Below are 72,089 nucleotides of genomic sequence, written 5' to 3'. Positions count from 1 at the left end.
ATTTTAAAGCAGTCAATGCAGTTGAGTCAGGGAAAAGTGGATCTAGTACATAGTTATGCAGAAAGCATTGGAAACACTCCGCTGAGCTTAATCATTAGTCGGTCGCTCTACGTGTGCAATATGAGTTAAGTTGCGAAATTACAGTTTGTTTAGAAATAAGAAAGTGACTGATTAATTAGTTTTCCCTTTCAAAAAAAAAAAACAAATATAAATCAGTGAATTTCGGTGATTTAATTCCAAAGAGGCCATAGTTCGATTTAAGTCGAAAGATAGCCGAAAAAATACGTTACCTAGAAACTTTAAAATGTATGAGCTGCGTCCACTTTAGTCTATCGTAAGACTGATTTTGACAACGAAACATCACAGTACAAGCTTATTATTTTTTCAGCTCCATATTGAGCACGTGAGCATAGCGCGATCGGTCACACTGTTTATTTCAGAATGAAGAATGAACGGGTCAAATATGCTCACCTATGCACAAATTCACATTCACATAAAAATTAACGAAAAAAACGAACCGCAAATACCGTAGCGACGGTCATCTACGTCAGTCGTCGAAGAAACCTCAAAAAGTACAGAGTCGTTACGCCTATATATATATATATATATATACGCCTATATAAGCGCTATTTAATCTACCCACCAATGTGGTATCACAGAGGTGTGATATACCGTGTTATGCTTATACAAGTTCATCGAAAATCCTATATTCAAAACGAAGGTCGTCAATTTTTTTACAAATGTATTCACAGTTTTTGCGGTTATACCAGGTTCGCCTGTCGAGGCTAGCCTTATCTAAGCCTCAGTCCTCCTTTCCATCGTTGTCCTGGTCTTTACCATCCATGTGCGACCCTTACATATCATTATTCTGGCCACCACCAGCTGAGCCTCACGCCCATAATATATATCGTTATTTTGTCATTTGTAATGCAAATCTTCCGTTTGGTCCACGAGGGCTGACACCGAGACGAAGCTAGAGCTAGCTTGGCTTTGCTGCACGGATCTGCTAGTCCTGCGGCACCTTTGACGTGCATAGTCTTATTCGCTCTGCTATCGTCATCATGAAGGAACGAAGTTCCCTGTCCACTTTCTCTCTGGTTTCTGCGGAGGATACGTTCAAAGAAAGGCGCAAAGAGAAAGATGGGAAAAGAGCTGGCACAGGGTAGCGGCATTAGCCGAACGTGTATGGAGTGGCGCGTTTTGGAAACGAGATGTATGGGGTTAACCGTAGAGGGTCGACCTAAAAACTGCCCACAATTGAAGCAGGTACGAGCCCGACACAGTCCTAGTGTCAGGCTCGGACAACCGTCTAGCAACGATCGCAAGGTTTAGCTGGGCCAAGATAATCCGCGCAGGGCCTGAAGGTTTCTGGTTCCTACATGGAACATCACTTTAATGTGGCCTTATGCAAACGCACAAAAACTAGCAAACTTTTCAGGGCACACACACACACACGCTCCATGTGATATATTATGTAAGGTCGCGTTAGCACATGCGATGATGCGAGTAAGAAGGACAGTACGAAGAACATTACAAATTTCGAAGGTGATAAATTTTATATACGTATACAAAGCAGTTGTAGTATTATTATCATTATTAGTAATATTTATCATTTATATATATTTTTGAGTTAATTAAGCATTTTGTTCCACATATGGATCAAACCTAGCCAAACGGTGCCCGCGATTTATAAGCAAATTGCGTATAAGATAAGTCAATAGTAACAAAAAAAGCTTGCCTAAATAAGAGTAACAACTATAACATGTAAAACCCCGAAAACCTCTCGTTACTGCGGAGAATAAGCTATCACAATTCTTCCTACTGTAGACAAACCTTAATGACAAATGGCTTTAGCTTTAACCGACTGAGCTCCACTCCTTACGAATTCAATTCCTTTTTATTTATTTAGTATTTTATTTAAATAGGATAACGCAGTCATTAATGGTAACGAAGCAAATTGTTATTCTTCCTTAGACGGGGTAAAACCCGCACGTACAAACACACAGAGAAACATCACGTTGTTATGGAGTCTCGTTACACGGGATTATACGTCCGGACTAAAGAGTCGTTGTTCCTTAACCTTGATACTTTCACTGAATGACTGCTATATGCACGCACACAAATGGCCAATGCTGATTATCTGCTCGAGTCGCAAAAGTGTAGTAAAAAAAAAAATGCCAGCTCCATTTCAGCTTGGTTTCTCACTGTACATAAATGTCGACATAAGTACCCTCCTGTACGTGTACATCAGGTTGGAAGCTGAGCGCAGCTGTATTTGAACAATCAGTTCCCATAGAATCATTGAATGAAGTCAGTCCTTTGTGCAACGATGTTCTTGCCACAAGGATCGTCTGTCCGCTGTCCGGTTGGCATTTCCGTGTAATACATGTTGTTAAGATTACAGATTTAATATATCTTACGGTATTATAGCACACGTACTATACACTGCCTGGGAGACAGGGACTTACATTTAGTAGAACACTCACTACAGGAGGAGCTTGAATAGAGGTTTATTACGTCCTGATGAATAGATTTATAGAATATGATACGATAAAGGGCAAAAGCTTTCCGACTATATCATATAGCCGGATTATCAATAAGGATAATGTGTATTTATCGGATCTACAGTGACAGCAGTAAAGCTACTGCTAAGCACAAACGCTAAATATTATTGCATAAATGAGCCGTTTCCCAAATGGAGCAATCAGTTCACCTAAAGCTTAATCTTTACACTGAATTCTGATCCTATTTAATTCCCACAAATGCGTTGTCGTATAATAAAATTCAGATTTTCTCTAATAAATGACATAAGCGTAAAGGAAACACATATCTAATTTAATTTTTACTTTTCTTTCCACGTGAATGCGAGGTTCTTCTGAAGGCTGATGGTGTGAAGTACTAAGCTACTTTCCCCACTACATCAACTGCCTGCATATATAAAGTGCTATCAATATGTCCAACACTGTAGAAGAGCGCCAAATGATGTCTTGACGTATTTCCGATGGCGGCTACCCGTCGAACAGTTTCTAAAACAGTCCGATCGGACTGTCCAACTTTTTTCCTCTATTTACGTAAGACTAGAATTATACCGATCCTATCGACTCTGCATTTCGTGTTAAAATTCAAATACACTCTGCTAACCCCGGCAGGGAAACATCGAGGGGCCAGCCTTTCCCTTGTTCCCCCGCCCCTTTCCTTAAGGTTACAACAGTAACCTCGTACTGCGATGGCACGTGGTCTGTTCGAGCGTTGAGTTGTACTTGCCTGTTCAGCGAGTGCTGCCACCTGCTATCGGATTCGGTCCGATCAGACAACGTAACAGTGGTTCTGTGGGGTGTGTTTGTGCGTGTGTGAAGAGAAGGACGTCCTGGAAGAAGAAAGAAGTGGCAGCAGGTGTGAATAGAGGAGAGCGTACGGGCTGACAGACGGAACTCGGCTGGTACTAGCAGATTCCATTAGGATGAGCGCAGAGACTGCGGAACAGGACGAGACTACTACACAGATGGGGGTAGAGGAATAGCTGATACGGTGCTAGCTGTGACCGTGTTAGTTTATCCAAAAGTAGAGGTCTATCTTACTTGTCACTCTCCAGTAAGAGGGCATTTCCTTGGGTTACGAATTCCTGTAGCGTTTCGCCTGGAGAAGTTGTTTTTATTGCACCTTACGAAGACAACTATTATTTTTGTATCGGTGCTTGGGTTGTTCATGTTGCAGTCGATGTTAGTTCTGGATTTAGTCAGTGCGGTGATTTAGTCGTGACGACGGCTGCAACGGCGGTGCAGCCTAATCATTCTATCATTTACCAGTTACTTAAATAGTAGTGCAATAATGGTTCTAGTAGTGTACCCAACTTCTGTAGCAGTTCAGCAACTCGCGCATGTTATACTTTCCATGAACTCAAGGGACAAGAGCAAAACAAAGGAAAGCTTGTTACGAGCGATCGTTTGAAGAACAGATCGTTGGCAAGTTATAGTCTTGTGGGATAAAAAGGCGGTCGTTCGGACTTCCAGACCGTAGCATGGGACGAGGAGAAAGCAGGCTCTTATAAGCAAAAGACCAAAAGCCTTCGTCAGTGCAAAGTCTAACGTGACCCCTCTTTCGTATACCGACTCAAATAGAGCAGTAATGATGGTGGTACCTTCTGGCCTCTGCCAACGGCAGTCATTTAGGCATCTCGTATAGTTTAGTATTACCTTCGGCTTGATAGTGGCCAGGCATGAAATTGCGGTGCGATATAACTCTCCTCTTTCCCATTCTCGCTCGTCGTATCCAACAAGAACCTCTTTACTGCATTGAGGCAGGAGTAAGAGGCATCACTATAGTAAGTGTATGCTATTTCGGACGGCCATTTTACGAAAGCTGCATTTATTTGCCACCGTTCTCCCCAAAAAGTCGTCGCCCTGAAAGAACTATCTAGTTTCTGGGTGAAAGTTACAATTATTTTCGCTATTTTGGCACACTTTTGTAATTACTTTGTCATTAACTCAGCCAACGTTGCAACGTTCATTAATTGCAAGATGTACCGTGAAAAAGCCAAAGTTAATACAGAATAAAGTACAATTCGCTTCAACAAGGATAATTCCGTGAATAATGAATATATATTTTTGTTTTCCTCTATATATATATATATATATATATATATATATATAATATATATATATATTTTTTTTTTGCTGCCTAGATCTATAACAGCTGGTAGACTTTAGAAAAATAATGGAGTGACAGAAAAGGTACCAGCCGCGATCAAGTGCTTCAGACATGACCAGAAACCAACTGATGTCGCAGGCATCATCCGAACTAACATCAACTACCTCCAGCTACTTGGAAATCTTAGTGCGCAGCTAATGAAAGTGCTTGATGGATGTTCATTTATCGATCCATCCTCTAACGGAATCACCGGCAATCGGCGGTAGGGTGCCAGCATAAGCCAAAATATTATCAAGAGCAACGCTGACGTTTGCTGTCCTAACAGGCTTAGGATAGTGTAACTAGGTATATATACACACGTATACATTTATTCCTTTAACTGGTACCAAAGCAGAAAAGTTGTCTAAGAGATGGGAAAGATAGTCTTCACTGTGGCGTATTTGTCAGGGAAAAGGCTAGTTTAGAAAATAGGCTTTCCTTCTGCTAAGCGGGAAGACACAATTGACAGGGAACGAATTAATTCGATTTCGATTCAACGATGCGAAAATTCTTCCATTCGCCAGATACGCTTCCTTTAGCCGCCAGATAACATTGAACACTATATGTCTTCTTCGCATGGCAGTGACACTCAAATGTGACTCTGCCTAATGCCACTCGCTCGTATTCCGCTGGATGCACATGACTCTATGTCGCACTGTATTAAGGAGGTACTAGCTAAATGTATTTTGTGTTCAAACGGCACGGACGGGTCCCCCATAAGAACCTCTCACATTTCGATTTCTACACCTAACTATCGTAGGACGATAACGGTGAAAAAGAGAACCTAGGATAAACACACTACATACACTCGCTTATGTATGTAAGTCTTTGTCGATTCGATTTTACGTAGCTGTCTTTCAACCTTTCCCGATGTCCAACCTGTATACCGGCGTGGCTCTGTAATAGGCACTTGTCAATGTTGCGGTACCCTGAACTCAGCTATATCTGACTCCGTGATCGTGAATGATGTTGGCTTTGGTGAAGTGCGACACTTCTTGCCGGTCTGATCTATTAGTGACGAGAAAAAGAAAAGCAATGAACGGACAAAGACAAGGAAACTAAAAGCGAAAAGAAAAACCCTCAAGCCGCTCGATATCATGTCATGGCGTGCGTAGATGGTGTAGACTCTGAAGCTCCATTCATCAAGTACGGTAGCGGCTACGCTATGTGGCGCATAGGTAGCGTGTGCATCTGTGCGTGGGAAATAGAAAGTATGTTAGTATTTGTCTGTGTGAGCATATGGCAGAAAATTGGCTTCGTATTTTCCCATTACTTCCGGGGTGTTGACATTGATGGGATGTGAAACAATCGGCGCGCAAAAGGTTTACAATGTAGGTTAGAACTATAGAAGACCCATTTTCCTCCTTCTTTTTTTCTTCTCCTGCACAACTGCACGACGACAGGAGGAAGAAATGAGCAACGAAGACTAACTGCTAGCAGGTTACATCGTGACATTGCTGCTGTTGGCAGAGCCAGTGATGGTAGCGCTCGCTCGTCCCGCTAAACAATTAAAGCCACCCAGCTCTTCAAAATCCCAAACCTTCGTCATACTCCGCATCCGCCTTCTCGGAGGCAGGATCTATTGGTCTTTCTGTAAATGGACGGGGCGGTTGGTCGATTAAGAGAAACGGAGAAGAGACGGTAGGTAGAAGTATGAAGAGTGAGAGGGTCATAGAAACAAGGTCTAATAGACGATTTGGGCTTCGATAAGCCGGAATAACTTGGTACTCAGTGATGTTGTCTAAATGATTAATGCTTCTGATGAAACAAGTGGTAGATTTTTAATTCTAGCAAAATAGAAGAGGAATTTAATGTGACTGACTAAGGTGTTAATATTATAAGGGGTATATACAAAAAAGCTTACCGGAGCACAGATGTTTCCCTTAAGCTATCCGATAGGTAATTTAATTTAGCAGCTAGTTTCTGTACCCAAAATATAGCTTTCTGCTTAGTCACTGTACAGTTCTGGTTAGTGTTTGTCCTTAGCGTTACGATACATCACGACTATGGCGGATAACATAAGCTCTAAATACCTTTACCCAACCGACTGGTAGTGTCTATAAGCCCGGATAATTTCGCGATAGATTGTTTGTCATCCTTATTCGATGGTATTGGTGGCCATCTTACTATTACTACCATCGATAGTTCAAGCTGCTTGTCGTTACGAATCTGTTTGCTCTAAGCAAAAAACCACTAGAACAATAACAACGGCTCAGCCCTTCATTGAGGTATTATATGTTCACCAAACCGTAGAAGCCGCTAATTTAAAATATCTTAGCTTAAAATATCTTAATAATAGCGAAGCTGTACGTAAATGCTTCCAGAGAAGCCTACACAACTTCCACTGTGGCGGAACCAAGACCCCAGGGTTACCCAGCAGTTACAATAAGGCTTCCACTTAAAACCGAGTAGGTTTTGCAAATACGAGCCTTACTTCACTTACTAATGTCATTTTAATTAGTAATTTTCATGTTTATGGGCATTTTTATCAACTACATTGTTGTCGACAAACATATATTTTTCTATTAGACCACAGTCAGTTAGTGGACCGCAGGACTCGTTAGGTTGATTTCCTTCGATACCTAGTCATCTGGCTACCTTACAAAGTTGGTTATACCCGTTTCCCTTACATATGTTGACACATTGCGTATCATTCAAACATTCTACACATTAGGCCCTCTACACGCAATTCGACAGAGGTTCTAATTTAAAGGTTCTAAGTACTGGCCAGATGTCCAAAAAAAAACTGGCAAAAAATGCTGTTTAGCTCAGCCGAACCCTGTCATAACACGTTATTATAACAACGAGTCATGATAACATAACTATTTTTATTCGTTAGCCCTCGCAACGTGTTCCTGAATAGGCTGTCGCGTCATCTGATAGAGTTCGCGTGGCCAGTCCCCTCGTACGTTTCATGCTTCTCGCGAGACTTCACTTACTTAACAAAATATATGATCCTATACCATTTTGTTACACTTAAGTAGCGGACGTTCGTGGTAGACATATCCGATGTAAGAAATATTGCTGTTTTTTTTTCTAGCAAGATATAAATAAATGTATCAAATAAAAAAAATGGCAGCTCTCATGTGCTTTCCGGGACGCTCTGATGCGCTCTTAAAAATAGAAAGTGAAGCTTTACAAACTGATCTCGACAGCTTAAGAATCACTTAGTCATAAGAGAAAATGTCAGATGCCAACTGAAAAGCAATTATAGAAGATTTGCCAATGTTACCTTTCGAATTGTCATGTATCTGAAGCTTTCGCCTCAATGGCACAATTTAGATACACGTGGAGTTATCTTCAATCAATAGCTATTCTATAAGTAAGTGCTGCTGGTCATGAAGCAACGAAGAACTAGAACAAGTAAGATGGTACACAAAGAAATGGCCGGGATAAGATAGGACACGCTGACATATGCCAATGGCTGGAAATGTACCGAAGAGGATCTAGCATAGATAAGTCTGCCAGCCACAGAGAGCAAGGGAGGTCAAAGACGTAATACTGTTACTTGAACCGTGTTCTTCGTAATCGGAGTTTGGAAAGGAAGGAAGTAACACTGAAGTCGTTAAGGAAGGAAAGATGGAGGAAATTATAGATACGGTAGCCTGCCTAACTACTAGTCAGAATCGGCACTCGCAAGTTTCAGTTGAGCAAGTCACAATGTAGTACATGGCTAGTCAGACCTGTAAAATAAAGGCTAAACCACCTCGAGGCATAACAGACGCAAAGCAATCAATTTCGAATACTTTTAATTTAAAAATCTATCTGCATATCTAAAAGCGCTTAGGAAGCTCTCAGTGGGGAGACGGCGTAAAACACAAGATGACAGTAGCATTTAGAACAGCTATTTGTAGAAAAGAAAAATTACACACGATAGTGCTCACTAAACCTGGCACCGCGCTGCTGCTCTACCTAGAACAACATGTAGTTTTATTGTTTGGAAACGTTTTGATATAGAATACATAGTCTCTTGAGAATCCAGCCGAAATCGTGAATTTCACTTTGTATAGGCCCGCGTTAATTTTGCAAAAGGAGGTAAGTAGTGGACATCAGATAGGGAGGAAGGCCCAAAAAAACATAAATAACATTGATACTCAATGACATTGCCTGGTAATGTATAAGTCTTCAGTTTGTCATCTAGACACCTCGTTTCTTCGGCCTGGTGTATAAAATGAAAGATAGTATCTTTGTTCCAATTTTTCTTTCGTCAGATTAAGAAATTTGTTAGCAAATCGGACAAAATCGTATTACTAAAAAATTTGTATGTTTTCTCCGTTGTACGTTTTAAGCAATAATGACAGCAAAAACGCAGTGAGTCTTCTGGGACCAAACTGTAGTGATATAGATAAAACAAGTAGTTCTCTTGGGTGATAATAAAACTAATAATAATAGTATTTCTCACTGGCGTTTTCTTCATCTAATAGTTATTATAACTAAAGGATACTCGAGGAATAAGTGAAAACAATTTTCTTTATATACATGCTTTGCAACGTAAGTTCTAAGTTTCCTATTCTCTTATCAACGGTTTGGTAAGGGTAAACCTAAAGGGTGAAAAAACGTTCTAGACTAGCTCTTGGTCACCTATCATCACCTATTTTTTCGAGGCGTCTCTTGCTACGCAAACTTCACTATTCGGCTGAAAGTTACGTTTTCAGTGAACCGATCACGAACGCCCATGTCATGCGCTTCAGGCAGACGAGTGTTAAAGTATCATGTTAACAATAAAGCTGCAATGACTCGTTTTATCTAGACACTTCTGTGCAAGCCCTTTCAAGTTTCATGTGTGACCCATCATGAGGTTGTTTTATGCATTCGGCTCATCATCCAATACAAACTCAACCGAGTACGCAGTTAGCTCCCTCCATGGAAAAAATATTGCGCCATTTTGGCAGAAGTGTGCATGCATAATATATCGTATAAGTTTTGCTATCGACTGTGAACAAAGCAAGCTCAGTAAACCAGCTACTGTCGATAGGCAAACTTCACGTTCGTACACTTTAGTACAATGGTACATAGAAATGCAGTACAAGAAAAAATCATCAAATTGACTATAAGCATTATATCGCATTGCTACGCGTTCGATTCCAGCTACGCCTGCTGTACCTGTGATCCATAAAGCAAAACCACGAATCGCACCATAGGCCCGGCTCAAGTACGAATATAAAGCGTTGTCCTGATACTGCCGTATCAGTTAGTACAATGCAGCGCATCGTACAGGACAAACCTAATTCATTCGCTTTATTTTCTTTAATATGTGTAATATATCGTGGAGTACATCCACAGTTGTTACGTATACAAATAGCTTCGTGCAATAGGTAGGTTGAGCGTAAAACGCGGGTTTTGGTTCCGGTACTTATAAACAAACTGCCCAGTATGGGTAGGCTTAAAATGTCAGTCACAGTTGGTCGTTCGTTTTTCCCCTTGTACATAGTGACTTCACTTAATTTCGTTCGGCGTACGACACTTTAGGTTGCAGTAAGATGACTTTGTTCGATTTTCAGTCCGCATAGAACATTAACTGACTTGGGCGTTCAAAAGGACCACAACTTACTTTCGAGTGCCCATGTGCAGGGCATGCATACATGAGGCAAAACAGTGGATTTTCGATCGTAGAAGCGTAGCTGCAATTAGTCTTTTGCGCATCTGTTATGTTACGCGTCGTCAGCAGCGTTGCACACGGTGGTGCTAATCAGAACAGCTCGATCGAAGAAGAAGCTCTTAGCATAAACGGATGGGGGCAGGGGAGAGAACTGTGTCAGGGAATATCGGGTGAGTACCCCACCCACCGCCCCCATTGCTATAATTTCTAGACACTCTCTGCTGCATCGTCGTAATAGTAATGAATGTCCAGCGATTATGACCTGGGCATCCACCTAAACAGAGACTGGATTTTATTTGCTGCGGTAGTAGATACAGCACGCAGAATTCAGATAGCGGGGGGTGAAAGGGTTGAAACGTTGAAGCTGTAGAAGTGTCAACTCTAATGTAAGCACTTCACTTCAAGTTGTTAGTCGGCTATTGGCTTGAGAGTAAAGCTCGAAGTAGTGCTGGCCAGCGTCGAGTACTCCATGGAGCATTAGAGACACATTATGCTCGTTACACAGTCTTTAGCCCGGGTTCACTTTTGGCCCCATCCCTCGAAAAGAGAGCGACTCTAGACAACGTTAGACTTGCAGAAGCTTTTGACAAAGGAGACTCCACAATCTCTCTTGAGACCCGTTGCCCGGTTAATGCGTCGATCAGCTCTTGTAAAAGGACAGCTCTTATAAAAGGGTCAGACGACGGGGGTGAGATGCAATGAACAATCGGAGAATTGACGAATGAGTTTAGTTCTCAATCACACAATGCTATATTAGGCTAGCCAGTACCGTACCGCGAACGAAAGCCCACTTCGCCAATTTAAGCTACAGGCCAAAGCAGTGGGAATGTGTAGACGAAGACGCTTTTAAACAGAGGACAGTGTGAATTGAAGCTGTAACAGTCGAACGAAGCAGTCGTTCTCGGCGACTGCCTCTCAGAAGCTACAATAAAAATTCCAGAATTGGACAACTAATATTGTCAGTGCATTTTTTGAATAAAGACGTATTTTACGTCAGCGGTATCCCAGCCACTCCTTTATTTTTCGTTTGCTCCGCATAGCCTACACTCTCCTAGTCCTTTACATAGAAAAAAGCCGCGTATAAATTACGAGATGCGGATGATTAGGTACGTTTCTTGGACAACTATGCATACTCTTTACAGTACACTGCTTCTATTAAGGCCTGTTCTGTTTGTATGACAAGCGTGTTCGTTCAGAATTTTCAGAGTCTACTTGGAGTTCGATACAAAAGCCTCGACATGGGAAAAGAGACACGAAAACGACATTGGGGCACTACAAGCGGCGGGCAGCAATAGAAGGACGTTTTTTAAGTTCGACTTCGAGTAATCATCCTTTGGTAGGACCCTGAACACACAGGGTGACCGAAGTTTCGAGGGATTGAGGACAACCGAAAACATATTGCGTTAAATCCTCTTTCGGCACAGCTTTACGTGTCGCTTCCCACATTTGGCTTGCGTCAAGACTCAAAGTATGCAGAAGTTTTTGACGCGATCCTATGGCTCGAGACCGCCTAGCACAGAACTATACAAAAAGATTAGGTCCCTAGAGAAAGTGCGTTTCAAGGAATCGCATGAACCATAGAACAGGCTCACCTTTTGGCTTCTCCCTTTCCACTGCTGCCTATTGATACTACTGCGATGGCTTGGCGTTCGTTTTCCCCGTCCACTTCCTTCAAATAATCCTTCACGAGCATGAAATAGTATCACATAACGAGGCAAAGATACGCTAGCGTGCTATGTCGTAGAAGCCTATTGAGTTACTCTTAGATGCAAGCTTTACACGCGATGACCAGACAAGCGCCTACGGGCGTATACGACTGCTTGCTTGACATTGGGAAGCTTGCTATTGGGTGCAGAAATGATCCTTCATTCTCTAACTCTCGTAAACGCACTTTCTCACTGGGGTTGACTGGAGACTAGTTTAAGGCCTGATCTGTCGTAGAAGAATATGTGTCTCGACGATGAGCTATACGTCGCGTGAATAGCCAGCCGAAGAATACAACAGGGCAAAGCCACCGCGGTCCTGAATGTCTATGCTGTTAAACTCTGGCGTCGAGCCAGATTTTTTTTTGCTATTACCCCAGGAGGTTTTTTAACGTTTTCTCATCTGCAAACTGAGTCCGACGCCTCAAAACAAGATCCCAGGCCCGATCCTGCTTTTCTTTCCCTCCAAAAGCCTATTCAGCTCAAGGATGCTGGGTTTACCTTACCATACGTTGATGGCCCACCTAGAACACAAAATGAATCGGATCATCAACTCAATGCTCTTGCCTCCGTATACAGATATTATTCTATGTACGCACTAAGGCATTCATTTAGAATAACTTAATGTCTTCCTGTACTTTTCGAGCTTCCGATCTCGATATTGAGACAAATACAGCAAACGGGACAACTCTATACTCAGTAGTTGAGTAGGTTTTTTGTTCCTAGCTGACCCTCGGCCTGAAGCGCCTTATTGCTTTTAGCTTTGAAGACTTTCCGACGCTTCGAAAGAAAGAAAAAGCACAGGCACCTTTCTGATCGCTAATACACGTATTTCGCAGTTGTACATTTTGTATATGTACGGGCATCTAGATGTGCGACTGCACATAAGCCGAATCATGCTGACCAAACTGGTGCATCTGGAGCCTCATCAAAAGTCATCATTAAGTATACATAGAGTTCTTAGTTAAAGCTAAACATATATCGCCCATCGTACAAACACTTGAGCGTTGGTTACGCGAGCCTTAGTATACGGAGAATGATAGAAAGTAAACTTTCATACAAAACTCTGGATATTAATATAGACAAATGGACGTCTATACCTATCTGCACCGAAACAGTACGTGTATATTTAAAGAATCGAGTTCTGATTGCAACTGATCGCCTTCCTGCTGGAACACAACGATGCGTAATCTAATAGAGTAACACCATTACATCGCATAAATTTGTACTACTCTAGTGAACCTCATTCGCATGCAACCTAAATAGCTTCTCTTCTTTTCTACAATCAGCCACTGATCATAGCGGCAGAAAGAGCCGGAGGTTATTCCTCTATTTCAATCATGGTTTTACTTCCTTGGACTTCATATAGTCGCAGCCCTCCCTGCTCTTGCTGCGGTTACGTCGAGTTTGCTTCATCAGTATGGCAGCGGCTTCGACAGGTACCTGGTGCCTCTACTGCTACCTATCCATCTTCCGATCAATCAGCGAGATAGTGTACTGTATAGTGAGTGTTTTGCCTGATGGCAGTGCCCTGTTGGGCAAGCTATTTAATCAAATCAAACAAATAGCAACATCAGAACAATCGGATTAGCGCCCTCGGTTCTTGCTCGTCCTACGATCTGCTCTACCGTCACTATTACTTCTGCTTCTGAAGCCTCTGCTACATCAATTTTGTTCTCATTGCCAACCCCCCACTATGACTCGTTTCGGAATTGACATACCACTATTAGCAGTAGCTATGGTGCTGAGATGTCGAGAGAAACAAGCGAAGTTCCAAAGAAAGGCCAAAGCTGGTGGCAGTTGGTCTCCGCTTGGCAGTACCGCGAGTAAATGCAAAACCCTATGTACTATCGATCGTTATGTACGCTAGAGTGATATTTCTTAGAGAGCAGCGGCAGTGGAGTAACGGTAGGGCGTCAGGTTGCATGATCAGCAGACTAAAATAGAAGACGTTTATAATTTTTTTATCAGAGGCCATATTCGTATATGCGCGTGTATGCACACCGTTATATTGTCTTTAAACCGGTAGCAGATGCCTATTTATGGGCCGTAGATTGATACGATCGACGCAGACGACACTGTTAAAATATGTTTACTATACAGGTAGGACTAGACGGATAAAATAGTTATCGTATACGAAGCTACGACTGGTTTGTACCCATCAAACAGAATACGAAAAATTGACTCCGTGTTACGCCGATCGGTAGACAGGCACTTGAAACGAACGTGCGCTGCAACGGCCCTACAGCGCAGATCAAGAGGGACATATCAGGAAATAAAAAATATATGTCCATATTCAAATATGATACACACATGAACTAAACAAACACCTGTAATATCATAGTAATGGCACTACCCATTATGTTTATAATTACGATAATAGATAGAACCCGTCAATGTTTTGCTCAGGCTTGTTCTTATGTACGGTAACAAAAATGGTAAATTTTTCCTTTTCTAATTTCCCCAAAATAAAACCCAGTCAATGACCTCTGTGTGGGTACGACCGATAAAATCAGTAGTTTGTCGATATCACCTTATCTGAGCGAAGAGTTGACATAACAAGTTTGGACGATGTACGCAAAAATACTAGCCGTTAATTAACAATGAAGAATTGGTGGGACGAGCAGTCTATATCTATATTTATATATAGTGTAGAAAGTTTCGATCGGCATAACTTTTGTCTGTTGGGTTTCTACTACTCGTAGTAGTGTAGTTTTTGGTTTGTTCAAGGCTACACCACACAAACAAACTAATACTTATGCATAATTTATTGAATTTTGCTATCGTAATTACGACTGGAGAGTTGAGAGGAGTAGGCGGAGCTTATAAGCCGTAAAGTTAGTACCGATCCTTCGAAAAAGGAAGGACCAAATATTATTTATAGATTACTCGTCAGACACTAGGCTGTTTGTGGTATATTGTTTCGTGGGCCAAACAGTGCTAAAGCAGAGAATCCCAAAGTTATGAACAGTTGAATAAAGTAATTAGACAAAGGCAGATGGCAATAAAAACATTATATTGCAAGCTGTCAATCTTTGTCTTCGAGGCCAATTTAGTAATTGGCGAAATGAAGTTAACATGAGCAGATGGTGGCACTCAATGGAGCCTCGCGATCGACTCTCCACATATCCGCCTCATCGAGCAGCACAAGCAATGCACGGGCTGAAGAAGTAGAAAACGTATCCACTAAAGGCAAACATCATATGTAGCAGTGGCCGTTGTTAACGACCGTTATGGACTTAAACACTCTGCGATCATCCAATAAGGAGGACCACGTTTGTACAATAGCTTCCGCATGACATACTTTCTTTCTGCCTACCGGTAGATTGGTTTCCCAGTCGCGGACATGAGAAAAGAAGCCGCGACTGTGAAGGCAGTCACTTCAAACGAAAAACAGCTGAAATACAAACAAGTCAATAACAGCAGCAGTGTTTTAGCATCGTCCTTCTATAAGGACGGACAAGTGGTGTCCTTACTTGTTCAAGAAAAGATCCTCGCAACTGTATAGCTTTAAACTATTCCGACTAATATACTTAGAAGACTCTCTATTACTGCAGTGCCGTCATTTTGAAAATCGATCGTATTTTTCGACTCAATTGAGACAAGGAAACTGGTACAACTGTTACCGCTCTACCCCAGGCAATACGCCCATCAAGAAGGATCAGAAGTTTCAGTCTATGTAGCTAAACTTATTTACCAAGTGGACCTCTCTGTACAATATTTTGAGGTCCATAGAGAGATTCGATTGGCGATGCGATACTAACCCATTTTCCGTAGCTAAATGATTACGATTATTCTAAGATATAAAATGCTTGCCCACACGCACTTAATCCGACTGTTGTAGTAAACACTTCGATATATACTTAACGTCTTATGGATAAATTTAAGAATATGGTTACATATTTTCATTGATACCCATTTGTTTACTTCGGAAGAAGTGATTGATTGTCGACTTTTTTGAGAAAGTCTGCGCAATAGTGGGCATACATCCGCATATAACAGGTACACCGGGCGGTAAGAAATTAGCATATCTTCACAACCTACTATGACCTGTACATATACACGGACAAACACCCGTACGAAGTCGTCGGTCCTGTCATCGCAGATGCTCAAGTTTGGAAAGAAAAACATGCATAAAAAAGGAGTGAGCAACGGATGCTTTATGTGGTCCTTGGATAGTATAAGTACTCGACGCAACTCGTATGGAATCTTGTTCTTCGTCTTTGGTAAATGGACAAACACCGGAGCACGGGACTGCACCAGCGGAGCAGAGGTGATCACACTGGATCAGTCTGTATCAAACCTATAGTCTCTCAAGGAGGGGCACTTGAAGGCAAGAGCCGCTTGCGACGTGCGAATTTCATGCTTGCGCACAGATGCCTTAGCTTTGACAGGACTAACAGACGCACAATTCCTTGGCTAATTACAGCTCCTGTTGCCTTCAATGTCAACCGACCTTCGATCGCCTAAGACCAATACCAAAAAATTGGGTCCTTTTTTTATTCAGAGTGCGAAAAGGCATTAAATGAGACAGCCTCTAAAGGCCCTACCTACATATATCATAGATACACATATATGTTATACTAGATGGTTTGCCACCTAGACGAAACAAGATGGTTTTTTTCGCCTATGTATAAAATTAAACAAATTTGTTTCATTGAGGTTATGTAACTAAGACGGTTCTTTTCAGACAAACTGTGTGAAAGTAGAGGTATTCACACAAAGATTTCACAGTACGTTTAGGAGCATTTTTAATGTTACTTTCTCTCGCGTATTCTTGTCGAAAAGGTCGTAACGCTTAGATTGATTTGTAGGTTAAGCACAGTTAAAAAAGGTATAAGCTATGGCCTTTATCCAGCTGACCAATGTTAGGTTGCACTTTCGTATAAAAGCTGTTAGCTCTGCGCCATCGCACCCTCACTAGTGTTTTCAATGATTCATTGTTCTCATAAAGCTTTTGTCATCAATGGCAGCTTTTACCCAACAATCCCCCATCTTACCGGGTATTTTAGTCTTCTGTCGATATCAACAGTAGCAACATAAACGGCGATGTGTAGGCACTTTCTTTCGACCCATAACTCCATTACTATACATGCGTTTGTTGAAGGAACTTAGCGAAGGCCACGCTATCCGCCACGAAGCAATTCTACAGCCATTTTTGCTGCTCGAACAACAAAGCTCAAGGGAATGGCTCTAGGACGACAGACAGCCTTTAAGCAGGACCTAGTACGATTACTGCCGTCACTATTTCAACATCAGCACAGATCGTAAAACGTCTTCCGGATGGATCTTCTGTAAAGGAGTAGCAAACAACGGAAGACATGAGAAAAGCAAAAAAAAATCTGACTAAGGTTTCTTTGTGTGGCGCATTTTAGCGGCTGCGCGATTAAGTTCCTAGTAATATACAAATGTACAACTCCTCATAGATCGGTTCACTAGACAGAGGGAACTTGTACAGTCAGAAAATGGGCAAGACCTTACATACTTAAACGGCGTAAGTAGCTCACAGAACACCTTTATACAACTGCTTGTATCGTTGATCGCTTATACGCCGAACTATTATAAGATAGCTAACCACTCAATATCGAGTGCATGTCCTACCGTACAATTAATAGGAAAAATTCAAAATTGCTGCTACGTATCTATGGTCGACGACACACTGGCCACTTAAGCTAAATTCGCAACGTTCTCGCATTGAAAACGTTATAGCAACCGCCACTGTCAGAGTCCAAATATCATGTTGAATATAAACAATTACCAATGTTTCCTTTGAAAATTAGAGGATTCTAGCTCAAATTAAACATAGCCCCAAGTAGCATTTAGATGGTGGCATACGTTCGGTGTCAAACTATAAATTTAAAAATGCGTAAGTTTAATGCCGATTAGTTGCGTTGCTTGATCTATATTTGTGCGATCTTTGCTTAAAATAAATTATGCTGATACTTGGGTAACCTGCAAAATCTCCTGGAAAGCGACTTGTGTAAGATAATAAGTGTCCTATTATAAAAACAGATCACAAAGCTATTATATGCTCATGAGCGAGAATCGATGTGCCATTCACGAATATGTGTTTAAAGCCAACTGGTTACCTCCATAAAGCCTATATTAGGTTCTTCCATGAACTTACTTCCTAACCTCTATTTCACCTAAAAGACTTCAACAAAAGAACTAATGCATCTTCAATACAATGTGTAAGATGCCTTACGCCGGTATATACGATATAAAATATATTGTGACTCCTCTCGGTCGCGCGCTTTTTCAAGCAAAAACTTCATCTGGCAGCACCTCACTCAGGTGGAGATCTGGCTGGCTGCCCCGCCAAACACGGCACTAGGGGCTTTCGTAGTACTAGGCTGATCCATACGGCGTTGTTATCATTATTGATGGCCGTAAAAGGGGCCAGGCACCTTCTTACAAGGTGAAATATCTTCTTTTGACGTTCATGCCACATCTTCTCGGGGGAAGTGAATGGTATCTGATAGAGTGATATTTCGAAGACTAGGAGCTGGGGCGGTTCGCACTTCTGCTTTTTTGATGGTATAGCTGGCAGACAAAGCATTAAGCGATATATTTGAAACAAAATGTGTGAAGTACTATGCAGGAAGAATATCACGACTCTGCCGAAGGGAACTCGACTTCGCTTTGACTTTCGTGAGAGAGGATCATCATTAAAAGAAGCATCAAAAAGAAGGTGACCTTCAAAGCAAAATAGAGCTTCATTTATACCTAAAATCGCCAGAGGAATTGGGACTAAAACCTGTTAGTGCGTACAACAGAATTCACTGACTGATGACTGAGAGCTTTAAATGTATTCCTTAATGCTTACGCAGAAAAAGCACGTGGGTTTTTCAAAGAATAATCTTAAAAGATGTACGAAAATGGGATAATCGAAACAATGTACATTAATAAAGTGCTTTCGTCGCCTCGTTGTTGGCACGGCTTGAAGTTCCACGGTACAATCTGAAGCTACTGAATCCCAACGAACATTTATTCAGAATCGTCATTTTGTGTGCACCTACAGTGTTTTGAATTTTCCGCCAAGCGCTATGTGTTTATAAATCGCTAGCAGACGAGGCCGCCGCTACCACCAGATAGATCTATATGTAGGCTTATTTGCCTCTTGTCTGTTTTCGTTACATTTTTCTATATTCTTCCCACATGAAGAAATATAGTCGCCTGACAATATAAGTAACTATAAATAGGCTTACCGCCAGCCAAAGAGCGAACTGTGTATACTCGCCTTGAAAAGAAAAGAAAGAGCGTTGTGCACGACGAGGGGGAATGAAGATCCGTCGGTACGCAGCCGAAAGCCAAACAGCTCCGAGCTGCTTTCAGCAGCAGTCATCAAACCGTCCAAGCACATACATGTCCATTAGGTGGTATAAGATCGAAAACGATAGGTGCTTACCGATGGCCCAACGGCGGAGGCCGATATCGCTGCTGATAGAGCAGCCAGGATACCAGCGGCTGGCGGGATCGCCAGTGTTATTGGACGGGGGGTGTCGGCTAACATCGATGCAATTGATACATATACAGACGTATATATCTATTTACCTTGCTAGTTAGTGAGACCAGCAAAGTGCACATATAGCAATATAACCACTGGGTAGAATATGGCAGGGTCGGCCTTTTACTTCACTCGCATCCCGAGTCATCTTGGCTCAGTCTGACCGCTGCCGAAACAACAACGGCAGTATCATCCCACGGCTCCTACTTCAAGCGTGCGACTTTTATAATGACGCATGTTGTTGTATCGGCTGCACGCGTGTGTTCCTGTTATATAGGTAGATACACATCCACGCTCGCTATCGTGCGTGCCACTATACACAGCCGCCTGCGACCAATAGAGTGTTTAGGTTCGATACATTCGATGCCTTCGTTCTTTACACAACCTTACTCAAAGCAGCATTGCTCAGCATCACCCTCAGAAAGAGAACTGCAAACTGGTAAAGCTGCCTCTCGACCTAGTCTAGACGAGCGCAGGGGGAGGGCGTTGTCTGCAAACTGGGTAAACACTATCAGCCGTATTCCTTGTTATAACTTTGTCACTCAGCGTTCATATCCACCCTTCCAAAGTATCTGAGTTCCGGCCGCTTACTTATCACCGCTCTATATCTCTTCCTTCCTCCAGCCATCTCATTCTCATTTTATCGTTAAGCGCAAAAAAGCGGGTAAACGTTTCGGCTTGCCTTTATATTTTCGAATTCCAGCTAATGTATATGTACATATATATACGTATGCACAAAAAAGCAGAACTGGGCGAAGAGTCGACAGGACAATCTGAGCACTCTGCGGGTTACTGAGGTCCTCTTCTAGTATGGGTCTATAATGAACCGCAAAAGGTAGATGGCGAATGAAAGAAATATAGTGTTCCGTGATTGGCGGTGGTGAAGCAATGGCTTGTCTGCCAAGAAATTCTGGCGAGAAACTTGGATTGATTCAATTTAGATACAATAGGTGAATAGAATTTAGTGCTGCCAAAATGAACGATGATCTTTTTTGTGAGCCTTCTCTGTTGCTTTCGATTACTGCCGAGAGTATCGATACATTCAACAATACCTATCGTCTTTGCTCCATGTGCTTACTGACATTTATATTTCTATTATACAACCATACCTCTGTGGAGGTTCAAGCTACCAGTTTACGTTCGATTTTAGGGCTAACTGATTCTTTTAGGAACTGTAGTCATGCCCCTTTTCTGTATCTCCGTCTGGAGTCAGAATTAGGGTATGGTAAATCGTACTTTAGGATCCGTTCCCCCTTCCAAATTTAGTCTGCTCAGTCGAGAGTTGAAGCTCTCAAAATTGCTCCATCCGACCTTTCGCGCAGTTATCTGTGGGGTTAGATGACAGTCTTCAAAGTACTGGCAAATTGCTCAGCGGCAACTGCTGATTTTCCACCGGGAGCAGTTCGATTTGATAAACCGCGGAAGCCCCTTTCCCGTAACTGCCTTTTAGCGGATGTGTCGGATAGTAGGTCAAGCAAAAAAGAAGCTTTTTCATTCGGTAAAAACTATTACAGAAATAACACGTAGATACCTTGCTCACTTTTTACGTAGCCAGACGAAAAAAGAAGAGGAACTGTCGTTTTTTTTCCTTTTCTTCTAGCTACAGACAAACGTTAATGATCTTCCTTTGGCGTTATCCTTTTACAGTATTTGTGACGGATTTTCTCTTTTCATTATTCAGGGTACTCGTTTGTTCGTTTCTCTTGTTACCGTCTAAAACCTCTCTTTCTACCCGTCCGTTTCATCGGCTCCTTTTTTTTTTGTCATGAACCTCTCATCCGAGACGTTCTTCTTGTGGGGGCCGTGGCACCGCATTTCGCCATCTCGTCGCATCGCTGGAACGCAGAGGAATCGCCAAATCGTCGTTTTCACAAATACTTCTACCCGCTAGTAGTGAGAAACGAATAATAGGCGGTACTGCTCTTCCCCTCTCCAATGACACAGCCTACGTCGCTGCATTTCTGAACCGGAGTCGACGTCATTCTCTCGAGATAGTAACTCGCCAAGTCAACCCAAGCTGCAGCATCAGCAGCGGCGAGAGTGCCTTTGCATAGTGAGCAATGACCGGGCAGATCAAAGGGGAGCGGGCGCTGGGAATGGTAAGAAAACCTAGAACAAATTTGTCACCGTTGTGTCGTTTTGTACCTTCGTCGTCTGGTATTATCATCGGCCCGACAGTATACGTTGTTTCAAACAGAAAAAACTCGTCCTGAGATGTACCCTGTTGCATAGAAAAAGGAGACTTCTGCCATTCAGAAGAGTTTTACTCATCATACGCTGAAGCACCCACTTTTTAGTCAGTGTCAGGCGACCTCTCCATGTAGAAATAGGGCCATCACTGCAAACCTTGATTTGATTAGCGACAAGCACTACTTGACACTGGGTACACTATGAAGACGGGGAGTTGCGCAACATTATAGTCAGCATGAGCATGAAACATAGCCGCGTAAGTTTCATTTGCAAAGTAAAACTTCTGAATAAGTGGCAATTATTATTATTTGACTCAAGTAACGCCTCAATTACAGCCCTTAGATGATGATCGCAACGTTTCGATGACATAAACGCAAACAGCGGAAACGGTTTACGAAGGCAACGTATGCGTGTGGAAAGCCTCATGTTTCTTATGGCACCATAGATCTGCCTCTCGGCGTATGAGACTTCAATATAATCAGCTTATATTGCCCATGGACCACAGTCGATATGTCTGAAGATTTCTTGTGGTCTTTAGGGTATTAGGGTTAGGTCTTCGTCTTATCGCCTGCCCCACTTTGTCACTGTCGACGGCGGCTCTCAGGCGCTTTTTTGTCCGAATAACTCGGAAACCGTTCGTGAGGCAAATCTACCGTTAAACGGCTCGTTCATTCATCAAGAGACGGTCGGCGTTTGTGTATAATTTTCTTTAGCCTCATAGAGGTATTACGAGTCTCTTTATTTCTCACTGAGTCATGGCGGATTCACAATAATTTTTGTTGGAGCTGTCTCGCACCAGGAATAAAGGGCGCGGCTGCCTGCTTAATTGTATGCACAACAACCGCATGGCTGCCAGTGGGAATGGATGCGTCATCTATAGCAGCCACAGCCCTGAAGTGCTAAGTTACAGACTTAGCTGGCTGCTGCACCTATGGGTAAGCCCTTGATGACAAAGTTCCCTTATATGGCTGAATGTTTTCGTATATATGTATAGGCCGAGGGCCTAAACGGCGTCGGCAGGACATAACATCGGTCTGAAACAACCACTAATTGAGAAGCTAACGGTCTAAAGGTGCAATAAAAGGGGAAAATGCGCGACAAGAACCGAGCGGATCTAAACCGTAAAAAAACGTTCCTTTAGTCGCTATGCAAAGAAAAAGCGTCTGAAGTGGATTTCTAGAAACGACGTCCGGCTTGGTCTTGGCGCCTATTTACGGGGTGCAGACGGAGCTTCTTTTTGTGTATGTCGATGTATGATGTAGGTTTCTCAGTAAGCTGCATGCATATTTGTATGGGCAGTAATGTATTGCTTAACCAGATCGTAGCACTAAATCCAGGAAGCATATTATTGAGGGGAAATGTGTCGGCCCACTGAGAAACAAGCTGTTCTCATTTAACGTAAACTAGTTATGTTATTTCAAGTTATAAATATTGATGATAGCTTTTGGAGTTAACCACGTTGATAAAATCAATTGCTAAGTACTTCGTAACTAATTACAAAGCCAATTTATGTTGGCTAGTAATTGATGTCAAACCGGTGGAAGCTACCTTGCGTTGCCATTGCCGTAATGGCTTTTCATGTTTGATATTGCGAGGGGGCTAGGCTAGAGGACACAAGTGATATTTATCGTATTCAATAATATATGGAACTGTAGGCTACATATCTGTACAAGAATTATGTGTTATATTTAAGTTTCATTATAAAAAGAGCGAAACACGCGATGTCGAATATTTCGACACAGTCGCACGTGGGCGCCGTCATAAAACGACGAATGGGGCTGCGTGGAGCTGTGGGTTGTGAAGAGGTTAAGTGGTCGAGTAACGAACTGGGTAAAATTCATCACACATAAATTCTGCTAGTCCCCCTTCGACTAATAACTAACCGTATTGCCTACGCAATTTCAAATGAGATTTTATGCCTCGCACGAGAAGTTTTGCGACCCTCTTGGACTACCTACTTTGCAATTACATAGATGAACTACGCAAGTACGCAAACCGATCTAGTACTAAGACATAATAACGTTCTAATATAGTTTCTAGAAAAGAACCTCAAAACTTAATCCAACTTGTTCATTACCAGCGATATATGTGACTACACAATATAAACATGGCCTCGTTCGACAGTCAGCAATCAAGCGATCTCATACCCAACTCAAGCACAGAAGCTTGGGATATCTCTCCAAAGACTAATAGCCCAAAGAGAGCAAAACCATTTTTCACGTAGTAGTCCTACAGGCGACGGCTTTTAAGAAAGTAGCTAGAATAAAAGTATACAATAATAATGGGAACCAACGAGAAACAATTATCCTACTGTTATCGTCTCTGTGGCGATGGTGGCCTTACAGCCATTTACACCGGCGTTGGATACCAAAACAAGTTCAATAATATATGGAACCGTATCCTACATATCTGTACAAGAATGATGTGTTATATTTAAGTTTCATTATAAAAAGAGGAGAAAACTGTGACTCTCGAAATAAGGGGGACGCGGGCCCGTTCTACGGCGGTCTGTCTGACGAACAGATCATGAGAATTAATAGGTTTTAGATGAAAGAGATGATGCAAGCAGCACTACAAAGTGCACAAAAGGGATCTCTGCAAGAAAGGTGGAAAAGCTGGGCAAACGTGATAGCAAGAAAAGGGCACAGGGAGCAGAATTACGCAGCGCACGTAGAGTCCGTCGTTGCTTAGCCGTCAGCGCAGCCGCTGCCATTCATTCACACAGACGGGCATCCCTTCATTCATTCATTCATTCTGCGTGCCTTCATCGTTTTGACCTGCGCGTACTCACGAGTGAATGTGTAAGTGTGTACGCGCGCAAATTTAATTTAGTCGACTTCAGAGCAGCAGAAAAATAACGCCGACAGGCCTGCCGTAAGCAAAGCAGGCCAGCCAAATCTCTCTTTCTATCTTTCATAGAATAGTGTGTCTTCCATTTTTCCGTTCTATTTGACATTTGAGTACTACTTTGCAGCAGTGTGGCATTGTTATCCTTTTCTTTCAAAGGCGTCTATAAGAAATCGTTTCTATTAGAGGAACACACGTCCGCATACGACGGTCTCTCGTACGGGAGGGAAGGATGTCAGGTTTTCTGTTGTTTTGTTGGCTGTTCGTTTAGCAGCAAAAGTAGCGCTAGCAGTAGAAATATCTCCATTCCTTCACGTCGTCTGAAAACAGCGTCCTGCTGTCCAGCAGACAGAGCAGATCTGGATGGTCGAAGCCAACTATATGGATAACGCTTTCTGCCACATCGGACGTAGCTCGTCTTATCGATTTTTTCTCTCAGAGGCCGCAGAAGTTTTTTAATTGGCCGGCGTTTAGCCCACGTAGCACCTTGCGCCCGCTTGTCATTTGCGTTCGCTTTCTATGAGGCTATTGGCGGCTGTTGGTAATTTTTTTGCTATATTCTAACAATTAAATAAATTGAAGGCGGACGGTTGCACGGGTCTTGTTGACAGTACATGCGCCGTCTGTACATAGATGGATCGGTGTTCCTTATCTTCAAACCGCCAAATTCAATAGACGTTTGAGAATCATCCAAAGAATTCACGCCCATACAATGTGCGGGCGTATCGTCTAATAACCTGCTATCTATTGTCCCAGACTCCAATGCGACAGTTTTATTCTATTTCGTAAATGTCGGCGCCAGGACCTCTCGCCGTGTCCGTATCCGCTGCGCATCAGACTGTGAACGGTTCTCTGCTGTACGACAAATATTTGCCTAGGTCGTTTTTATTCATCTTGAACGTTTGTATCAGTACGAAACGCAGACCGGATACTCACACATGTAGTGACTGATGATCGTGATCGTTTCTAATTGGGGCCGATTCAAGATCTCGCAAGAACTCAATCCTAGGCTCACACCTTAATGTATCATGTGCCTAATATCACTTCATGAGATTCATCATCGCAGTAAACGAAAATCTACTGTCACAAAAGGAAATAAAAGCTTCACGCTCAGCCATTATTCTGTATGTTAATCAAATGTGCCTATACGATGTAATCGGTAAAATAACTATAATGTCAATTATCACTATCTTTGGTTTTAACAGTATGTAGTTAGGGTCTGCGACAATATTTCAGTAACGTATCTCTCTACTCTTATACTCTTAACAGGTGACATTGGTAAAATGGAACGAGCCGTATCAGAAATTGGCGTCGTGCGACAGCAGCGGAATCATCTTTGTGTGGATCAAGTACGAGGGTCGGTGGTCCATTGAGCTCATCAACGATCGAAACACACAGGTAGATTCGTCGATGCCACGATCACTGACTAGCGTATTCAATTCTGTATCCATATGCATATACATATGTACATATATATATATACATATATATATACATACATATATATACATACATATATATACATACATATATATACATACATATATATATATATATATATATATATATAGCGGTTATGAATATTCAAAGTGCCTGTGATCCTATTTGGGAGCTTATAGATAACCCTGCATCGAAGGGTTAAATTCTGTACATTTTATGCAAGCAATAACCTTCTCATGACTTACTTTTTAATGAGTAAAAAATGCCGGAAAGGCCATTGTATTCCTAAGGCTGGAAGCGGAGCACCGGGTCGTGTGTATTGCATTACATACTCAGTGTTGACTAATATTTGTTGAGAAGTTCTTAGCGTTTACTTCGCATCTTCGGATGCTCTTAAATATATCGACAAAAACTTTTCGTTGTTCAGATCAAACTGAATTTTTTCACTTTTATTTGTGTAATTCTCCTTCCTTTAACAGCCGAGTTTTTCTATTCAATCGTACTACAGGCTCGTCATCCGCTCCTTTTTCTTGGCTTGTCACCCGTGTTGGTTAGCCGCAGTCTAAGAGGGCTCCTTTTCCCTTAATACCTTCCACACTCCCTGCGGTCACACCTCCTTTTCGGCCCAGCTATCGCGTGATTGACCGAAGAAAGATGTGAACGAAACTTTTTCGTACAACTGCGAAAATATAGCGCATTGCATCTGCGTGTTAGGATCACTTGACACCAAATAGTTGATCTTATTAATATATTCGTACCTGTTAGTGATAATTGTTTAAAAACAACTCGCCTCATTGAAAATAGATATCAGCAGACCTATTGGCTCTTTTCATTTGGTGATAATTTATCTCTAATAACAATTACAATGAATCTTATCATCATAGTAAAAATGCCAAACTAATTTATGCGTGTTTCCTCAGTTTGAGTTTACCCAAAGCTGTTAATGCCGACTGTAAAAGGTATGGCCGGTTTAAGCAGTATATATAAATGTTCGCATAAGGGTTGGATTATTTTAACAAGCTGCCTGAATGTAAACAGGAAATAGCGTCTGTGTCATCATTGTCAACAACTGATCATGTGGTGGTCATTCTAACATTGAAATAATTTTCTGTAACTCGTAGGTAACGGACTTTGCTTGGTCGCACGACGGTCGTATGGCGCTTATATGCTACCAGGACGGATTCGTATTAGTTGGATCGGTGGCTGGCCAACGATATTGGTCATCAATGCTCAACCTCGACGCCACAATTTCGTGTGGAGTTTGGGCACCAGACGATCAACAGGTAGGGCCACCTAAGTCGAATTTGAACGAATATAATCCGACAACGATTTGACGTCTAGAATTTCTCATACTACTATATATGTGATTTTATCGGGCATGTGGAAATTATAATTAAGCTCAAGTCATTACAGCAATTACGGAAAGGGGATGTACAAACTACCGGAAAAACCGTAGTGTTCTCTTTATAGCTTAGATCAGTTAGGCTTAATGAATTTTTACAAAATTCATATTATTTCAGTGTCCACATTGTGGGATCTATAACTGATATTCGTGAACTAGAAGGGTTGTAAGCGGACGCGAAGTAACGAAATTTATACCTCTTCAACCTCGTTATGTGGAACGCGTGCGTTACCGGTCCCGGTGCATATTATGAGTCTGTCAGGTATAGGCAGTACGCAGGCCTCTAGACCCGCCATCGAACTTATACTGGCGGATACGTACGAGCTGACAGAGGAACTGACCGACAGGAGCACAAAACGAAAAAAAATGGAGCAGCCATATATAAAGCATGTCATACGTCCAAGCAAATTTTCTTCGTTGCGGGAGCTCTTCTGCCAGCCCGCGGTTCTACTACTGGCAACTGCCTGACAAAGATTTTTTCGCCCTCTGTACGCCTAGTGATTTTATCCCATTCGGACTCTGGGACCCTATTGCTCGTCCGAAAGGGTTGCACCACATCCCCCTGAGCAAAGGTATATGTACGTGATCCAAATGAAGAAGAGAAGACGACTGAGAATTGCTCGAAAGAAGTACGTAATGCGTATGAAGTTGGTCATGGTCACGATTGTCGTGGCCGTGCTGCCGGTGATCGGACACAGAAATGACGCCATGATAGGATGTGATGGCTTGATGCTGATATTGATGTATAAGGGACACCATGGAAGTCGACAGCGGCAAAAAAAAAAGGCGGGACGTTATAAAGGTAGGCGTCCAAGATGTGGAGAAGGAGTCAAAAAGGCGGAGACGGTCAGAGATGACCCTATGGGTATCTATTGCCGCTAGCAGTTGATAGCATGGCGAGATCGATTTGGCAGTTCGCGGTTCTACCAACGGACTCAGTCACTAACGCCAATTGATTCGACTCGAGTGAACGAGTAACCGGATGAGCAGGCGTGCTCTCTTCGAGTGCTTGGTTGGTTCACATCTCGCCATCCCGGATAATGCAGCTTTCGAGAGTTCCGCCGTTCCCGTCTTGCCTCAGTGTAATCTCCAACCAACTATCGCTGTGCCTCACTAAGTAGGCTCAACAAACCGCCAGTCGACCCAACTTACCCAAATGACGAAGTACAGCTCGCGGTTGATAGGGCTGATGGCGTTTGGATATCGTACGGAATGTACGGGGCAGGAGCCGACTACAACGCAAGCGATATGGCAAGAGGGTGGCTCCAGGATAAATTATCAGGTCTGCTGTTGACGCCTACCTGCCCCATGGCTATTATAGCGATGGATGAACCCAATGATAAATCTCTGTTCAGCTAAATAGAATGCATGCTAACGGGTATTCGTAGCAATCGATACTGAACAAGAGTAGGATATGAAAATGGGGATTATAATTTGTCCGAAAACAGAAACGGGATGAGTATATCTCTATGACACCCGTATTGAATTTGACCTTTAACAACTTGTCCCCACACCAGCATAAGACAGACCTACTGATATCGACTACAGAAACTGGGAAGTTATACGAGGGCGAGTGTGAACGCATTTCTAGAAGAGCGCAACAAAGCTACCTCGATAATAAAAATGCGAACGTGCCTGCAAATGCTATAACTTACTTAGAAGTTCACAGTCTTAGTTTATATTCATTATCATGTTTTGATCCAAGTTTCTCTTTGTAAAGATGTCTCATTTTTACAACTGTGCAAGTATTATAGCCAGCCTCGTTTTCAATCTATCCGCTTCTAACAATTAGGTGGACCCCTTAGACGCGTAAACATCGCGCTGCATACGAAAAGAAATGTCGTGGAACAAAAAGATTCAAAATTAGTTTGGCAAGCTTCAGCTGTTAAGCTCATAACAACGTTGGGCTCGACCCCACCCGTTTATCGAACACCTCACCCTCTCCGTTCTCTAGAAATCGGCATCGTTTCTTATATGGGCTTTATTCTCTCGACATCCAAGCTATGGAGAAGAGTCTGTTTCTTCATCCTGTCTATCATTGGCAAGCACTCCGTACCAGGCGACATGCAGCCCTTTATGGGCAAATTTAGAACAGCTCCGTGTTGTACGAGAACATATCGATTACAAGGATGCGCTATGATAACAATGTGGATCAAATAGATTTTCTCAGGTAGTACTTACGTAGGTAGAAAAAGGAATACTAACAAGGGGTTTGACATATGTAAGAACAAGTTGTTGATGGTAGACATTGGCATGGACAAAAGGTAAAAAGTTCTACGTAATACTGCTGCCTTACTGGGGGCCTAGCGACAGTGCAAGGTCAAAAGGGAGAGACCTGGCACTTCGATCTTCAGCGGGAACTGAATAAAAACATGCCGACTAGACGGGACTAAAACGAATACGCATTTGTTCCTGCTATCGTCACCACCGATAGTTATATTATTGTTACTGTGAGCTATGATATTTCTAGGTAATAAGAAAGGACAGTTGGAAGTCGAAATAGGACATCGTATCGCGTTACACAATGACGGCCCATTGTGGGGCCGGGCTGGCGCACTGTGCTAGTATAATGAACATCAACGAATTGTGCATAACCTGCTTTACAAACCAAGCCTTGCCTAACGAAATAGAAAGGCTAGAGGGTTCAACAGTGCCCTAGTCAAGTTCGATAGCAGCCAAGAGCCAAGCACACAGTTACTAGTTGGGAAGAGAGTGGAATAGGGGTCGGCGAGGCCATATAAGATCAAAATCGTATATATGTTAAGAAGGCACGTACCAAACAGGGTGCGAGGTTTTCTTCTTTCTACTACTCGGTATTGACCAAGCTTTGGCGTACAGTGAACGAACAAAGCTCAAGATGAGGACAATGAAGTTGCTGCTAAGCTAACGCACGCAGCGGAAGCCTCTTTGGAAATAAGGGAACCTTGCCATCCTTCAGTCACCGCTTTTTTAGGGTTCGTGAACACTAATCATTGCAGGATCAGTCCATAAGTCGGCACGCTATAGAGGGAAGTTGGATAACTGATGGACAAAGAAAAATCCTGCAAAGGAGCCCGAGAGCCTTTTAAACGTTCACATAAAGTCCATTAAACGTCTTTGGCTCCAGATAGGGGTTTCGTGCCAATGGTGCCTGTCTGTTGACTCATTCTTCGATAACGCATAAACCTCTATTTCGCTCCAGAATATATATATATATATATATACATAAGTTTACAAACAGACATAGTAAGCAGCCCATTAAATAAAGTTTGACGGCACGCACACGTATGTATATACCGTCCCTGTGTGTATACAATTTGCGTAGAATGTCGAGTTGATGTTGCCAGAGAGGGAAAAACTGTATCGTTTGTATATACTTATTCTAGTAATAATACTTTGGCGCACAACTAAAATACAGACAGACATTTTTGCACAGAATAAAGAGCTTGAAAATAAAGAGGCAACGTTGTAGGAGACTGGTCTACGATGCGTCATTTTAAAGTATAATTAGATTTCCATGAGAATCATTCGGATGCAACGTAACAAGATGAACAACGTAATACTCTCATACGAAAATCCTCTAAGCTTTCGCGACGCTCAACGGCGAGTTGCTAGCGTCGATGTCGCAGTTGCTTCTTGCAATCTATTGAGGATCAAGCACTCTGCAGCTACTAATATAGATGCAGACCTAGGAATCACTTTAGCAGGCCCATGTATCAGTGCCCGACCGTGTCCACTAAATGTAAAAGTGTCTACCGCTAAAGGAGAAGAAACAATGCCAAATGGCTAGTTGTTCCGAGCCTTAGTGCTAAACATCAAGTCAATTGCCGAACTCATCAACAATGAAAAAAATTGATGACCGACTGTGGTCGTTGTAGAGACTTTTTCGAATGCAGAGGCTGTTTATATCTTACGTAATTAAACAAGACGGATATTATCAAGATTATAGTCATTAATAATACATTTTACCTCGTAAGACTGATGACTTCACTACTACCAGTCAACTATTTTTTTTTGTTTGTTGAATCGGTCATTAAAATGAATATCGTGGATGAAAATAGGGCCGCTATATTGGAAAAGCGATTGCGATCAGCGTACAAATACTGACGTATAGACGCATATTGACAGGATTAATGTCATAAATTGGCTCCAAAGCTATATATGCATACACGTATTTATCTATGCGTCACTGTCACGAGACCCATCTGCGTAGCACTATTCTCAATGAATAAGACGAGTGATAGAGCACGAGGAGGATCAGAGAACGACGTCTCAAATGAAGACAACGCCCCGCTAAAAACGACACAACCAAAGATATAGAAACAGAACGAGACGGAGAGCACCTTCGTTCCGTTACTCAAAGGGGCTACGGGAATTGATGGCAAAGTTGGAATCCCTGGAGGAAGAAGCAAAAATCCATTTTAGGGACAATACAGTTTTTTGCTCTCCGTTTGTTATCTCTGTCCATGTCGTCTTTTTTTCTAGATAGAAACCTGTCATCGGGAGAAGAACGCGGGAGACGCCATGGGATGGAGCAAAGAGGAGGAGTTGATAGCTCAAGAAATATCTACCGTTCGTTGTGCAGTAGTAGTCAACCTACAATCCGACTATTCCATGAGGGGTCGACTATGGAGTAAAACGTCGCCGCGTTGCTGTCTGTGGTCCCGTGTGTTCCTCTCGGTCGCCTTTCATTCACTTGTTCTCTTCACTCGTTTCATGTACACAAAAATTCGCTTTTTTTTTGCTAAGGCAATGCTTTTATTGTAAATGTGAGACTATTGCCATAACTGACTCTATCATTAACGAGAATATGAGAATGGCACGAATGCTGAACGCAGAAGAAGGAATGGCCTTTCCGTAAAGGCTAGATATTTCAAATTTTACGTTTGCTAGAAAGCACTGCTATGGCGTCCTGTTCTTCACCCATGAACAGCAGTCTATGGGGTTCCATACGTATGGCGTATGTATCTATACCCAAACTCACAGAGAAGCCTGGAGCAACAGGACCGTATCGATTCTCAGTGGGGCCAGATACTGCCTACACATATTACTATTATTACTATTATAATTATAAATATGCGGCATATGTTGCCCGGGGCTTTGTCAATACAAAACTTAATTACAAATTTCACAGGATATTTTCGTTATTGTATGGTGTGGTGTTTTGTCAATCAATATTCAAATATTATTCAACATCAAGAAAAATATGCTTCGCGAGGACAGAGCTAAATTCCTATACAATATAAGTCTAGCCATTTAAAACACCAAACCGAAATCCTTATTTGGCATGAATACACGAATTGCGCCCGATTTCAATATACAAACTATTGATGTAGGGATGAGTGCTATTCTAAACCCCAATCACGGTCACAATTTACAATTACAAACGGATAAATATACGTGTTCGAAAATTGTTTATACACCTAACTAATTTTTATCACTTAAGCTATTATAACGAGCTAGCACATTTTCACTATTTGTATGACAAATTAATGGCAAAAAAACCGCCTGAAGTACCCATATGAATATAGAACACACGGCATGTAGTTTTTTTGTTTTTTAACGGTGATAGCGCTGGTTTAAAGAGCTAAGCTTAGCTACTTGGAATCATGTGGAAGTGAAATCGTAAGGAAGAAGTGTTTTATTAGCGCTTCGTATCGTCTATTATTGTCAGGACGGACAGGGTAAAATGACACGGAATAATAAACTAATTGGTAATTTAGTTGAAATTCCTGCGTCGAGATACGATTTCCTTGCCTTGTTTCGAACAGGCACTAGCGGCTCGTCCGAATACTCATAGGACGCAGCAACTCTCTTCCTCATTCGAAATTACTAGAAATTTTTTCGTAAGAGATTGCAAATAAAATTCAGCTTTTTAGTGGCAATTGGTTTTAAATGTGTTTCCCGTACGGAGCATGTTTTTTCACCTTCCTGACCAATTGGTCCTTTAAGAAACAGCCATCTCTGTCCTAGTTCTTTGAAACAATTGCTGAATCACACTCTCTACATTTCAATCTATTTTCGATCCGTTTCTGCCTTATTTTCTAGCTGTATCTTGGTCTACAACGTCTACGATAGACTGATCATTTAGACAATAACCTGGTTTCAGGCGGTGTTAATCATTACCGTTTTTCAATTCACGCTCAGCACTGGAACCGGAACTATACCGAGCCTTCCAGTCTTACGTGAGTCTGGCCACCCGGGTCTCTGTGTGCGCGAGCGCCTTTATGGGGGGAATACGTGCGGTGTATACGAATCTGCACCAAGCAGTATGCATCCATATATACATAGTCATATGTCCCTCGAAGACCGTATTCTTGCTGTGGCTGTTATCTGTCTGACCATACCAGTCCAGCACGTTCCGCGGTGTTTTCCTGCCCATATATAATGGATGTGTACCTATCTATCTGTTTGTGCGGGCATACATATATCGCTTATCTTGATACTGGACAGCGCTAGGGCTGTATGTGTCATGGGGTGCGCACGCACTGTTTTCCAGCGCAGAATAAGAAATATCAAACTCTTCGCTTAGGTCATCACGAGACACGAGCCAGAAAGACTAGAGCGAGGGTTTTGGGGTATCGGTCGTAATGACTAGCGTCTTCGCGTCGTTACATAGTGTGGGTTTAATATGTAAGTCAGACGGCATAGCCTATGGCAAAGGAAGAGTTCATCAATTCAGTCGTAAGTATTTGATTATGTTATAGTACGTTTAGCATAATATAAGGATTCGATCTTCAGCGTAAACAATAACCGCGTGTCGGTCTTACATGAACACTGAACGTGCCATGTTACACACTTATACATCATAGACATCGGTTCCTTTTCATTCAGAATTAATGTACGCATGAATAATGCCTTTTACATTCTTAACGACGATTTTTTAATCTGGCCCGGTCTAAGGAACGGAGGCTATCTGCGACTGTGAAAAGGTACATAAGGAAAGGATGTTGACACCGCTATTAATACATTGGGCAAGCTGTTTTGGGCTAATCGACCTGGGGCGTGCTAGTTAGCAGGTGAAAATGATTCGTCAAGCTGTGGACATACTCTAATAACATCGTTTTCGTTATTAATGCTTCGAAGAGTGGGGCTCCATTAATTCACACTAGGGCAAGTGAATCGGCCCTGTATACAAAACGGAATAAGGGCATCTCTTTCTTCGTACGGCTTTGATAATCACTCATTTGGGCTTCTTCCTATATGATTGCTATTAATTCGGAAGTCAGTAGCGTCCGACGCCGACGGTAGCACTAGAACATTTGTACCCCTATATTTAATATTAGTTTTAAATTAAAAAAAATTCAATTTAATATTATTATTTTCTAACTCCATTTAAACAGACTTTAAATATATATGACTTATTATTTCTGTTGTTATAGTTCACAGCTGACGAGGCTGCTCGACTGCTGAACTCATTGAAGATAAACAAATGTATGAAAATGTACTAATGTATGGAATAAAATAATAGCTACAAATCTAAAAGCGTGTTCCCTAAAGTTAGATCACGTTTCCGATACATCAAACTGCTCAATCGAAGAAATTATAATTAGAGTATTTTTCATGATGCGATAGGAAATTCCTATGGAAGAGGAAAAAACCAATGAGTAAATTTTACATGATAAAGGAATAAAGTTGGTTCGAAAAAAAAAAAAAAAAGAACAATTATGCGCCATTCATTCATCACAATAACGTTGTTGGCTGCATTTGTACCTCGCCAGCTCTAGGCGGGGGATCGTAACCCGCATCTTTGTCACTTAGCGCAATCAACATACCCCTGCATGACTAACAGTTTCAGTTTCAGGAAAAAGACCAACCGAAGATAGCTCACTCGCGTAGTTTCTACTTACATTATATCATTAGCTGAAAACGCTCCATTTGTTTTGGTAAATTAGTTTCCGTATTGAGTGAGTTAATTAATTGTTGTCACGGTAGTCGTTCGAAGCATGCTGCAGATAAGTTTAAATTAATATAATGTCGGGATAAGGCAGAGTTAGGTCGAATCATTTTCCGGAAAATTTGCTCATTAACGGAATACCTCAGTGGTGAGGAGTTATAATGAATGGACTATAAACAATGCCGGAGAGACGCGTATTCGGAAGTTGCGCGCCTTCGATGCCGAGCGCGCATCGCACACGACTTGTTTAGCGGTAGCCTCCAAAGGGGCCTCACGGCCGAAAGTCGCAACACATTTTAGGCACTCGCGAGTCGGATAGTTACGACAAGTTAGTGCTGGCCTCGATAGTCGGTTGACAAGTAATATTCAAGCCTACATTACAGCACAAGATTTCTTCTCTATTTGTTTGTACCGCGCAGCTCACATTCAGGCATTGATGGAGGACAGGCCATTTATCCGCAAGGCGCAGGCTGGTTCCATCTTTTTGCTAATTGACATAATAAAACTCTTAAGGGCTAGGCTAAAATGAGTTGCTGTTTAACTGCAGCTATGCCTATTAAATAAGTTGGGCCATACTCTTAAAGAAAAAAAATATGGAAAGTTACTTTCTACATGCGGTACCCCCTGGGGGTTTGAGGCTGCCCCAGCGATACAACTGACGAGATCTCATTGGTGACTAGGTTATCTGCTGACTGGGCCTTTGTCTACAAATCTGTCTCACATCACTTTTTTCTTTGGATACGGGGCTTTAAATTCTACGCAACAGCGTATCTACCGTGCGAACAGGCATTACTCCTACGACTGCTACTCTTGACAGGGTCGTTTAGGACCTAGCTGATGACCGACTGAAGGCAGACCACGTTGTGCTGAACAGCCCTTAAAGCTGGTCAACCGGAAGTAAACTCACTGGGATTCCGGAAGTGCCTTCCTCGTTTAGCCAGCTGTGGTAGCAGCAGCGGTAGATAGCTAGCGAATAGCGCTATATAGGAGCAACGAAGCTCCGTTGGTTGTTCCATTTTGGCCGGCTAAACCATTCGTTGGTTGCCAAACGGCGCAGTATTAATGGCTGACGGTAGCAAGTAACGGGTAATGTAGTGGCCTAGAATAAAGATCCAAACGGACCTCTTTATTATGGATGACCTACCGCGAGGACCAAAAGTATCCTTCGAACAGCAGCTTGAGTTGGTGCAGTAAAGTGAACAAGAGGGACTCCGAAAATATTACGAGCTCAGTGGTACAGCAAGTGGAACTTCTGTGAAACAAATATATAGAAGCGATGCAAAACAGAACTGGTACACTCAAGTTCAGTCGCTTGACTGACAAACTTTCAAAGGGAAACCAGTAAATGGAAGACTGTCAGCATAAAAAACATCTATAAGAAAGATACTTACACCAATGCAACCTTAAAAAGCTAAAAAAAAACAACAAAAAAAAAGTACATATACATTTACGAAAAAAGTTTGACTCGTATCTAATGAACGCGATGAAATTATCCCGTTCGTCTACATAGCTAATCGATAGCATTCTTCTAGCTTAGACGACCTTATTGATACATAAGAACTACCTTGTGAATAATGTAATAACGCCAATAATTTCAATTCATAAACCTGTATCGAAATTTTACTGAAAACATTTTTATTTAATGGAATCACACACCGCCAAATGTCATATCACTACGCCGCTGTACATAATGATCTAGATTCTTGCAAAATTTCACTGAGTAAAAACAACTTCCAGACAAATCCTACTATTTCGTCAGGGTAGAAGTTATTAAATTGCTATAGTGTGCTCAGCATAAACACGCTGGACAACCATAGCACAGATCTACGTTGTTATCGATATGTCCGTTGTTCATGGAATCATCATCACACATTTTTATAGTTCCATTCTTTGCATAAGTGATGTTTAAAAGATTTACCCTATTATTTGTCAAGGAATAATTGGATTGCAAGCACGCATCCTACACTACCCCACATGACTCGAGTAATCGTTGTTCTGGTAAAAGTTTAGAGAGATAGATACGATCTATTTTTCAGCGGCGCAGAGCAGTGTCCAGTTCTGTGACGGTGCTTTTCCTTGTAATTGAAGATAATACATAAGATAATTATTAACTTGTTTAGAAGTATCTGAAAAACTCTATTTTTTTTTTTATTTATTGTAAAAAACTGAATAATGCATGGTATAACATTTTTCATAGTATTCAACGGTCATGCCTTGCCACCTACGACCGCCGAGCACCCTTCGTGTACGCTTATTCTAGCAACTTATTTGCTCGTTTGTATTCCAGTCTTAATTCTGTGAAGATAAGCAACAACGTCAAGCAAAAAAAAAAAGTCTTTTCCCTCTAGCAGGTGGAAGCAACAAAAGAAGTCGCTTTCCGAATTCCTCTCAGGGATCTGGTTTCTACCAAAATTTGACAGATCGCAAAAGACAGCGGCCTGGATTGTACCGCGCAATACCCTCGATGAATTTTGCTCTGCAGGTCATCCGCATAACCGTACAGTCGATAGCATCTGTCTTACATGAACGTCAGGCAGGGTAAAGCAGAATCTCATCGGGAGTACTACAATCGTTGTAGGAATTTTCCGAGCAATGTAGATGACCCTGTGTCAACAATTGGAACGTGCTACTATTCAATGGGATTGTAATTATCAGCTGCTCCCGATTCGCTCAACGGTGATGCCGTCAGTGAGACTGAAGATGAGGTGGTTACTGTATTCTGGATGTCATTTAAAGAAGCCACTAATTACGGTTGTTCGTGAGCAGTTTTTCGTGGAATTATTACCTGACTTTGATTAAAAAATTAGATTTTATTGTAAAATAGCATCTTGTATGTATTCTCTCTCTCTGTTGCCGTCACCCGCTGTCTTTTTTTATTTACAAAAAATTAAACTTTTGCTCTGCGCAATCAAAAAAAACCGAAACCTTCTAGGGTAATGAATTGATCAGGAGTTTCTTGTCCACATGAAGCTAAATATTACATAGGATTGCAAAAATGGACAAGTTATTACTATCAATTTGGAGAGTGTCCTAAGAACCGTTGGCGTCAAGGCCGTCAAAAAGTTGGTTGAATCACTAATATCATAATACATCCATCAAACAGATCTCACCCTTTATCCCACGGAAAAACTCGCCTACACAATGATCTGCTGTAAATGTTTTCGAGAATGCGAGAGGATTGCGCTGTTAGCAGTACAATAATTGACACTAATGAAAACCATTACCTACAATGTAATTTGTATTTGCTGAACACACATTCGGCCAGGATCATAGATCTAATTAAACATTGATCGTAGAGGAAAACGGCAAAGTTATACAATTTGGTAACTTGTTGAGCTAATATCTACAGTAGCAGTCGTGCTAACAGGTCGGAAATTACACACATGAGCCTAGTAGATTTCTACATCTACGAGTCCCGCTTCGGGGTTCAACTAAAATTGCTTGCAGCCAGTATAATTCATATTAAAACACTCTTCACCGCGAAACGATTTCAAGTCGGACAAATGAATAAGCGTATCTGTGATCAATTTGGATGCATTTAGATGCCATATCAGGAATAGTTCTCGTTGTGCTATCAACTTGTATACGCCAGGCCACAATGCGTTGGCAGACAATAGTTGGGAACAAGCGGTGAATTAACGATCTACAAAATTATCCTTTTGCTAAGCCCCTGATATGGTGATCTAATCATGAATTCGACGGAGATCCACAGATTTTCGCGACCTAAAACACGACGACTTCAATCCAGTTAGTGATTTCAAATAACTTTGGGCATTGAAGAAACAAGGCGCTTCCAGTTCACTACAGTTTCACATCGACCTATCTGAGAAAGGAAACAAATCAAAGAATCAGCCTTACATGCTAGAAAAAAGCATATATTCTTAATGTGTAAACACGTACATATTTATACGTACACTGACCTAATTCAATCTTGAAAACGATTCAATACTCAAGTAAGAATGATATTATTATCCATCGTATCGATCCTAATTCCAAACATATAGACATTCAGTCCCTGTAACAGCGAGTGGTGTCCCTACTATTTTACAGGTGTTATTTGGAACGTCGAACGGCCAAATTCTTGTCAACGACGTCCACGGAGAAGTCGTTGCACAGCTGAGTGTGTGCCGCGATACTCCCATTATAGCGATGGCCTGGTCATGCGAAAAGTTCAAGATGGAGGAAACTGACGTTGACCAGCCTGCACCGGGCGCGTCTGATCAGTCAGCGGATCCACAGGGCCACCCACTAGGCGGCGCTGGCAGTCTTGGCGGTACAGGGCCGCCCGGCGTACCGCAAGCGGTACTTGCAGTAGCCTTCGCTACAGGCGTAATCTACCTCATGAAAAATTATGACGACCTAACACCTATCGTTGTGCACACCGGCCTAAAAGGTTAGTACTACAACTCCTTACACACATATGCACTTGTATATAATTCCTCTCACAGTGTACAAATGCATCAATAAACTCAGCGACAGCACAAGTGATTTTTGTAACTAAATAAACTAAATTGTTTACTGTGTGTCTATGGGTGTTGGTATGGCTTATGTGTCTGCGTCTCTTCAATTTTCTATTTCAGGTATTAAGTTAGAATGGTCGAATAGCGGCGAAACATTAGCGGTAGCGGGAGTAGCTGATCCAGAACCCGGTGCCGCAACACCTACTCCAGGCAGCTACCGAAATCTGGCAAAATTCTATACCGCAGATACAGGCAGCCTTAGATTCGTGGCGCCCATTCCCTGCGCACAGAAGCCTGTTACCGCGCTCACTTGGGGTATGTCAAGCTAAAATATTCAATCAATCAATCAATCACGACAATAAGTGACAGTATTGCAATTTATGGGTAACGTAAAAGTAGAATCGTGTGTTGCCAACTGTTCTTTAGTTCAGTACATCGACTAAGGTAGTGTTTTTCATTGCTGGATAGCCCTATTAGCTACAATGAGACGTGTTGAGCTACACGGTTTCAACGTAATAGGCAGTAAGCAGATTTCTGATAAGGAGCAGCGAGTTAAGTAAGCTCATGAAACTTGTGTGTCATGGCAACTAAAGATACTTTACTATTCAACAATCGTTCTTCTCTCCGTCCTCCAGCTCGATACCTTCATTAAGCTTTTGTAGGTGTCGCCGCTTTTTGACGACTTCGAGGTCGTTTTTCTGTACACTTTTTATGCTTCTTGAGTGAAGTGTCATGCTCGAACTTTCTACAGCCATACAGCTGAGGTCTTCCCATCGAGCTTCCCATTATTCGGGCTATTCTTTCTAGCTACTAACTACACAATCGTTGTTTAAGAAAGGGCATATTACAAACCAGCCAGTAACCGGCTTTTTCGAGAAATGCCTTGCGGACTTTCACCTCCCCAATCCTACATTCCGCAAATCCAAGCTCCCCATTTTAGAGCTCGTTGTACAGGTCGATTCCGTCGGGTGGAGAGGTTATTAATAAACATTGCTTGGCTAGAGTGCTGGCGACAATCGTGGCAGGTAACGATCACGAAAGGCTTCAACTGACGCCCCTAATGTCAGCAGGTTACGTGAAGGGTCAATCCTGCCTAGACCACATTTGAGTTTCTCCAATCCCGGAGGCCCAGCTAAAGATAGCGAAATCAGCAAAAAAAAAAAACGATAGATTATTAGAAGGTCTAGTCATATGCTCTGTAAGGCTTTAATTTGGCACTGCATTAGACCTATTTTTTTAAATTAAGCGGAAAACTAGAAGTTAATATATAAGCATATAAAAGTATCTAGCCTCAGGCTACGTAAATCGTACGACTTTTTTTTCATCTCTACGTAGCTTATTAGCAAGTTACTACTGTCATACGTCAGTCATAATTTATTGAGAATTTAGCGAATCAGTAAGTACTTAGTTAGTAGTATCAATCATTTTAGTGCTGATTATAGCTACTGAAAAATTGATACTACAATAGCAATTTACTGACAAGAAACGCTTGTTATCAGATTGATAAATAAGTATATCTGATATTAGGTAAAGAAAGTCATAGATGGATGGGGCAGTCTGTGTTTACGAAAATTTCATTGGAATAGAACCTTCTTCATGGACAATTAATCAAAACAGAGTTCGCTTAGCTCGATCATTTTATGCTTTGCTGTGACCTAATTTGCAATGTAGATCAAAAGAGATTACAAAAATAAGAGACGTAACACGTAATCAACAAAGAAGAGAAGCAAACAAACATATGTGGCGAACTTGAAAGTTCTATTTGATCACACGTTTTTATAGTAAAAAAGTGGAGAAGAGAAACAGAAAAAGTAGAAGAAAATCCTGAATATCGACGTTCTGTGGACGAAACAATTATTATGAAAGTTGGAACGGATAGTGTCCCTTACCTAACGAAAAAATTGGGACAGTCGAATAGTAATATCATGTAACGTTTCTATGTAGCCATGCTGCGACTATTGAAATATCAATGCTTGGCTCTTCCTATGAAATCGGACTTGTCAATAACAACTCTAACACTATTCGTTTCTCTTCCGACATCCTTCTTATTTCGTACGTTTCTATTTTTCGCTATAATCATGTGCATGACATGAATTGTTGATTTCCAGGCCACAATGACAAGCGTCTGTTTATCGCGACTGGTAACGTCATCCATATCGCCTGGGTAACACGGCGAATGGCGTCACTTCAACTTCTGTCACGTCTAACGATCCACAGGGCGCTGCAGTGCGAACAGCAGGTCGCCCGCCTGCACTTACCAGCCCGGTTGCGAGCGCTTGTTGCCAACCTCTTCGGTCAGACGGTCAAATGCACACTGCCACAGCCAGAGCGCTTACGAGAGTTCGTCTCTCGTCCGCCAGGTCACAATATCCGTCTGCACTGTACGGTAGTTAGGCACGATGAGGACGCAGCTGCTGGTAGTGCCACATATACGCTGTTCCTCGAATTTCTAGGGGGTCTTGTACCCCTACTCAAGGGCAGAAGGGCAAGTAAATTACGGCCCGAGTTTGTCATCTATGATCCACAGGCTGAGTATTCGATGCAACAACATAACCAACAGCAGCACAACAATTGCAGCGGGCTCAACTCATCCTGTAGCAATCAAGTAAGTTCGGATTGCAGGTCAAAATTCCATTGAACAAAGCCTACTACTATATATGAATAGTAGGTGTTGTTTGTAAGTTACCGTACAGTACCTATAGGTACCTTTATCTTACATAAATAGTATAATAACAATGTTAAGTACAATCATGTGTAGTTGATATCTAAAGATGATACACTTAATTTCGAAACTACGAAACGCCGTCTACAAGAGCCCCACCCGTAGACAAAAAGGTTGGTTGAGCAAGATCTTAAGCCTAAAGTTATTTTGTAGTTGTATTGTATAAAAGAATTTGCGGTTCCTGGTCCACCGGGAAAATCAGCTCTGGAAATGAGTAAACTGCCGTAAGTAGCGTTGGGCAAATATGAACAATAGCCTTGGCATATTGAGCATCGTTGTGTGACATTGTGACATCGTTGTGTGGCCCTATAGGACGTCCTTCCTCCTTGATGTATATGTTAGAGGATTCAATTGTGGCCTGTCTCCTTGCGGTACGGCCTGCAATGGAGCAGTACGTGATTATTTTCCGTAAAGTTGAATTCGTCGGCTTCCAAGGATTATTAGTACGCCAAAAAATAACATACCTGACTAGTGATTTTCCAGATCAGTTCTTTCTACTTGATGCTATTCTTTAAGATCTCGTTGCCAGGAACAATTTTATCGTCCTGATGAATTTTTTCGCCCTTTTATTGGACGAGTTTATGCAATACATGCACCTTTGAGGCATCTTTATGCCCCAACCTATTCTTCTTTTATTTTGTTTATTCCCAGCTTTGATGGACGCGTTGATCTAGTCGTTTGTCTTGTGGCTACAGTTTTCAATTATTTGTATATGACGGCTATTCTATCTTCACTTGGGTTATGAGGTTTTGCATTTCTATTATTCGAATAGAAAGGGTATACAAAAGAACAGACTGCACAATAGGAACCGAAATTTAGATTTTCAAACATTTACCATAGATGTTTTCCTTCTCATTCAACGTTATCATTTTCTTTGCAGGGAACGCCGAATGTTTCCGGTCGATGTACACCTGCAGTATCTTCCGACTCCGAGGCGGAAGACAGTGGCATGGGTTGTCATGCATCGCCCCGCGTACAGCGTCGAAGACGATTTCGAAGACACCTACTCAGCAGTGCAGTGCTCCTTGGAGGAGGATCGAATAGCAGTAACGCGAACAGCAATAACAATAATAATAACAACAGCAACAATAGCAACAATTATAGCATCACTTACAACGGCCAACATGGGTGTCTAGCTAACCAACAGGGATTAGGGACGAAAGGAATCGAATCCAGAGACTCCTCTACCCAAAGGAAAGAGAATACCTACGTTGACCAGTTGCCTGAAAATGACAAAATGGTAAGTTTATAGCCACGCTTTTATCTTATCGCTCGCTTTAGGCTATCAAATCCTCAAGCAGGAATAGTTTTTGTCTTGCCCATTTAAGCGTTTAACGATATCTTTATTGTCTCTCTTATGCTGTGAAATCAATAGTATAGCATTAAGGTTGAAATGATTAAAAGTGGGCTTACCAGTTTCTGATTTCGTTCGGAACTTATGTTCGACTTAGGGAGTTGAAGTTAAAGTTATAAATTTAGTCCGCTCCGATTTTCTAAATAAACGAAACCACCTTACGATGTAACTCCGCAATTTCTAAAGAGGAGTTTTGCTTTGAAGAAACCTATTCGTTAAAATAGTAAAAACATTCTAAAACATTGTTTCCATTGCTTACAGGTGGCCATAACATCGAATATTTGGGGGACGAAGTTCAAGCTGCTTGGTCTTGTCGATTGGCTTCCGGCAGTATTGGGCATGGTATCATATCGTACGAGCCTTCTGCATCTCCAGCCGCGACAAATGACCCTCATCATCAAGGAACTCCAGGGACCCAAGCCCCACTCAAACACGCGGCTATGCCCCGACAGTAAGAACAAAGGGGTCGGAGCCCTGCAAAGCACGCCATCATTTAGCGAAGATGATGACGATCTTTTGCCACGTAAGTCTTCAGCTGACCAGTTTTACCCTAGTGTTTATTACGCTCTTATATAATAATATATACGCACGTAAGACGTATGTGGAAGAAATGCATGGCTGCCTTGTCAGTGTGTGTATATGTCAGTTTATTTAGTACACGGTTGTTTCTATTGTTAGCGAGCAGATTTTTATTTTTTATTTTAGCCTCATTACGCTTGAGATCACTTCGACGACCGCTTTCTGAACGAACAAAATGTCTCCCAGAAAGATAGCTGCCACACAAGTTCTCCAAATTTGATAAACTGACCTCTTACAAAACCTAAAAGTATTATATACTTAGTAGAGCAATATCCTTAAATGCTTAGTAAGTACAGTGGCCCTTTATCTTTGCCTGACTACATGTCCTTAGAATAACTAATACCCAGAAAAAGTAAAATCAATTAATTTTATATTGAACATTATGCTTGTAGCTGTTGTATTAGACTTATTGTTATGGAAAGACCTGCCCCTAATAATCAGGGTAATATAAACACTGATGGGCTTGTTGCGACTACTTAGTTCTACTATTTTTTAGGTATTCAGTGGAGGAGAGGAAAGTGCTATTCAATTCCGGCACTACAATTAGCTGTTCCCTATATCTATATACGTCTATACATGTACGCGTTTTAGAAGCCTACCAAAAGGAGATGAGTCAGCTCGGCTGAGTACGATAGAAAAGTGAGGGCCGATCAGACCAGAGTCTAACTACTTTAATGTCCTTAGATCAGCGAGAAGTTCAGCAGAAAGAAATAACTGGGGTAGCTAAGGAATCAGAAATGGAGGCGAGGCCTAAGAAAACAGGAGACGTGATTACGTAGTCTGTAACTTTTCTGTAGAGATATAAACGCAGGTCCATCCAGTCTTCCTCCTTGTTTCAAGCCCTTGTCGTCGCTCTTGCCGCTCCAATGCAATCAACGTTATTCCCTACGAGCGTTAGCATAAAAGGGTTGTTTTAAGGAAGTATGTGCTCTGTTCCATGTACCGGGTTTTTCTCCGTCTCGAATAGAATAGATTTGCGCACCCGCCTCCTAGTTAGGAGCAGCACCAGCGCCAATAGCAGCCATGCATTCGCCACCTTCTACCGTGAAAATCATAAACCACTAGAAAGAATGAGATAAGATTTGTACCCACCAGACTTTCAATGGTTGAGAGTTGAGAAAAAAACGAGGGCATGACGGGTCGCGAGATCGAAGGACACTATGGACTATCGTATGGAATGCGCAAAGACACACATATATACACAAAGAAGCGCAGACTTCTATAAGAGAACATTGTCTATATGCAGTCATCTAAATACACACACACAGAGAGCGAAAAAGAAAGAAAGAAAGAAGTAGAAACTCACGGCACGTGACGCGTTTTCTTCATGGTGTCTGTTATAGAAGACCGGCAGTAAAGACAGCAATGCAAATGGTGATCATAAGTAATATAAATGAAGGTTAAACACAATTGTTGCACGTTTGAGGTCACTGATCGAGAAATAGAACTGTTGAATTTTTTTTTCTAATAATTACTTCTGTCATTTTGATTGACAAGAATCTCACAAAAGTACTTCGCCCCTTTGTACACGATAACTTTTACTATAAGAAGTGGTGGGGCTTTGGGACGCTGTTTATTCTATCGGGAATGCCTTAATTAATTCATTGGACTGAAAATTAGCATTTATCCAAGCCAGTGGAATCCATACTAAAATAAAAAGAAAAAGAATTTTTTATGATCTACGTTATCACCAGCTTTCATATATTTTCTGTAAATTTTAAAAAAGACTTTCACGGAACAGACAAGAGGATCTTCCATAAAGTTTAGATCTAAACGGTTCGAAAACTGATCACAATGGTTAAAAAAAGCCATTCTTAGTACAACTAACTTTTTTTTGTACAGGAAGTAACAGGCGTTTAAGAGGGGAAAATATGAATGAAGCTGCAATCGTGGTGCGTGGTGGTTATATTGAATAAACGTGGCCGTTAGGAATAACGCTTATGGCGCACGCAAAAGCATCGTTAAACTACCTATTCTTGTTCCAGCTGGAATCTTAAAACTAAAGCATAAAAATAATTTTCAATTTTTATTCCCCGTTGTGACCCAATTAATCCGGGAGTGGTCAAACAATAATATAATATAAACTATTTATAAACTCCCCGATCCCTTCAGCTGGTGGTCGTAGCCTTTCCTAAAGACAAAGCGAACACTCACTTCGATCGCCCATCTGCTTGCGTCCAGAGATGACAGGTCAAATCAGACGGCACCCATTGCTGCAACATAACTAATGCTACTTGAGCCTTTAAACTATTTGACCAAGATTTTTTTGCCGGTAAACGATGTATATAACTCTATGTAATTGCTATATACTATTATTACAACGACAGAAGTGCCGCGTCAGTTTATTAGCATTCACTTTCGAATTTGTCGTAGCTTTTTTCCTGTTATGTGCTCTTCTTTACGACAGATTTTAATTCCACTGTTCGAAAAGCTATCAAAGATAGGAAACCCAGTACAAGCGAAACCATACGGCGTTAAAATAGGTAGATCGTCTATAACTGTATACGTTTTTACACAAATTTCAGCTGACAATTCTGGACACGCAGGTTGCGGAGGTAACATAGGTGGAGCTAGTGCTAGGGCAACCGAAAGCCCACCTCCAATTGCGCCAATGACTCCTAAAAAGCAGCGTTGCGCACTTACCTATGCTCAGTTGGCAGCGCATGATCTCGAACTCGATGGTGATAATGAAGGTAAGCCTCATACAGTTAAGTCCTTGCCTTCTAAATGCGAAATCATATAGGTCGCCTGTTGCAGCTAACGTTTTACTGGATCTCTCTATTTTAAACGACACTAAACGTACGATATAGCTAGCTCAGCACTCTTTCCCATAAATTGCAACATATTGTTGTACTTGGGTTTTTTTTTTCAATTTACCACCATTTGATCGTATAGACTTTATTGAACGGATAATTTTTCTGGTATTAATACCGAAATTAGAGCTTTTAAACTACGTTACAAGAAATGGAACAACCGGAAAATGTGAACTTTTTGAATGTGGGTCAAGATTTTGCTTTCAAGACCAAAAATATATTAGCAGATGCATGGCAAACCGCTGTTCCATTATAGTTGTTCTGGGCTGATTGCAACTGAACCAAACATATAGCATCATGATGGGGTAACCCTATTACATAAATCAGAGTTAACAGACACCGCCATGGACGGCAATCAGAAATTTCAAGACAAGCCATTCTTACGTACGTTATCTTTGTTTGCAATTGAGTTGGGACAAGCGAACGAAATGCATATATTGCTCAGACTATGGACTTGCAGTAGTAATTGTTAGGATCGCAAGCTCATTGAGCCGATCCCTCGTTCCGCATACACCCGCTGTCTTACCAAAAACATTCTAAACATAATTTAAAAGGTTAAATAATACATCTGGTAATGTAGCATAATCAGCAGGATCAACAATAATCAGTAGGATCGTTCGTCTCGTTGGACTCGGCTGAGTCAATGAATGGCTGCCGTCTTCTTCGGTGGCATGCCACGTTTTTATCATCCGGTCACTCTTTTTTCGTTCCTATGTTCTTTTTCACCTACAATGTATTTTAATGTGTGCCATTCTCGATATATTATAGTACATGTAGCAGAAGAAGTGTTATCGTTCACGAGAACTTCGCACCCATCAACGCTCCAAATATCCCTCCAACACGGCTCATTTGGAGCCTCCTCAACGATCTCGACCACGTCAAGCTCTGCCGTCATACAAAGTGTAGCAACACAAACGTCCCTGCACTCACTCAACGACCTTTCTATAAATGGTAGCTTGACGCCAAACGGGCCAAGCAACAACAACAACAATAGAAACAACATGCCGACAGCGATCATCGTAGCAGCTGGTACAGGTGTACTGAACGCCTCCGCTACGAGCGGAGGGAATGCTGTTGCCGCTAACTCGCTTGATCCGTCGAGAGAAACCTCACCCGTTCCAGGTAGACTAGTTCCTAATTTTTTTTTTTTTGTTTAAAAGTTCTTGGAATATCAGTATTTACTTCGAAGCAGTAGGCTTCATCATCGTATTGAAACAATAATATTAATAAAGACAAGATTTAAATAGTTACATCGGTTAGCAACAACGCGACCGCAACAATGCAGAGCTGATAGCAGTGGTTCGACTAGTCAGCGTTTCTGATGTTTGCTTTCCATTTATTGCTGATATGTGTAGGCCCATCGAGGCTGTCATTTGGCCCCATGGACCAGCAGCTATCGTCAAGTTCCTCTCCATCGATCTCATCCAGTTCATCGGCCTCAGCACGACGGCTGCATCGGAACTCGTCTAGTTCGTCCCCAACGTGCAAAGTCATCAAACGCAATAGTCGCGTCGATCCCGATCAGGGATCACCGGTCGAAGAAATGCCGCACTCAACCACCAGTGAGATTGTACGGGCCGTCCATACTCCGGAGCCCCGCTGGGCCGAAAAGGCCAACGATATCAAATACATCGACAATGGTTAGCGGCATACTTATCTAATTAAAAGAACTGCCTGTTGTCCAATTCCTATAACACTAGGCCACAGGTTTCGTACATCGAACAGACAATATAACACCGCTGAAATCTAATTTGTATATCCAGAAGCGAGCCAGTGAAGTTCATACAACTTGAACACTGCAAAAGAGCCTAGCTCTGTAAAATCGATTGATAATCGTTGGCCGTAATTGCCTAAATGCGTGCCATTAAAAGGGCGTATGTCATGTACTTCTATTTACTCCACAAGGCAACGTAATAAACTGCATCTTTTTTCTCGTATAAATCAAGATTCTAGCACCTGTGTGGGTTTATTCAACGTTTACCTTGAGTCTTACATCTCTTTTGTTCAGGGTCGTTTACATATAATGTGAATGCAAAAGATCAGACTAACCACTTGTACCTTATGGTTGCATTCGGTAATTGTGGTGGCATTGTCAATTTAGAAGAGGAAGTTTCAGATATAATGTTGGTTCAAATGCCGACAGAAAATGCGGATCGCCGTCCGAATGGCGTGATTCCGTCCCTGGCGGCGTCCGGAGATAGTACGGGGTCAGCAGAGACACCTAACGTTGTAATTCGCGACACAAGCCTACGAAGACCACCTGCACGGAGTGACACCACGAAACGATTGACACTACGCTCAGCACCAGCTCCTGGGTCGCCGTCGAAAGCGGCTGATTCCGACGGCTCGAGAGCGGCGTCGGGGGACACCAAAACAGCTGCTTGTCTCGTGGATGAGCCCGGTTGTTGTTGCGAAGCATGCCAAGCCACGGATGACGAACGGAATGATACCGCTAGCAAAGATGTCGGAAACCACCGAGTTACGAAGACGTGCAGTTCACCTTTTGCACTACGACGAAATAGGAGCAACAATACGTCTGGATCTAACAGGTACGTACGAACGAATTTCGAAGACATTCTGCTTTACACGAAGGTCAGTGGGTGACACAAAAAAAAGCTGGCTGTGCATAGAGCGTTCATGTTTCGATCGCTCGAAACTATATTTCATTTAGTGAGTACGCTATCAGTAATTAAATTCCGTTAAGTTAGCGTTTCACTTACGTACCGAACATCACTTCAAATGTCGTCTTCATTCATTGCTTCCTTATGACAGCCCCTCAACTAATAGCGGCAACCTCCTTCGAACGCCTCCGTCTGGCATTGGGGACCCCCTAGGTCATCATCATCTTCATCAGACAACAACAAGCACCACTAGCCATGTGATGTCTGGCTTTCCTGGCCATTATCTAGCGCCCGGACCTGCGCCTCTCATGAACCCGCTGAGCTCCGCCACTTCGGCCTCGATCCTAGAAAGCGGAATTGTGCGTTCGGACGCGGACACTACTTCGGGTCTGGGCGGCCTTGGAGTTGGTGGTTCATTGAGCCCCAGCTTAACCCCACCGGCTAGTCCTCCCGTCAGTCGCAGTACGCCCACGACTCCGGATCTCAATAATCGCCGCCGGAACAAGAAGTTCGTTTTTTCTGCATATATATCTAACTACAGTACACTACATACCATATATTCATATAGCCTCTGTACCATCAAACTATATATCAAACATCAAACTCAATATAACTATATGTCGAATATAACGAATGAGTAGTAGTTATGTACGTGTGGATACACGTAAACAAATAAAGTCATTATGTTTTCTAAGGAGTATGTTACTAAGAGGAAGGGCAGGCATAATTCGCGTTCACCTAATTGCAGTTTTAAAAACAAACTAATGATTCGCGTATATCCCGGAGCTCATCGTCGATCTAAACTATGCTGAAAAACCTAATAACGAATACCTATAAAACCATTTATTGAGATTCATTTATTTTCACTTTGTTTCCTTTCAGGCAAAGTACGAATCATCTTAAGGCTTTACTATACAGCCCGCTGTTGCTGCGCAAGGTGCGAAAACACTCTCTTCGTTCGACGATCGAATCTTCGGACGATGAAAACAGTACGCCGGCGGGCAGTAACGAAGACGTCGTCTCAATATCCGACGGTTTCCGAGATCTTGAATCACTGCAGAAAGCCTACATCCGTAAGAAGCTGAAGAAACGTCAGGGTGGCAACGGGAAGGTGCACACTCAGGAAATGCTGCCAGGTGCCAAGGCCGAACAGGAGCTGCGCATCACACCGCCTGAACCTGTGTACCGCGAGTTCACCTTGCACAATAAGGCCCCGCTGTGGAACGAAGTCAGTCAGGTGTACCAGCTCGATTTCGGGGGACGTGTAACCCAGGAGTCTGCCAAAAACTTCCAGATCGAGTTTAAAGGCACTCAAGTAATGCAGTTCGGCCGTATCGACGGCAACGCGTACACGCTCGACTTCCAGTATCCCTTCAGTGCTTTGCAGGCCTTTGCAGTCGCGCTAGCCAACGTTACCCAGCGTCTCAAATGATGCATGAGTGAAAGCTCTGACGGGAAAAATGTAGGGACAGTATCAACAAAAGACCAAAAGAAAGCAACCGATGCTTTTCCTCTTTCCGATACCACGCTCTGGGTCAATTGCGACGGCACAAATTATTGTTGAATACCTGAGTAATAGGCGGTATTGTCCGCCATAGAGAACTATTAATACGCCTAATGAGAAGGCCTGATTTGTCTAACATCCTATAAAAAAAAAACATCCATAATTCAATCGAATTTAGCTCTGATGCCGGTAAAGGGAAGCGTCCGTGGAGCGAATCAGTGAAAAATTATCACGCTGTCTCCATATTTGTTTATCTACGTATAACGTCCTTAATGTAATAATACGAATATATATATAATCTGGGTGTGTGTGTTTGTGTTTGTGAATGTGTGTGTGTGTGTGGGTGTATCTGGGCGTGTGTGTGTGTCTGGGTGAGTGCCTCACTCTCAATCAAATCAATGGCCGCCGCCTATCAGCCGATCTCAACATGCCACTATGTGTTGCACAGTACGTGATCATTGATGAATCACAGCGCCAACGCGACACACATCTGCACATAGGGTATATATAGGCCAAGGCACAGACGATCTGTCCATGTGCTAAATTACAACTGTAAAGTATCAGAAACGGCAAGAACCAAGTGAACAATGGTCGCGAACTTGCGCCCATAGTTACAACGTTAGAGAATAAGATTGTTATGACCCTCAATAAAAGGTTAACAGCTATGAAGGAGTGCAGCGAAAAGTTGAGAAGCAGCTGGTGGCCACAACTGCTCGCCTGATTTTTTTCTACAATGACTTAGGCTCGATATGGTATCGCTGTTCGTATAAGAATTTTAACTAGATACACAGTATATAAATCACGTAATTTCCGTGTGACGTGTTGTGTCCAACAAGTCGTGCATGAAAGCGTATCGCAAATGGTGCCATTTGTCTAGTTGTCATATCCCGTTCACGCATGTGACGCTTTTCACACATTTTCCCTAGTCCAAAGAGACGAAACTCGAAAGTAGAAAAAAGAGAGCGAAGGCTACGGTGTTGATGCCGTGCCAGCCATGTACCATGAAACAACCAGATCGAAGTGAATATAAAAATGGGACACTGGAAAGAAAATAAGCCTAATAAATTAAGACTAGGATCAGTAAATGGTGGACCTGAAATGCTCTAAGCTAATGATGGGAACACAAAACTGAAATGAGCGTGATTGAGCTACTGCAGTGGCTGGCAGCATCAGAAGCCCAGCCAACTGCAATGAAAGAATGGGCAGGACATCATACGATGATGATCATAATAACAGAGAATGGATGAACGCTGGAGGACGCCTTGATATGGTTGCCATGCCAAACGTACCCTAAGGTGCCATGTCATTAGAAAAAAAATTGAAAACAGGGAATAGACCTCTAAAGACGAATATATCTCCCGCATGTATTACATAGATATTAATAATGATTGTGATGGTGATATCATCACGTAACCAACCTTTGCCCACTTGTGCCATATCTGAACGGATACTATATGTTACACGAACTCTAATATGGCATAACGATCGTATCATACCTACCTATTATAATACTCTTATTATAGTTATTCTATTACTAGTATTAGTTTAAACTAATAGCAACATGTATAATGTAATAGGTACCATGGATAGACCGCGTAAGCACCAATATGCGGTGCGGAAAGCAAGCAGCAGTAAAAACAACAGCAGCAACTAACACAAACGCATGGCTATTTCTACGTGCTATATTAACGATGATAATAATATTAATCAATCTATTATAAATGGTGATACTACAATAGATGATGACGACAGGGAAAAGTCAACTTTGTAGCTTTTCTTCTTCCCTAATAGTTTCTATGGTTACCGCTACTAAATGCTGTAACTAGCCAAAATCGCTATATTGTATCGTGGGTAATTTTTCGAAATTGTGCGCAATAGTCGAGTTCGCCCGTAGCCAAGCAAAAACGTATCCAATGGCCATGTCACCAATTGGAAAAAAGTAATTGAATCTATAATACAAGCATTCTCCGATTTTAAGAGAGCCCAAAGATACTGCCGTCGTATTTCTTGCCGAAGCGATGTTTATCGATTAAGAAATGATGATATACGATGCACAGAAATAACAACAACACAACTGAGCAAGCTCTTTCTATCAGGTTCAAAAATGGAAAAAAGATACGAGCCATTAAGCTAGTTGACTTCAAAGTCTGTGCTTTCAATAACATTTAATAAAATCATTGAAAATGGGTAGTAATTATGATATTGAACGGCGGCACTACGGCGACGGCAATATTCCACTAAGTTAGATAAGGCCAACTAAATCAAATACCGAATAAAATAAATTATCCCAATTGTTTTTGACCAGCTTCAAGGGCTACACGAGCTAGGAATGGTGTGGGTCTCTAGAGCTAACGGATAACGCTAGCTATTATAATATCCTGATTATTATTATTGCTACAGTTTTATCGGCTAAGGAAGCTATACAAAATAGGAAAAATTATTTTGGATGGACGCAACAACCGAGCCTAGTACACGTTGAAAGCAGCGTTTCTGTAATGAGAAGCCAAACTCAGTGGTTGGTTTAATTAATGGTTAACGAAATGCGACGAAGACGACGTAAACGTTGAGTTTATCGCTTTAATGTCGAGCGATTTGCCGTTCAGCGGATGGAACCCGATCGTAATGGTAGAACGCTAGTGCAATGGGATAAGGGCGGTGACGAGATCTTCCCAGTGGAGGCATCTTGACATCACCTTCCTGCCTTTGTTGTCGGACAACGACTAACTCTAGTAATAGTCATGATCTGTGCAATATTTTGGTTGTCCTTAGCTCGTTCATACACATAGATCCACTCTCGCATATAAATACATGCTGAATGTGGTGATGTCCATAAAACGGTGGTCCTTCTTACGGTACACGGATCGAAAACAAGGGCAGCAGTAGCAGCGACAACGATAGCAACAACTAAATATACAAACAAGATAAACAAATGATGAAGAGGATCAAAATATACGTCACTAACTCATAACAGTAACGACCGGGGTTGGGTCAGAAGAGGTCTTCACGTAACTTACGCCATTAGTTAACTAGTCAACTTAATCGTTGATCGCCCAAAGAAGGCTGCGACTTTATGCCGCCTTCCAGGGCCTTTATATACACACGCATCAATATATTTAATGATATATCATGAATACATTGCAACGGTAAACAGGATCAGTTTGAAGCCAGCTCTAATTAACCACAATGATGGGATGGTCCCCCAAGTGCTGAGACAAGGAAGCGGATACGGAAATGTGTCGCGGATGTCGGCTCTTAGTGTTGAAGTCGTCGGTGGGTAATGTTCAGGGCCACATTCCCATACCAGTCGCAAACAAAAAGATGGTGTGAGCAATGATGACGTAAACGGAAAAATATTAATAAGCCAAGTAGGTGACGGAAACAATATGTGAGTGATTCATATTCATGGCGCTTCCGGTTAGCCTGACTAGGCTTAAGCCTGATCGCTCCGGTTCGGCTCTTGAGTCCAGTGATGTCCGAGGTAAAAAAATCACAAACCGTGACATTGGAAGCGTTGTAAAATGCAACGTATGCCCGTCCAGCGCCATGCTATTTGTTACTGTTTTTAGTTTCCATGCCAAGGACGTTGTCTGCTGCCGTCGCGCAGCGTTCTCTATGCGTCATGTTGGCGTGCCAGCAGAATATGAATAGGGTCGACCGAATTGCATTTGTACATGACGATTATGATAAAGATTAAAAACGAATGGCAAGATGATACTAATGATAGCAATGATAATTTTAGTGATAACGAGGTAATTATATAGGGCGTATGGTGATGAATAATATAACGTAAAGAGAAAGATAAACGCATATGGCAAGGTGTACCGAAGTAGAAATAGAATTTTGTGTAAGCATTATATCTACAGCGGAGTATAGAACGCATTATAAGCGACTCATTCTGACGACGACGACGACGACGACGACGACAACGACGACGACGACAATAAAAAACGCGATCAAACTCACACTTCAAAAAGGCCACAGGCGTAACCTCGCTGTTACGAACGTGTCCATAAACAATTTTCTCCACAAACAGTCAGTCTCTTCATACCGCCATATTGCACATTCAGGTGATTAACACGAATCGCCAGACCCAGTCCAAGCCAATAACAGATAGTAACATTTCAATCTCTGTGTATAGTAACAACCAACACTACACTGGAAATGGAACTTTTCTGCGACCGAATCAAAGATGAAGTCGATAAGAGGGGTGATCACGATGCTGATGATAGCAGACATCAAATAGGTAGATCGTAGAGCGACATGTCACGATGAAGGAGACCATGATCAGCATACACAATAAGGACAAAGATACACAGCGCATCATCATCATCATCATCAACAACGACAAATATTATTTACATAGTAACAACAGAAACAAACAGATAATAACGACAGTGATGATATAACAACAGCAAATATAACAAAAACGAATTAATTAATTACTGACAATTGCTAATAAAGAAGGTATTACTTCGCTTCATCAGTAATTCGTTGTTTTTTTTTTTTTTTTCACACCATATTAGACTGAACCAGCGAATCGAACCGGCAGAACTTTGGCTTCTTCAATGAAATGTGGCGCTACTTTTAGCATAAACGTGAGACGAGAAAACGCTGCGTAGAGCTACCGAAGGCGCATTGATACATACAACATTCTACCTTTTGCAAATAGACATTTTACTGTATCCGCTTAGCACGAGGATTGACCAGCAAACTCCAAGGCTAAAGATATAGATCGTAATAGGCGTTTAGTCAATTGTTTGTGGCCTTTTTCGAAAAACGTCCCTAGAATTATCTGGCCGTCACACCTTTGCTTCTTTCCCCAGCTACTAAAGACGCGTTCTAATCGTCATTGATTGACAAATCAAAAAAGTCGCTGGAAATCGACTGCGGTATTAGTTGCAATGATCCACAATAATTCAATTTCATTCAGATTATTTACACGATGTATGCGACGAAACGTAGGGCAGCTCGTGGCTGTAATGAAACGCTTACATGCTACCCCTTTACGCCTTACGCTCTCAAACAATCTTGGAACCTTTTGGAAATGCCTTTTAGCTTTCGACCGTTAGACTGTCTTGTTCTTTAACGTAAATATCTAAAAATGTACGTAAACGATATCAGTTAGTTTTATTTAGGCAGCGTTTGTGTTTCACAGCGAACGAACGCCGATAAGAAGCTAATTTTATTGGAAACTATACCATTTTCTGGTCGCAGTGCCATGTTACGGTTACCCAAGTGTATTTAGCTTCTGTTTTCATAAGCATTTGCTTTTTTCACACACATACAGTCTCTGGGTGCACGCTAGCAAACTTGAATCAGTCACCCCTAGACTGAAATCTATATACTGTGCCTAGGTTGGCTGGACCACAGTCCATCCTCGAGACGTGTGGGTGATTTTCACAGGCAGAACGACTGTTCGGGTTTGAATAGGGTGTTCGGCAAACTAAATCGCCATCTTTAAAGCATGAAAAAGGATTGCGCAAACGTCCGTTTAATGCGCAACAGAGACGCTTACACAATAATAGAAGCCTTAATATAGTCTTTCTATCGAATCGACGTTTTACTGATAGAGCAGAGTGCGTCATCTCGAATTGTTTAGCTATGCAGACGATGCCTAAAGCTTCGCTAGATAGATTTCTCAATTGATTCGTGTGACTGCTTCGCGAACGTTACTGCTTGATTTTGTCACAGTGTAATAAAATACGCTTCTGATAAATCCCAATAACATATACAAGCTGGGGTAAAAATGAACTACAATTAAAGAAGCTGACAGATGATCGGCTCATCCACAATAGCCACATTTGTGTGACTATGCCGCGCAGATAAGTTTAGTTTAATATCATCATTCGTAATTGGACAAATTCTCAATCAAGCCAGCCAAACCCAGAAAGATACGCGGTTCACACCCCGGTAAGTAAACGATATCGTTGAAAGTGTTTCGCGTGCCTCCTTTTCACTTCCTATCCATAAACTCTAATACATATTTAAACGCATCATATGAAAAAGGGCCCCGTCTTATGACTGTGCCCATATCGCAGACTGTCATCAAGTTACTATGCTTATGCAAAGGATAGATTTGTAATGCCCCACAACAGGTCAGGGCTTTATCAACCATATTTTTTCCTTGTGCATTTCAAATATGGCGTAAAGATAAAGCGAAAAATACTGTCCCTGTAAGACAAAGCCTAACCAGTGATAACATCTCGTAGAAGAAGTAGGAATATTTATTTTTACAAACCCTATTCAAGGTTTTTTTCATTGTAGAAAAATCTTTTAATCTTAGCTTTTATTAAGAGCCTGGGACAGTAGGTTTGATACGGTAATATAAAGTGATGGCACTTGCACAAATTCATCTAAATCCAGCCATTAATGGCTATTAACAAGTATTCAATCTCTGCGATGACTGTACGTTAGTGCAAATAAAAGTCCCAATGTATTTCATAATGAAAATGTTTTTTTCTTTATTATTTATTATATCTACTTAGGCAAACCAAGATAATGGCTGCGTCAGTTTATAAAAAGAAATATTTAAATATATCTTTCAAGGTATTTGGTCACCTAATCAGGCGTTTTTTTGAGGCCAACTTTTCTTCGCTTAATGACATCGTATCCGGTCGCCTTCGCATTTTGCGCCAAAGCAGGCAATTATATCAATCAGACTCGTCACGATCTTCACGGTCAGATTCAATTGCTGATGACAAATGGCTTGCTGCAACCCAAATCCGTCTTTGATTTTCATCATCTTGGGACGTTGCTTACGCCTACGATGTTCCCGCTCTTTGCACTTGAGCGCTTTACCACCTTTGTTTCTTATTCTTCTTTAGGAAGTAGCCGAAATTTTTGTTTGCGAGCTAATAATCTCTTAGGGTAAGATCGCTGTAAAAATAGTATCTCTCATGAACGGTCCGCTTTTTTAGGTTGAACTCCTCGAGTCCCTTCGGTCCTAGAGGCTGCATAATCCGTGTTCGTGAATTGGCCTTAACTCTCTGTGCATCCATGCATCCTTAGGCTGTATGCTTACATTTACGTTGTGCTTGCGCGAGTCCTCTGTTATTCTTAATGCCGCTAAACAAATCGCCAGCACTTGCGCTATGTCGAGTAGAGATTATAGTGAAATCGTTGTATTTCCGCCTCCGTCCTGGACATCTGCGCGACCTGCTCGCGCATGTGTCTTCGTCGGACTTGTTGTAACTTTGTATGTTACAGAATGCGTTGACTAAATCTTTTCTCTGTTCGTCCCAAATTCGAACCATTCGAAATAGTGCAGCGTACCGATACTCGAAATGGCAGTTGATCATCTCAACGTAGTGCTATGTACCATATTCAGTCTGTCTACAATTGTTCGAATCGAAAAACCTTGCTTCAGCACAATGCCCTAGCGAATCGTAAGCTCAACAACGACGGCAGGGCTTTCGTAGCTCCCTCCTCTTTTTCTCCCAGTTTTTCTTTTTCCCATCGAGTGCTTCTTGCAATAATCCTACAGTTGTACTAACACTAAAATGACAGCCATGCTATCATGCAGCGCCTAGATGATACTTCAAAGTAATTTATATAGGTGTTAAGATATTTTCAAGGATTTTAAATTTTGACTATATATGTAAGCATCCCCAAGTAAGAAGAAGAAGAACCATTACGGTCGTCGTTTTGAAACTATCGTCGGCGAAACAATAATCCCATTAGTGAGCTATGAATCTGTTGTTCAGCTATAACGTTGTCAGCGAGTTAATGGAAACTATTAAATTATGCTCGCTGGCTGGCTGGCTGGCTGGCTGGCCGGCCACGCAGAGTCCGTTCCTCAGGACATACAGTCTGCAAAACGTTAGGGCAAAATAGGCAATCAGCCATCTCGTTCTGGCCTCATTTATGGTTTATGAGATGAAAGTGCAGCGCGTCGGTGGATAATAAATCTGATTTGTTCATTTTTGATAAGAACTGAGTGCTATATCAGGCTTATAATATTCTTCTACATTATGATCATGGTTGTTCCGTAACACATATTTAGTTTAAAAAAAGAACTTAGAACTGATACGTTACATACGTTGTATTTTTTAGATAAATGTATCTATTTATATAGTTTCTATAATATATTTAAAAAGAGATATATTACGCGTCAGAAACTTCGAACAACTGAATTTTTGAATATTTCAAGTTTATCTAGGGGTTACATACGTTCTACATCCTAAAAGCCATCATGCTGGCTTGAAAACAACCATGCAACTGTGTTGCAACAGTTGTACTCCCCTAATACCCCTATAACTATCAAGCTTAATCTCATCCATGAAAATACGTTTTTAATTCCAATGTTTGAGACACTTAACAGTGGCGACAGAATGAGAACCTTACGAAGACCAGCTGCTATCCAGTATAACAGTACTCGAGCGAGCTAGTCTGATCAGCAAAACAAATCTGAGATGCAGCGGATAAACCTAACGATTAGTCGAAATCTATTCAAAGTATACGGGATTAGAAAAGGCCGATTGAAAATCGAAATATTACAGGTTGATGGCGTAGCTATGGAACATGCTAAGGGTTTGATCAAAAGTCATGCAACCATTGGCTCTATCAGCAACCTAGTAATGGAAATACGTAGATGGATCTGACTAGTAAAATCCAACTGTGGTTTATTATGGAGCTACATTTGGACATCGTGAAACTAGATGCCCATGAATCACGTACAATGAGACGTTTACATGCAGCAAGCTCGACGATCCTGAGCTAGCGAACGAAAAAAAAGTTGCGTCACGTAAAAGAAGTTTTGAAAGCGTTACATCGATTCGGTTCTACAGCCGTTTAGAAAATGTACTGCTTTACATTTTTGGCAAGATATATATAACGGACAATTGGATTGCACGATCATGCCGAGCGCGTACGGCATGCGTTAAGTTGCGTCGATGCACAGACCCTAGCAGCGCACGTCTTAGCTGTACGTTATTGTTGAGCTGGTGCAGGATCGCACTGATCGGATCTAGCCAAAACCCAATATAACAAGCAGTATTCTCTAGAGTCGATTTAATTAATTGCCAATCAGATCATTGAATTATGGTCTGTCTGCTCCGGCACACAAGGTCAACTTTATGTTGATTTGCAATCGGCCGAACAAGAACAGGCAATATGTATAGAATTTTTTTTTCGCAACATGTTCTGGTATAGTTAGGTTGTACAAAGTAAAATTTGTCCGACTCATCTTCGATTAGTCTGATTATGGCAACCGATGACGTTATCTGCTAGAACTTGTTTAACATATCAATTATACTAGAAGTTAATTAAGATTGGATATGAATATATACAATGCTACTTGAATAATCTTATTATTGCTATATATACATGTATATATTAAACCTGATTCCTTAACTAACTACTATTGATGGAATACAGATACGATCTCCTTGACTATGTTGTCCGAAATCAAACTACGTTTTATTTACAGTACCGTGATACGTTCATCGATCTTAAAGCAATCTAACTGAGCCTTTTAGAGAACTTTAATGTTTTTCGAACCTTTTAATACAATATAAGAGGCGTCCTTACAGGTAGCTCTTTCCTAGCCTTTCTGACATTGTTTGGGTCCAAACAATAGCTATCCCATATGGCTATAACACTAATGTTATTAGTTTGCTGGTTGAATGATGCCCCGTGAGTAGTATTCGCCCTTTGAACACTTTTCAACAAGTCTCTCCCTCCTATTCAGTTGCTCCCGGGGGTATGATATCTCTGAACACGCGAACCCTTCTATCAGGCACAAATTGAAGAGAGAAGGAGCCAGAGAGCGACCCTCGATTTATTGACTTTGAAGGACTCCGAGACCATGTGGGAAAGGGCCATCCCTCCGATAGCACTGCAGGCTCAAGCAGACGGTCCGGCACAGAAAGACGGAACACCTCCAGTGGCGCCTGGACCAACAGTATCAAACTATCCCCTTGTGTTTGTACTTCCTCTGTGTTTGTGGCTGGTATGTTAATACGTGTCCTTCAGTTCCATTATCATTTGATACTCTGCTGTTCTTTTAAACTGCGTCAGTGATATTCATAGCCGCCGTTAAAAGTCAATCGTTTCGTATTCACGCCAAGCTTGGACAAAGGAAGGATTTGTACAAGAGTAGTGCTTACTCAGATCTCACTATGTGTGTGTTTAGAAATTAAGGTGGACACGCTGGAAAGCAAGCTAGTCTCGGAATCGCAGGTTTTTTCCGACTGCACTACTCGACAGGCCCAATGCTCCTTTTGGAAGGAGTAGCGGCTATACAGGTAATTTTCGGATAGGCAGAGACGTCCCAAGAGTGGGATAAAGTTAAACACAGCAGCACCTGAAAGGCTCCGACGAGCTTGCAAGTTGTTGTTGTTATTGTTGGCGTCGTAAACGTCGTGTATCTTGGCTACGTTGCTGCTATTAAAAGGGGCCATTAGAACTAACGACCCATTCGCAGACTTAGAATGACGGATACCGATTTTTCGCGCATTTGGCGGAATAAAATCTCGCAATAAATCTATGACACGAAAATGACTCAGAGGAAGCTGACATAGTATATGCATGTTATGGCTATAATCATGGTGGGATGATGATGAGAGAAGATCGAGCCGTTGCCAATGGATGTTATTTAAATACGACGCGTATTCTGCGATCGGTATCATCATCCCGCTGAACATGTCCATAATCAGTTACTAGTGGTTCATTTTTTTGCGTTACAAACAATAGAAAATCGCTCGTAGAGGCATCACAATAGAATTTTTCGTGCCTTTTTTGCTGATTGGCTGTAATCTGGTGTTGTTGAAACTGGCTTAATCTTCTTAGAATAAGCAACGTCGCAGAGCGAGTTATCAAAACACTGATCCGACGATACGAAAAACAGTTATACACTTTGAAAAGTAAACAAACACAATATATTTCTATGGCACATATAGAAACAATGAAAAGCTTCCGACCAGTTTCACTCGCTGTTACTTACTATTCAGGCGCAATTCGAAACAATTATGTTGCTGCAGTATTATAGGAAATGTTGCAGTGCGTCCTTAGTTGTCCTTTGTTGACTCCTTCAAGTGTTTTACTATGCAATTAACAAATTTCCTTAAACATAATTATTGCGTTCGCAAATATTTTTTTTCTGTTCGACCGCAATAAAGATCGGGTATGAGGAGACCACTCGGAATCATTGCCTGGCAAAGAGTGCAGTAGTTAACAACTTACTTAATAACCTACTACTTTTTCAGAAACATATCAATTTCTGTATTGCATTATACTTTCTCATTTCTATCAGCGATTGAATTAAACGTGTTTTGTTTTTTTTTTTTTCGCCGCCTTGACTCCTTTGGAACAACGGACTTCTAAATATAAATGTAGACTCCCATGATAATTGTTTGTCTTTTCATTGACTTCAAGGTATTTATTCATAGTCGGTCAGAAACCAACAGTTAAAGTAGTTATTTTGCTTTGGATAAGATAACAATTTCAAGGTGTGAACATTTCTGTCCTATCATTACCAGGACCCAATGGCCCAGATGCAGTCGACGCAAAATGGCATCGATTCGTCGAATCAACGGATTTACGTTATTCTCCACATAGATCGGGTGCTGCACCTCCCGTCGCAGTCTAACTCTGCTATGTCACAAATATCACGTTGCTGCTATACCGATACGACAGTGTGGCGTCCCAAACCAAAGATTTTCCGTAAGACCAGAGTGACCAGATGGTAATGCCATCTAATCTAATATCATTCACAGATTCAGGCCCTTTGGGGTCCAAAGTAACCGGTAGTGCGTATCACTGCTCTCCGGAGTGTTTTGATTTCGCTGGTCTCTCTGTGTAGCGTTTGTCTTTCTGATTTAGATTAAGTCTAACATCCAAGTTCATTAATAAATGTGTCTCTGAATTCGACGTAGACCTGGTATTGCATATGGTAATTAGCTATGAAATTGTGAATTCGCGAAAAAACACGCCTTATGTATCAAATCAAAAAATTTTATACCTTCAAAGCATGCTTCCAAGATGTGGACAACCATCTTCCTACGTTGTAGCATTTAGAGTTTCTCACAAGCCTTTTTTTCTTGTTTTATATTCGAAAGGCTAACTAACGCAGGTTAAATTGCTATTGTTTATAAATTAGTTCGATCAAATATAATATCTCCATGTGATATATACAGAGCCTTAATGGACTGTGCCATTAACAATAGAACAGCCACAACCATAAGTTGTCGACATTTCGCGTACTGGATTTACACACAACGAAAAACGTAGGGTAGTAACGAGTAACTGTTGACTAGGGCCGCATGGCGCTCGCACATTTTTAGGAGGTATATCGAAATGTATTGCAGAATACTTAGCCGTTTTAGATCAGCACTTCTTTTAACCGATGATTACATATGGCAACGTTTTTCTCAGAACCTTTATGATCAATGGCTTTCCATGGGCACCAAACCTTTGGGCAAATTATATGAGTCTGTGATAATGCGGTCTTAAGGATAAACGGGAAAATTTTTTAGGCGAAGCCAAAATTGAAGGTACTGAATGTAAGGGATCGGACGTTGTGCTAAGTCTTAAGTGATCGGTCACCTAAGCCCGGCACGAAGAAACGAGAACCGCTTACTACAATTGCTAGAAGTGTTCTCGTCGCTTTGCATTTATCAGTTTTATTAACTGATAAATTAGCTTGAGCTGAATCACAAATTCGGTGAATATAGCTGCCTTCTATATAATAAAAGTACCTCCAATTCTAATTCCGCAACACACAATTTATCGTACCACAAACTGTTACCCCGTTTGTCCAAAGCTGATATACTAAACTGCTTTTGCACCAGAAGGTGATCGAGCTGGTTGAGAATTTAAAAATTCTCAATTATAACTTCAACGTCGTCTAGTAACTTAACTCTTCTTAGAACAAGATACTTTGACGTAAAACATTGTCATTTGTTATAATGAACAGTGAGACACGTATTATATGCTACAGTATCGCAATTGTTTGCTGTTTGTAACCCGATATACCGCATACAGGATATACGAAATGTCGGCAAAGTTCCGCAACTTATTAGTTGAAGTTAATTTCAATCAAACACATTCTCATTCTTTGCTCGGTAATTGATATTCAGTATGGTGCGATGGCCTGGATCGCTAAACGTCTGGTTTGAACGAATCACTAATTCGAGCCGCGCCATCGACATAGACTACCAGGTAGGTGTGATAATATACAGAAACGATATCATATGATCGTATTAATAACTCAAACAAGGAGATCCGATAAAATTTATTCCAGAGATTAAAAATTTGATTTTGCCTAAGTTAGATAACCAATTGAAAAAGGAAGATCTAGATACATTCTGCTCACTTCGTTTAATATCGCAACTAATCGGTTCTATAAGTGGGTAAAGTTTACTGTTTGTAGAAAAGTGCATAAACGTTTTTATGAGAGGAGTAAAAGCAGAATTATTAATTACTTCCACTAGGCGGCAAACTAAGTTGAATCCAGGATATATATGAAAATTTGTTTTAAACACAGTAACAACTAAAGTATGTGAACTTTTCGGATATTTCAGAACATGTGTTCATTAAACTAAAAGTTACATTATTTTTTTTCTCTCAAAATATTCGAAAATCCAACTTTTGCACTGCAGTGGTGGCATAAGGAATAGGGGTGAGGTTTATCGAGGCTAGTTTAGTCCGTAACTTTTGTCTCTGCCGTTACTGATCAACGTCAGATAAGACATGTGGTCTGGTGCTACGCCGGCCTTAAATAACCTTTTGTGATGTTCTACAGAAGCGTATTTACACCTATAGAACGATTACCATGGGAATAGCATATGCCTAAATGTACTTCACATTGGCTTGTCAAATCCGAGATCCTCGATTGTGACTAGCGGAAACTGAGGTCTCAGATGACTCCGCAATGACGGTCGAACATACGATTAGTTTCCGGTGTCCGAGTCTGTACCTCGTCGCACAATGTCAAGAAATTTACCATATTTCCCGTGACACAAGAATAACGTTTACCCTGTCTAAAATCTTGGAAGTTGTTAGTCAGATGCGTATGACACGACCGCACAAACTATTATTAGCCGCCATAGCGAACCGCCTTTAAGGATCAAACACAGAATTCTAGGTTTCGTTCCCACAGGGCATTTTATGCCTTTCAGCATCGGAAAGACATAGAATGAATCGTGTTGCCTGATATGAAAAATGTAAACCGCTATTGGCTTAATATTTTGTACTACTATAGTTACATTAGTACGGAAAAGGCTGGTATTTTTTAAAATCAAGTGCGGTTTCAGAGCTAGATTAACAAAACTTCACTTACGCTGTACGAAAAGACATCAAAAAATCACCGAGTTTATTGCGTTGGATTTTAATAGGTCGCAAATTGCTTTTAATTGCTATAAATTTTTCATTAAATTGGACGATATGTCTATATAAGAAAATCTCATATTCAGGTTGTTTATAAAGCTATCGATACGAGTCGACCATAGTTCCGAGCAAGCCCTATAGAGTAAAGCATTTGCTAAAATTTCCAAAAATAATTCGTTGTTTTGCCGATTGCTGACAATAAGTTAGAAATTTGAAAACGATTATAGTGCCGATAGCCTTTTGTGTTTTAGGTTCTATTTAAGACCGGTATTCCAGGGGCAGAGTCTTGTTGATATTTTAATTTAATGAGCACAAAACATAATAAAACACCTTAGCTTAACGATGAAATAACCTCACATATATAGCAGATCGGTTGATGAAAGTATGTTTTTCGAAATAATTCTATTACACTTTCTCCGGGTGTCTTCTAGCCCACTATGAAACTTCCGACAGGCACTTTTAAAAGAATAGTAATATTAATTCAATAGGAAATATTGAATATATAAAGTATACATAAGAGGAAATAGCTGTGCGAGGTGAACTGAGAGACGAAGATTATTTTTAGTACGACCTCCGATATTCAGGACAACATTTTTTTTTTTTGCTGGATAATCCATGTGCGTCCCAAGAGCTTTGTTAACATCAGACTCGAGCTATCCGTGTGGTCCACAGATATATAAGTGACCGAGCTTCACTGCGAATATTATCTTTTTCAAGTTGGGCCTCTTGTAGACGAAACTTGCGCGAACAGGGCTATCCAGTTGAACTCGACAAATTATTTGAGAAAAATCAATACAACAACGCTAACTTATTATGTAACTTTTTTCGTTTCGGACATTTTTGTGGGTATCCTTCATAAATAAAGGAATAAACGAAAACTATACTCTAACTATTGCATACCCGATTCATAACTACGATCAGAACAATAGAATCTGTCAAATTGAATTATCAAATTTACCGTTAGTTATTATCTATAATCCCATCTAAGTAACCTAAAAAGCCAAATATGAAAAACATTTAAAAGATGGGACTCTTCAGTTTTTATGTCCTACTTCATTTTAACAAATATTTGACAGCTAAAATACGCACATATCATCGCTCCTATGAGGATGGTCAACCGGTTTTGTTCAGTTTCCATCGATCATCTATAGCTGGCGAAACATACTGCGTCCTATAGGCCCTCAAACAGGCTGCTGGCCTGTGTTCCTGCCGTTGTTTTATCCTTCTGGATACACGGACAGAGATATTGCCTATCCCTGACTGGATCTGATAATAACTAACCACTAGACTCGGTTATCATAAACACCGTTGTGAAGCACATTTTGAAACACTTGCTGTACTGCAGAGTACTTCAGTGATCACAAAACTGAGGAGCACTCACGCTCATGCCTATAATAAACTTTTAATCTGACGACGACACTTTTACGTGCACGTAGGCGTTACCAGTTCATAAATGCAGCCAATCATTAGTACTATGTTACAATACAGTGAGCTAGTAAAGTCGATTTCCTTGGTTATTCCAGGCGGATCACCACCTGTTCGTCTGACTGGTGGCTATCGAAGCTGACTCGCAATACCACGACAGCTTCAATTTGTCTAGCTTGCGGACTTCCGTCAAAACGGACGCAGCCTTCTTTTCCTGAGACGCGACGGAAGAAGAAGTTGTTCGTGCTCACCAAGATGCCTTATCCTGATGCGGAGAACGTCGCTTCACGTCAGTACCGATCGGTGGTGCATTTACAGCACTAAGCACTTGAAAAAAGTTGTGCAGGAAATAGGGTCGCGAAGCAAGATCAGTTTATTTAGCGCGGCGGGTATATTGCGATACTACGATACGTTTCCTGGCAGTGGCTGGGTAGCTAAATGAGACGGCGCTCGGGGGGGAACAAGCGGGAAAGACTGTGATTCCCAATAGCGAGTGGCTCGACTCAGCTAACCTAGCAAGACAGTGAGCAACATAATTAAACGAGGACCCTAACGAAAGACCTGTCACCCGCCTATCGTAGGCCTCAATAGTGAACCACGAGCGCGAAGGACTCTTCTCGAAAACTAAAGTCGCTTGGCGGGTGCGGTGGACCGGCCTCGACCAATGGAGGTAGGTGGCAAGGCAGGAAGAGGCGGTTCGCGGCGCAGTGCTTTCGGTATGAGAGGGCAAGCGAATTCGAGAGTATAAAGCGTTGCCTAACAATGACACACGTGTGTTTAGCTTGGCATTCACTCGTCGCGGCGCACGGCTCGACGAAAGTGTTTGGCACTTTTACACGGTGTACGGGGAACGGTGTGGACCGCTGTTGAAAGATAATTGTTTGTTGGTCAACCACTGTTTAACTAAGAGTTCTACATTGACCACGAACCTTAGGTACAGCGCATCGACTCGGTGCATCGTCGTAATCTTTGACACGAGAGGGTACCCTATCGCGAGTAAAACAGCCAAACATTCAGCAAAGGTACACGCTATATCTGCTGCTCAGAAATTGAGACCATGCAAATAACCTGACATAGCGCAGTTCGACTGAGGTCCTTTTTATATGAAGTGGAAGAAGTGTTCTAGCAACTCTCAGCAAGTTTGTCAGTGGTCAAATAACAATCTCTCGTGAACACTCTCGATCGTACGCTGACTTTTGACTAAATGAATCTAGTTTGTGTATAAGTGTATGTGATAATAACGATATTAGCGTCGTTTGTGTGTGTTCATGATATAGCTTCTAGCGCTAGAAGCAACAGAACGCGCCAACAACTATCGGATGGTCTGATAGAATAACCTCTGCATGTATGTCATTGTTGTATATTTAAAGATAATTCAATTAAAAGTTGAGCAAAAGTAATGATAAACGCATGTCGTATATTTAAGTAGTAGTTAATTTTAGGTCACGATCCAGACCTGTTCGCTGTAAAATGAGAATTCCTTTTTATTAAACATCACACACTCAACGCCTATCTGCCTTTGTGCTTCGTTGCAAAACGCTTTAACAATAATGTCGACTCAACCAAGTGCTCAAATCTTCTCCTGATTTCGTTAGTATACCTATAACGCTTCTAAAAAACAATGGCACCAGTATCCAAATACATTTTGATGTTTATATTTTTCAGAAGTGACACAATGACGTCTGCAGGCACCAATCGTGTGATCTCGCCCCTGGAAAATATTCCTAAGGAAGAGACACTCCGACTGAGGGATCTTCACATTGGGTTTGTTATTATCGCTTAACGTTACATGTCGTCATTTTTTGAATCCGCGGTGAAAAATTCAGGGCAATCATCCATTTTTTTCGTGTTTTACGCCAGGTACTTGAGGCATTACTTCAGAGGAAGAAACATGCTGTGCTACCGAGAAGGCACCCAAGAAACAGACGTCTAACCCGTAGCAAACTTTGAATTCTACCTCCCCCTCACTCCACACTTAGGCCCTACATTAATTGAATATGAGCGCTTTGGCCCTAATGCGAACCTGAGTAGCGAGCATAGCCGCTACTGCTGCTGTCCCGTTTTATAGCAGCTCCAGTTGTCGGGAGCGGGCACAGGCCTAATGGTAAACAAGTCAGTCGGGTCTTTGCGATCGTCCAACAGTTGCTTTTGACACTTGCGAAGGTCGGCACATGACTTTAACCCAGCTACGACAAATATTCAAGAAAAGATCACATACAGTATTCGTACATTAGCGGTCATTGAAAGTTATTATAGGGAGAAATTTGATTAGACTGCGTCCTCCTTTACCCTTAATCAATAGAGGCGAGCCTTGAGGTGGGTGTCCAGATGAACCTGTGTTTTGTGCTCGATGAACAAATAAGCTCTGTCCTATACTAATGTAGTCCTACTTTGCCTTCGTTATGTGGCGAGTAATCGTTTTTGTTCTGCTTCCCTGCTACATCTACTAGATACGATAAACAGTTTATCAAATCAGTGGTGGCTAGATTTGTCAATGAATGATCACTATCTCTTTGTCTCATATTTGGTAAATTGTCTTTGCCAATGGTTCCTCCGCATCCACGCTCTTGAGCGGAAGTGTGGTCGTGAAGTGAGTGGAAGTGGAGAAGTGGTAATGGCAACAAAATAGATTACTTTTAACTACATCATTCAAGCGTGCTCAGACCTGGCACAACATTTACGGTTATCGTTGATAATATTTATGGCTTTTTGATTAGTGGTGTAAGGTGGTAGCATCGACTCGCTTTGACCATCTTTTATTAAATTCACAATAACTGATGCCGTTATTCAAACTGATAAGTACAATGATTTGAACTTCCTTTATTCTTGCACTTCAACAGATCGACATTGAGTTTTGGCCTCAAATTGGCGAAGTTTCAATTTAGATAGGGCGTTAAGTGTTGTCTTTGCTTTTAGCCAGTAGCCGCGGTTATATATGAAGCGGTTAACCGCAGCAATAAATCCCATACATAATAAGGTAATTTAAAACGCTACCCGGGCAAGCCTATGAGTACGTTCACTCTATTGAGGGATACTGCCACTTCAGTGAGATTCCTATAAATTCGTTATCTAGATTTCATTTTAGCAGATCGGTGGGCTGCTTAACAAAGCTGTTTTTGTCGCTCCAACATGCTTCATTATGTAAAGCAGGCCTGACGAGTCTCCAAATGATGTGGTCGAATATCTACGTCAAAAACCTAGTTGAAGATAGTAGTAAGATTTAACCGTTAATTACTAACTACTTTCACCTATTTACCTGTGACTATTTGTAATCTAGTAAAAACTGCACAGTATTCTTTCGGTCATCGGGGGCACTGAAAATCGTACGTGGTGAAGGACAATATATGTTTGACGAAAATGGAGTAGCATATTTGGACTGTATTAACAACGTGGCCCACGGTAAGTACTTCAGCCACCTTGTTCTATGCTCGAATGAAATCCTTATGTTTAGCAAAGATAACCTAAAAATGATGTAAACCGTACAACAATCCATAGTCCATGCACATTGTTATTTACGTTACGCATACCAAGTCACTGTGCATCCCTCTGAAACAAGCACGTAAACTGGTAGGGCTTATGCAGACACTGGAGATCAATAAAAAAAAAAGGTGGCGTTGATTGACGGCAACGGCCAGTGCATCGTTTTTAACTTCGAACAGTGAGAGACTTCTAAACCTAACTGAAGTATGTTAGCTTAATTGTGTACTTTCTACTAAACAGGCAAGGACTTCTATGAATAGCGAATAATAGGTAACTATTTATTCAAACACTTGTGCTTCTAATCAAAAATTTTACGTCTATTATATATATATAACAACTACCTGTTACGGTACACTTATGGGCCATGATTTATATAGACAACATTGGCTGGATCCACCCATTTCAAGGTTTATTATTTATTATTGTACCAGCTGCTTAGCCTTATCCAATCGTGCACATATTTCAATGGACATTTCTGAACTTCTCGGCATTCTTGTAACTGTTTCCCAAGTTGATTTTTAGGCTGTACATGGTGTATCAGCCGACATTCCTCAGCAGTCAGTTAGTTAGTAGTGAATACAGGAAAGGTCTATGTTTCCTGTGTTTGTTGTTATAGGATACAATAGCATATTGATTAGCTCATTTATCAACGGTGCGCAAAGCTCAAAAAGTCTCTCGATTTTTCCCCACAGATAGACGTATTCGATGTCTTAATAGAATCGGATACGTTTATCTGCTTATTACGCTTACGTTAGCTATTCCCCGAACCACCGTAATAATCCGTTTCAATGATAAATCGAATTTACTCGTCGCTGTACTGTCTTGCGAAAATAGCTCGTAGACGGCCTAAGCTCAAGACAACGCCAATGAAAGTTTTCAGTGCGTGAAACCATTTCCTATGGGAATCCAGTAGCGCGATTGTTACTCCTGGTGAGAGCGCTGCCAAGTGTGATGACGAGTCGGTGTCTGTAGAACACGGAAAGCTGTGCGCGTACCTACAACTCTGTATAAAGATACTGGATATAGCATGTATTTAGCACTGATAGGCAGTGGTGGATGTGTCGTGACGAAGATAGTTTTTTAGCAGGAACAACGATTGTTAGACGAAATGATGCGTACATAGAGATAAAAGAAGCTGATAGTCTCTGAGGTAGGACAATTTTTTCGCATCCATCCGTCTGGCTGTTCATCTTCTGCATTCGACTTTTGAATAGCGTTTCGAAGCTTCATGGCAAGCATACACATTCAATATTGCTACATACATAAAACAACTGGGAAAAACTATTGGTCGCTTCCTTTCTGAGCGGCAAACTGTAAATAAATAGTTATGACGACAGATACTAGAGCGAGTTTTTCTGTAACTGATACGTATCAATCACAACAAGAAAAAAAAACAAACAAACAAAACTACGAAAAAATCAGTGGATTCAGTTGGTAAAATATTGAAAAGCATGCCTATTTAATGCTGCATATTATTGAAGCTAACTGATTGGAAACACTACCTTGCTAAGAGAATAATCCCGTTTAGATGTGTACTACACGAGTTGTTTACTCCG

General features: G+C 41.5%; 3 protein-coding genes and 2 long non-coding RNA genes across 7 annotated transcripts in view; 3 read left to right on the top strand and 2 right to left on the bottom strand.

The window, feature by feature from the left end:
- Positions 1-17,274, bottom strand: part of LOC147753759 (uncharacterized) — a 22,981-nt gene extending 5,707 nt beyond the window's left edge. The window contains exon 1 of the long non-coding RNA XR_015310197.1: positions 16,989-17,274. This is a non-coding gene — a long non-coding RNA (uncharacterized LOC147753759). The remainder of the gene's footprint in view (positions 1-16,988) is intronic.
- Positions 17,275-36,848: 19,574 nt separating this feature from the next.
- LOC147753757 (uncharacterized) lies at positions 36,849-67,158 on the bottom strand. The gene is made up of 3 exons (XR_015310196.1): positions 66,718-67,158; positions 43,268-43,456; positions 36,849-40,842 (listed from the first exon to the last, which is right to left on the bottom strand). It is a non-coding gene; the product is annotated as an uncharacterized LOC147753757 (long non-coding RNA).
- On the top strand, positions 41,137-42,375 carry LOC147753758 (tubby-related protein 4-like). The gene has a single exon (XM_086967510.1). It carries the CDS (start codon positions 41,887-41,889, stop codon positions 42,346-42,348), a length of 462 nt encoding a protein of 153 aa, XP_086823636.1. The 5' UTR covers positions 41,137-41,886; the 3' UTR covers positions 42,349-42,375.
- Positions 43,484-55,790, top strand: Tusp (WD40 superfamily protein Tusp). The gene is made up of 8 exons (XM_022829962.2): positions 43,484-43,672; positions 44,048-44,309; positions 46,891-47,058; positions 47,947-48,300; positions 48,534-48,818; positions 49,280-49,727; positions 49,951-50,307; positions 50,682-55,790. The coding sequence occupies exons 1-8, from the start codon at positions 43,670-43,672 to the stop codon at positions 51,229-51,231; spliced, it is 2,427 nt and encodes an 808-aa protein (XP_022685697.2). The 5' UTR covers positions 43,484-43,669; the 3' UTR covers positions 51,232-55,790.
- A 447-nt stretch (positions 67,159-67,605) lies between the features above and the next one.
- LOC111258573 (5-phosphohydroxy-L-lysine phospho-lyase) lies at positions 67,606-70,452 on the top strand (the record flags this gene model as incomplete). Of its 3 annotated transcripts, XM_022829956.1 has the most annotated exon segments (4): positions 67,735-68,075; positions 68,331-68,398; positions 68,719-68,817; positions 70,331-70,452. In XM_022829956.1, coding segments are annotated over 2 exon segments (211 nt in total), but the record flags the coding sequence as incomplete, so codon positions are not given.
- Positions 70,453-72,089: the final 1,637 nt, after the last annotated feature.

The sequence above is a fragment of the Varroa jacobsoni genome, unplaced genomic scaffold (genome assembly GCF_002532875.2).
Source record: "Varroa jacobsoni isolate VJ856 unplaced genomic scaffold, vjacob_1.0 scaffold_247, whole genome shotgun sequence".
Lineage (NCBI taxonomy): Eukaryota > Metazoa > Arthropoda > Arachnida > Mesostigmata > Varroidae > Varroa > Varroa jacobsoni.
The sequence above is the reverse complement of the archived record's forward strand: the minus strand, read 5'-3'. Positions and strand labels throughout refer to the sequence as shown.

Coding starts and splice junctions, on each gene's coding strand:
- LOC147753758 (XM_086967510.1), top strand. CDS start 41,887: ATGGCGTCACTTCAACTTCTGTCACGTCTAACGATCCACAGGGCGCTG.
- Tusp (XM_022829962.2), top strand. Junction 44,310..46,890: donor TGATGACGATCTTTTGCCAC/GTAAGTCTTCAG, acceptor CACAAATTTCAG/CTGACAATTCTGGACACGCA. Junction 49,728..49,950: donor AATACGTCTGGATCTAACAG/GTACGTACGAAC, acceptor TCCTTATGACAG/CCCCTCAACTAATAGCGGCA.